The 71,545-nt window shown below is 48.1% G+C and overlaps 1 protein-coding gene across 1 annotated transcript; it reads left to right on the top strand.

Annotated features, from left to right (window-relative positions):
* The first annotated feature begins 19,322 nt into the window (after positions 1-19,322).
* Positions 19,323-44,332, top strand: TM6SF1 (transmembrane 6 superfamily member 1). Its single transcript, XM_077774272.1, has 9 exons — positions 19,323-19,422; positions 23,512-23,609; positions 28,275-28,378; positions 30,085-30,167; positions 31,005-31,126; positions 33,026-33,130; positions 35,272-35,364; positions 35,731-35,850; positions 43,491-44,332. The coding sequence occupies exons 2-9, from the start codon at positions 23,589-23,591 to the stop codon at positions 43,680-43,682; spliced, it is 840 nt and encodes a 279-aa protein (XP_077630398.1). The 5' UTR covers positions 19,323-19,422; positions 23,512-23,588; the 3' UTR covers positions 43,683-44,332.
* The last annotated feature ends 27,213 nt before the right edge of the window (positions 44,333-71,545 follow it).

The raw sequence follows: 71,545 nt of genomic DNA on the forward strand, positions 1-71,545 counted from the left end.
ATCCATTTGGAGGTGGGGTTTTTTTTTAATGTTTATTTACTTTTGAGAGAAATAGAGCACAGAGGGGAAGACAGAGACCGAGAGGGAGACACAGAATCTGAAGCAGGCTCCAGGCTCTGAGTTGTCAGCGCAGAGCCCCATGTGGGGCTTGGACCCATGAACCTTGAGATCATGACCTGAGCTGAAGTCGGACGCTTAAACGACTGAGCCCACCCAGGCCCCCCAGAGTTATTTCCTTGTATATTGTATGAAGTGGAGTCTAACTTTATTCTTTTGCATGTGGATATCCAGTTGTCCCAGCATCATTTGTTAAGGAAACGATTCTTTTCTCCATTGACTGCTCTTGGCACTTTTGTTGAAAATCAATTGACCAGAGATTTCTGGACTTGTTTCGAGACTCTTAATACCATTCCAATGATCAATATACCTGCCCTTATCCCAGTACCACAGTGTCTTGATTCCTGTAGCTTTGTAGTAAGACTTGAAATTGGGAAATGTGAGTCCTCTAGCTTTGTTTTTCCTTTTCAATTATTTTGGCTATTCAGGGCCCCTTGCAATTCCTTATAAATTTTACCATCATCTTGTCAATTTTTGCAAAAAATATCATTGGGATTTTCCAAGAGACTGCATCGAATCTGTGGGTTACAATGGGTAGTATTGCCATCTTAACAGTATTAAGTCTTATAATCCATGAACGCAGAATGCCTTTCTATGCATTTAGGTCTTTATCTTCTTTCAGTAATGTTTTGTAGTTTCCAGTGCACAAGTCATATACCAACATAGCTAAATTTATTTCTAAGTATTTCATTCTTTCTGATGCTATTACAACTGGAATTTTTTAAAATTTTATTTCAATATTGCTCATCACTAGTATATAGAAATACAACTGATTTCTGAGTGTTGATCTTGTGTCTGAATTCGTTAACTAGCTCTAACAGTTGTTTGTATGTGTGTCTTCTTTGGGATATTCTATAGATGATGTTATTATTAACAAAGATAATTTTACTTCCTCCTTTCCAATTTGGCTGCCTTTATTTTTCCTTCTTGCATTATTGTTCTGGCTAGGACTTCTGTCCAGTGTTGTCGACTAGCAGTGGTGAATGTAGGCTTCGTTGTCTTGTTCCTGACCTCAGGGGTAGTGTATTTAGTCTTTTATTATTGAGTATATTAGATTTGTGTTTCTTGAGTGTTTATCAGGAAAGGCTCAATAATCTTTAAGACCATAGAGGGATCCTGCTGGTCTAGAGTAGTCACGAAGAACAAGGGCTTTGAAATGCATCTGCCTGGTTTGAATCACAGCTCAGTCACTTCCTTGCTGCACGCCCTTGGACAATGTGTTTAACCATTCTGTGCCCCAGTTTCCTCATTTGGAAAATGGAGATGACAACAGGGACACAATCTACCTCAGAGAGTTAAGCGTAGATTAGAGCAGGGCCTGATGCGGAGTCCGTGCTCAGTAAATGTTCGCAATTATTCAAAGAAATGAACCAACTGAAATATTCTCTGGTAACTTCTGTATTACCATTTACCGAAAGTCTCCCCGACACGAATTTGACAATTTGACTTTTGCGTTTGATTATTTAATAGATGGTAGGTACCTCTTTTTTCAAATTGTATTTACATTCCTGTAATTACCGTGGAGGCTAAACAGCTTTCAAATTTTGTCACAGTTGTGACTTCTTTCCCTTTTCGATCTGTTTTGACTGTCCTTATACCCTCCTCATCGGCTGCTTCCCATACTATTTTGATACAATCAAGAGTAAGCTACATAGCCAAAATTAGTCCAGTTGACACCCCATTACCAAAGCCGTTGTCGTGTTGATAAAAATAGTATTAGGGCTCCCAGGACATTCAGGAGCTGGAATTATCTGCTCCACTTGTTCTGAGCCTTTGAGAGAAGCCACGGAAACCGTGTGATTGCCTAGTCGGCCACGGCGATCTAAATCTGACCTCCCACAAAAAAGCATGTGAGGCCCAGAGATGAAATTCAAAACAGCAGGCTGGGTTTCAGAGTCCACATCGCTACAACACACTGCCTCTCTGGTTTCAAGGAGGTAAATATAGAGCAGGCTGATTATGTGAACACACTTCCTTTACCTTTGCCGTGTCTACACCCGTCCCAGCGATGAGAGGAAGCCCGTTATGAGTAGGTCTGCCTCTTCTCCCACCAGCCTCCGAAGCTGCCCTCCTTTCCAAGGCTCACTTCCCCCTTTGCTCTCCAGTTCATTCCCTTACTACCTTGCTGTACTCTCTCTTTTTCCTGGTGACTGAACGTCTCCATTTCTACTGGCTCTGCTTCCTGGTTCCCCCAAATACAGAGGTAGGCCCCCCGACAGGAAAGCAAATGTCCTCAGCCCTGGGCCAGCCAGGCAGTGTCCCTCTTTATCCCCTTCCTATCACAGAATCTTCACTTCTTTACCTCCCACCACTCCCTAAGCAACGATCACGTGGCTTTGGCCAGTGATCCACTGAGCGCCTTAAGGCCGTTGACTGGCCATCTCCTCACTGCCAAGTCCGGTGAGTCCTTCCTGTCATTTCATTTGGCCTCGTTGGACGTGACAGGTGACCACCCCGTTTGCCTGGGTTTTGTGATGCATTTGCGAGATTCTTTTTTTCATACATCTTGATGAGCTCCTCATGTGTCCCCAGCCATGAGCACTGGTACCACTCAGGGCATCATTCTTGGTGCTCCCTTCTTTCTCTCCCCTCCGAACACAGCCTCTGCATGGCCTCATCCGTTCCCATGATTTCTGGCAATTGCCATGCTGGTGATTCCTCCACCTCTGTCTTCATCCCGGATAATTCCTTTTTTTTAAAAAAATAATTTTTAATGTTTATTTTTGAGAGAGAGAGACAGACAGAATGCAAGCAGGGAGGAGGAGAGAGAGGGAGACTCCAAATCTGAGGCAGGTTCCAGGCTCTGAGCTGTCAACACAGAGCCCAACATGGGGCTCGAACTCAAGAACATGAGATCATGACTTAAGCTGAAGTTGGACACTTAACTGACTGACCCACCCAGGTGCCCCTGATCGTTCTTCTTAGCATAACATCTGTTTCGGATATCCAAACGCCTACTAGAAATCTCCTCCTTGGAGTCCCCCAAGCACATCGAACTGAACTGACAACATCTTCCCTGGAAACTCCTTCAAGACCTTATACAATAAATTGCTGCTACCTGGCTAAGAAAAAAAAATCAGCTGAAATCCTGGCAATCAAGTGGAAAGAATGTCTGGCTATTGAACTTTAGCCTTTGGTCTCAATAGATCAGTTGATATCAGAATGCAACAGAATTGTGTACCATGTGTCGTAAAACTGTGTTCAGAGATGAGGGAAGCCTGGGATCACTGCTGTCTCGGGGAACGGCCCCACCAGCCAATCAGCAGCCTGCTCTGGCAGAAAGTCCCCGAGCCCTGGTCCCTGTCCTGATCTGCTCATGACTAATTAACTGAGAGTGGGCAGCGTTTTAGCAGCGCCAATCTGCCACTTCTTCGTCTGTCAAGTAAGGATAATAACATAGCAGTGTACCTACCTCAGATAACCCCAAATTCGAGATTCTTCCATCAGACTCACAAGAAATCAGAGATCTTATCCAATATCTGTCTCTTCCCGTAATTCAAAAGATGCACGAGGCTTTGAGACTTGAGGCCTCAAGTCTGGGGTGTCCAGATCCTTCCTCATCACGTGAGGGCGCACCCTGGCCCAGAACGAACGCCAGAGCGTCTGAGTGCCGCACGCACACAGGGCGCCACTTCTACAAGGGGGGGGGGGCAGGAAACAGCCTCATTTTATACTCGGCAATTACACAGCTGATGCTCGTGTTTTCCTGGAGGCTAGGCCCCGGAGGAGCGCTGCAGTCTAGGCGTGTCTTCCAGAAGGAACTTAAACAGACCCGTTAGACCCTGGCAAGTGCCTCCCATAGATAAGGCCTTTCTGTTTCCTGTCTCATGGTAAACGCCGGCAAGAGGGATTTAGGAGGGAGCTGACCTGGGTCATTTCTTTTTGTCTTTTTCTTCCCCCTCCTCCAGGGTCTGGAAGGCAGGAAACTCGACTTAAGGCCAGGACCTACCTCTTATCTCGTCTTTCTAGTAAGAGCTGATTTTATTTGGGCAGCAACACCTGTAAGGGCTGCCGACTAAACCAGCTCCTTGGAGGAAGTACAAGAAGGACGGAGACTGGTCCCCAGGCCGCGGAGGATGAAGTCCTGCCGTTGCCCTGGTAACGACCAGTCCGAAGGGAGCCTTGGCAGGTTTGGCCGACGAGCCGCAGGAAGCCTGGGAGCCGGGCCGGGGGAGGACTTTGGAGCCCTGTGAACACTAAAAGCCAGGGGGCGCCTGGGTGGCTCAGTCCGCTGAATGTCCAGCTCTTGATTTCAGGACCTGATCTTGCAGTTCATGAGTTCAAGCCCCGCTTCGGGCTCAGTGCTGACAGTGCAGAGCCTGCTTGGGAATCTCTCTCTCTCTCTGCCCCTCCCCTTGTGGTGCCCCTCCCCTGAAAATAAATGAAAACACTTAAATAAATAAATAAATAAATAAGAGCCAAGAAAGGGCTGTGTGTTGACCAGCTTGAGGCTGAAAAGCCACTGTGCTGAGGATGTGGATTAGAAAACAAGGGGCGCCCGGGTGGCTCAATCGGTTAAGCGTCTGACTCTCGGCTTCGGCTCACGTCATAATCTCCTGGTTCATGAGTTCCAAGCCCCGACTCAGGCTCTGTGCTGACAGCTCGGAGCCTGGAGCTGCTTCGGATTCTGTGTCTCCCTCTCTCTCTGCCCCTCCCCCACTCGCACTCTGTCTCTATCTCTCAAACATAAGTAAAAGTGTTAAAAAAAATAGATCTAATATTTCTTACAACTATAGCCCGACCACATTTTCTTCTTCTTTCTTTCCTAGTTTATAAAACTTGATTTTATTTGGGCAGCAATCAGCACGAGGGAGGAGGACCGACTTAGCCTTAGAGAAAAACCGCAATAGGTTTCAATATATCTCAGCCTCCTGGCTCCCTCTTCATTTCCTTCTTCTCAGCAAGCTGCCATTCCTTTTTTTTTCTAAGCTTATTTATTTACTTAGAGAGAGCATGTGAGCGAGCAAAGGAGGGGCAGAGAGAGAGCGAGAGTCGGAGAGAGAGGAAGAGAAAGGGAATCCCAAGGAGGCTCCGTACTGTCAGCACACAGCCTGATGTGGGGCTCAATTCCATGAACCATGAAATCATGAACTGAAACCGAGTCGGATGTTTACCCGACTGAGCCACCCGGGTGCCCCGTTGCTCTTCCTAAATTCTTCTCTGGTGCGTGCCCCTCACAGCCAGGTAGCCACAAGCCCTGGGGATTTGATTCCTAATTAGCTTCTTCTACTCGTCACCGTCTCTGCCTTGGTTCAAGACGTCTTTATTTTTTGGCTTCGATTATCGCTCCTCTCCTCCCCCTGCCTCCGGTCTCATCCCTACACCCCCATCTCCGCACACCTATCAGGGTAAGCTTCTACAACAGCCAAACTGAGCATGTCCGTCTCCAGCTTGAAATCCTCGCTAGCTCCTCTGCCCCCAGCGGTGGCTGGTAGCCCCTACCTTGTGCAGTGGTGTTTTCATCTCTGTTCCTTCCCGAATGTTCTAGGGAACCTCTTTCTGAGACGCCCCCTCTGCCCTGGTCCTTCAGGGAGCACTTCCTCTGACTTGCCTGCCTCCTGGGCTAAGTTAATCACTCCCTCCCCTGGGCACCTTGACCTGTATTATTTCTGTCCTTCTCAGGTACGACTTTGGGATGATGTGCTTAGACGGCTGAGTTGCCTGTAGGTGCTGAATGGGTTGGTAACTTACTCACTTTTCAGTTTATAACCACAGTGTAGCACACTGTATTCAGTCAATAAGTGTGTATCGAATGGATGAGGGTTTTTTTAATGCTTATTTTTTAAAAAATATTTTTATTTATTTCTAGGAGAGAGAGAGAGAGACAGCGTGAGCAGGGGAGGGTCAGAGAGAGAGGGAGTCACAGACTCTGAAACAGGCTCCAGGCTCCGAGCTGGCAGTCAGCACAGAGCCCGACGTGGGGCTCAAACCCACGAACCGCGAGATCATGACCTAAGAGAAAGTCGGACACCCAACCGACTAAGCTACCCAGGCGCCCCTTTAATGCTTATTTTTGAGAAAGAGAGACAGAGAGAGAGGGAGAGAGAGAGCATGAGTGGGAGAGGGGCAGAGAGAGAGGGAGCCAGCAGAGAGACTGAGGTGGGGCTCGAAGTCACAAAAATGTGAGATCCTGACCTGAGTCGAAGTCCGACGCTTAACCAGTTGAGCCACCCAGGGGCCCCTGGAATGGATGAGTTTTAAATTTGATTGGATAGGCATTCAGCTAGCTCTCCAGTGCTCGGGGCTGGTTCTAAAATGGGAAGCTTAGGGGCCCCTGGGTGGCTCAATCAGTTGAGCGTCCGACTTCAGCTCAGGTCATGATCTCACGGTTTGTGAATTTGAGGCTGAATCAGGCTCTCTGCTGACAGCTCAGAGCCTGGAACCGGCTTCAGATTCTGTGTCTCCCTCTCTGCCTCTCCTCAACTCTGTGTGCGTGTGTGTGTGTGTGTGTGTGTTTCACAAAATGAATAAACATTAAAAACATTTAATTCAGGGGTACCTGGGTGGCTCAGTCGGTTAAGCGTCTGACTTCAGCTCAGGTCATGATCTCACGGTTCAGGAGTTTGAGTCCCGAGCCTGGAGCCTGGAGCCTGCTTCGGTTTCTGTGTTTCCCTTTCTCTCTGACCCTCCCCTGCTCACGCTGTCTCTCTCTCAAAAATAAATAAAACATTTAAAAAAATGAAAAAAAATTAGCAGGCAGAGGTAGGTCCTAACTAATATGCATAATGGGGGCTGCCTGGGTGGCTCAGTCGGTTGAGGGTCCGACTCTTGAGTTCAGGTCCTGATCTTGTAGTTCATGACTTTGAGCCCCACGTCGGGGTCTGCACCGACGGCGTGGAGCCTGCTTGGGATTCCCTCTCTCCCTCTGTCTACGCCTTCCCTGTGCACACATGCACTCTCTCTCTCTCTCTCTCCCTTGCTCCCTCTTGTTCTCTCTCAAAATAAATCAATAAACTTAAAAATAATATGTGTAATGAATAGGTATTGCATAGTATGGTAGCAGGTGGAAAGTACTCTGGGAAAAGGGAGCAAGTAGATGAGGGTAAGGGAGGTTGGGAGAGCTTAGCTTATTTTCTTTAATTTTGTTCAACGGGCCTGGAATAGTCATGCGTTTCTTGACTTAAGAAAATACTGTTGTTACTTCTCTGGTTATTTTCTCTCTCCACTCGCTCTAGGGTTGCCTAATTAGACAGATGCCGGACCTCTTGGGTCCTTCTCCACGATCTCATATTTTCTGCCTCTTCCCCCCACCCCCCACCTTGGTCTACATTCTTTAAGATTCTATGATTCTAGACTGACTGCTTGGCCTTTAGCTGTGTCCAAAGTATTATTCGGCCCATTACCTGGGTGGCTCAGTTGGTTAAGCTTCTGACTTCAGCTCAGGTCATGATCTCACAGTTCATGGTTTCGAGACCCGCATCGGGCTCTGTGCTGACAGCTCGGGGCCTGGAGCTGCATCAGACTCTGTGTCTCCCTCTCTCTGCCTCTCCTCGGCTGTGCTCTGTCTCTCTATCTCAAAAATAAATAATAAACATTTAAAAACATTTAAAAAAAGAAACCCATTGAAGAAGAAAAGGTATCTAGAGGGAAAGTCGGAAAGTCACTCTTACGGAAACCCCTCAAAGTCCTTGCGTCCGTTGACGCAAGGGTGAGGTCTGTCTGGTGTCCCTCAGGAGCCGTGTGAATCCTGTGCAGCCTTGGGTTTGGACTGAGTCCCTGTCCCAGGGCTTGGCCCTTTCACGCAAGAATGTCAAGCTGACCTCCATTTGTGTGCCCAGCAAACCATCATGTTCTGTCCTTACTTATCAACAGAGAATATTTCTTCTTTCTTTCCAGCCCCTATAATTTCAAACTCCGTATTGCCTCATCGGATTGAAATATTATGCGAACTACTACTCACAGAGCATTGCCTGAAGGCTATGCCCGACACCCTCGGGTCAGGGCTGGCAGACGGATGGTGGGGGGAGGTGGTGGTGGGGGATGGGGTGACAAGACCCCTCCTGGCGTGCCCCGTGGGGGAAGGGCTGTGAAGCGATGCTCCTTCTCTCTGGAGGAGGGCGTCCTGATCACCTCTGCCCCCTGCCCTGGGCTTGGCGTGGGGGTCATGGTGTGCCTGTCAGGAAGGTGCTTTCCCCGCCTGCCCCCCAGTATTGTAGAATTTATCACTGAGCCAAGCCAAGGCCTCAGACAGTTGCTTATCTGTGTGAAATCCTTCTGGCTCCTCGAGCGTGCTGAGCGGGTCTGGCGGCACGCCGATCACCTGCACTGAGCGTGAGCTGAGAGACAACTGTGCGGAATCTGAGTCTATATTTATTGTAGGAATGTCGCTAAGGGCATATTGTGTGACACAGCGGTCCCTTTAAGAGGAGCCACCGGGCCGTTCTTTTGAACAACCGATCTGTTTTTATCCTATGGATGCTGTGAATGTTGTGGTGTTATGTTTCCTTCCTCGCTTTGGTTGCTAGGGAACCCAGGGCAACGGTACAGATCTCCGCTGGCAACTGCACTAGGCTTTTTGACTGACATTTGATAGCCTAACTTTATCTCTCTTTTCATTTTATTTTCTTATCATTTTCCTACAGATTTCCACCCTACCCTGTCCCTTTGTCTCTTCATCTTCTTTTTTTTCTTTAAGCCCCACTTCCCTTCTTCCTCTCCCCTTTTTTATCTTCAGTTAACGTTTATTGGGCATCTTCTCCATGCCTGGCACTGTGTTAGGCGCTGGACAGACAGCAATCGTCACCCCAAAATACTGGTGTTACTAAATGCAGCCCTTGTCAGGGCATTCATGGTTGCCGAAGAGAAATGCAGTGTTTAATGTAACTTAGTGTTTGGAGTAATTTAGTGTTTGTCTGAGTGGACTCATCGCTCTCTGGTTCCTTCTCTGGACAGGATCCTAGTGATCTACCTACCGAGGCACACCAGCCTTACCTTGGTCACTGTCTGGCCATTTGTCCTATCCCTATTCACCCCACAGATCAGTCTGTTTGATTACCCCTTGCACATTCATCTCGAGGGTGCAGCCTTGCATAACAACACAAACACAACTTTGATCAGAAGGATTTAGACGGGGGAAAGCGGAAGCATGTGAACCGGGAAAAAGGCTGAGGCGGGGGCCAGAGTGCCCTGCGGGCTGAGTTCTATGCTACTCTTGTAGCAGAGTGTCACTCTGGGCGCCCCCACCTCTGCCCGCCCAGGCTTTCTCAGTTCCTGCGAGCCCAAGTTCCTCGGCTTCCGCTTTCACTTCCCCTCCATGGCAGCCACAGGCAAGGTGAGGGGGCTTCAATTTCATTCCTCATTAGTTAATGGTTTTGAATCGATGTGACAAAAACCTGTGTCTTCCTCATCAGAGAACGGTCAGTGGGCTTACCTCCATGGGTCTATTTTTGGTGGCTGGAAGCTTGGGGTCCAATTTCACAGCTGTAGTTTAGTCTTCATGGCTTCCAAGATGGATGCTCCTAAAATACACACACACACACACACACACACACACACTCACCACTACCACCATCACCGCCACCGCCACCGCCACCACCAGCAAAATAAAAAACCAAACAACTTTACTGGATGAATACCTTTTAAGTCATGCCCAACCCTCTTTCAAGATGGGAATTCAATACTTACGGATCGGCACGGAGTAGAACTCCGGACTCAGCTGCTGGCAGCTGCCCATCCGCCATTTCTAAGGTGCCCAGCGTGGTGCTTGGTCAGCTGTGGCATCACGGGGATAGTGGCTGCAAGTCAGAAAATCTGAATTCAGGTTCACCCTCTCTTTAGACTTTGGGCCAGTCATCTTGCCAATTTGGGCCTCAGTTTCCCCATCCATAAAGGGCTCTATGTTCCTCAGAGAGCTGCTGTGAAGAGAGATAATGTCCATGCAAAGGCACTTGAGTCTTGAATGACATGGGTTTCCATCTTACACGTGGATTCCTTTTTTGATAAACACAGTCCAGTTTGGAATTGTATTTTCTCTTCCCTATGATTTTCTTAACGTTTTCATTTCTCTTAGTTTATTGTAAGCTTTATCGTATAATATATATAACATACAAAATATGCGTTAATCAACCATTTTTATATTGGTAAGTCTTCTAGTCAACAGTAGGCTATTAGTATTGTTTCTAGAGACTAAAAAGTTACATGCAGTTTTTTTTAAAGTTTATTTATTTTTGAGAGACAGAGATAGCACAGTCATGGCCTGAGCTGAAACCAAGAGTCAGATGCTTAACCAACTGAACCACCCAGGNGGCACTCCTAACCCCTGCCTTGTTCAAGGGTCAACGGCACTCTGGAGTCTACAGAGTCCTGTAGTGTGGAATGAGATCGTATTTGTGGGGAAACCTGTTCAAACAGAACACTAGAGAAGTAGTTGTCAACAAAATCCTCATCTCCAATATGGTATCACAGGACCCAAAGCCTTGCTGTGGCCCGTGGGTCTTTAACAGACTCTGAGGGAAGAGCTCTCAGGGTTGGGATGCTGAATGCTTCCGCCATTGTGTCCCAATGCCCTCGGGCTGCCCACCTGGTGGCAGTGCTCCCCAACCCCTGGCGTCTGTTACTGCTCTCTTCCACTCTACCCTCCTTGGTCTGTTACTGCTCTCTTCCACTCTACCCTCCTCGTGGGACGGCGGATTCATTTCCTTGCTGTTCAGCCACACCTGTAGGCTCTTGTCTCCCAAATCTGTATCTGCACTTCTGCCTCTCCTGCTGCCGTAGACCAGTATTCCCAGTTGCCCACGGGACAGCTCCTCCTGGGAACCCCACCGGGACTGGCAACCCACCGTGTGCAAACCAAACCCGTGCTCAGCCCCTGCCTCCCAACGTTCTCCCCTTAAAATTCCTATCCAGATCTTTCTCACCTGCCCCCTTTCTTCCCTCGCATTGCTTTGGTTCTGGTCCTTGCCATCTCTTGCTGGGACAATTGTCATACCTTCCTAATTAGCCTTCCTGCCTCCTGTCTCGCCTCCTTCTAAACCATGGTCCACACCAACACAGTCCACACCAACTTTAAAGGGGGGGGGGAGGGCTTTAAAAATGCTACTCTTGGGGCGCCTGCCCCAAGAGTGGTTCAGTCGGTTAAGCATCTGATTTCAGCTAAGGTCATGATTTCAGTTTGTGAGTTCGAGCCCTGTGTCGGGCTCTGTGCTGACAGCTCAGAGCCTGGAGCTGCTTCGGATTCTGTGTCTCCCTCTCTCCCTGCCCTTTCTGGCTTGTGCTCTGTCTCTCTCTCCCTCAAAAATAAATAAAAGCATTATTTAAAAAAAAGATACTATTTTTTCCCACTCATAAATCTTTTTAAAAAATTTTTAATGTTTATTTTTGAGAGAGACAGAGAGACAGAGTGCAAGCCGGGGAGGGGCAGAGAGAGAGGGAGACACAGAACCTGAAACAGGCTCCAGGCTCTGAGCTGTCAGCACAGAGCCTGATGTGGGACCCGAACCCATGTGAGTCATGACCTGAGCTGAAGTCGGATGCTTAATGGACTCATTAATCCTCCCACTCATAAATCCTAAATGCTCCCTGCACTTGAGGTCTTCTGAGATCAAGGCCCTGGTCACTTGTCTGTCTTCACTCCCCGCCTCGTGCATGATATCTCAGCATTTTCAACCAGAGCAAACGACTTGCAGTTCACCAAGATGCTCGCCCACATCTCTGCCTTGCACTGCACGGTCCTCATGGCCTGGGAAGCCCTACCTCTGCCCCGTCTGCTTGGCCAGCTTCTCCTTGTTCTTCAAGTCGGTCTAAAGCCTCACCTCCTCCCCGAAGCTTTTCTTGACTCCTAAGACAGAAATGCTGCTTCCCGCAGCAATCTGGACATAGAGCTTTTACGTCTCACGTGGTAACTGTTTACCTGTCTCTCACACCAGGCTCTGGTCTTCTCGGGCAAGATGGATTCGTAATTCATCTTTGTGTGGCCACTTCTTAGAACAATGCTAGAACTGTGGTAGAGTCTCTCAGGACATTTGAACAAGCTTATTAGTGATTTGACCACCACATCCATTCTTAACAGTAGCTAGCAGAGAGCCCAGGTCGGTACGACAGGAGGGTATGTCCAATACAGATGCCACTTGCCACCCGCGGCTGTTGAGTGCTTGCAAGGCGACTCGTCTGAAACGGAGCACAATGTAAGTGAAACATACATAACATTTCAAAGTATAAAAACAAAGTCAACTATCTCAATATCTGTGACATCGATGACTTGTCAAAACAATAATCTTTGGGCACATTAACTTAGATAAAATATGTCATTAAAATGAATTTCACCTATGTCTTTTTACTTTTTAAAAAATATTTATTGAGAGAGAGAGCCCATGGAAGGAGGAACAGAGAAAGAAAGGAAGAATCCCAAGGAGGCTCTGCACCATCAGCACAGAGCCTGATGCAGGGCTCAAACCCACGAACTGTGAGATCATGACCTGAGCCAAATCAAGAGTTAGATGCTCAACCAACTGAGCCACCAGGTGCCCCTCTTTTTACGTGTGTAATGTGACTACTAGACAATTTAAGATTACAGGGGCCCCAGGCTGGGTCAGTTGGTAGAGGAAGCCACTCTTAATCTTGGGGCCATAAACCCGAGCCCCGCGCTTAGTAAAGTTCACCTAAAAAAACTCAGATGACACACGTGGTTCACATTACATTTCTATCAGACACCGATGATCAGAGCATTCATTCCCTGAGCAAAGATTTCTTGAGTACCTCCTCTGTTAATCTGAGTGATGGGAATAGAATTATAAGCAGAACAGATAATTTCCTGATTTATGTTTAAGGAGCTCGCATCGTAAGGGAGAGAGGGACACAGAACAGAGAGCGGACACGTAAGCAGGATAATTCTGGATAGTACGAGTGCTGTGAGGAAAGCAAAGCTTGACCGAGAGGGTAAGGGAGAGCAGGAGGGTGGTCAGGTGAGGTCTTCTCGAGCTGGTGGGGTCAGAGGCAGAGAGACGAGGGGGTGGGGGGCATGGGAGACGGAACAGACCAGAACAGACAGTAGGGGTGCAGATAGGGAGGAGCAGGTAGACTTGACAGGTATTTGCTGTAAGCAGAGGAATCTGGGATTGGCCAGAGCTCAGGTGGGCTCCCAGGTGTCCGGCTTGGATGACCAGGTGAGTGGTGCCGCCCCCAGATGAGAGACAGCTGGCGCGGATTTGTGGCAGATGAGGAACTCCATTCTGGCCGTGTTGAGTGTGAGGTGCCGGTGGGAGGCCTCTGTGGCAGCATTGAGGGGAGATGTCAGTGCCAGGGATGGTAATCCGGGATCTCTCAGCACAGACAAAGGCATTAAAACCAAGGACGGAGGCACGCCTGTGTGGCTCAGTCCGTTAAGCAACTGACTTCAGGTCAGGTCATGATCTTGCGGCTGTGAGTTCGAGCCCCATGTTGGGCTCTGTGCTGACAGGCAGGAGCCTTCTTCAGATTGTGTCTCGGTCTCTCTGCCCCTCCCCCACTCTCTCTCAAAAATGAGTAGACATTAAAAAAACCACATAAGCGGTAGATGAAAAAGGAGAGAGAGAAGGTGGCAAAGGAGAGGAGCCCCTGGCCCAGGGAGCACATTTGTACATTGGGACATAGTTGTGTATGTGCCTTGGTTGAGGGGAAGGATCCAGGGCAGCCAGAGGGGTTCAGGATATGACAGAGAAGGCAGAACCGTCCCAGCCAAGTTTGGGCAGTGATCGAGGGGCTGGGCTGGCCTCAGGGGGTGGCTGGCAGGACGGAAGGGGGCTGAGACGAGGCGTCTGTTGTCCAGAGGAAGGCCGTTCATGTTTCTAAATGTTTATTTATTTTTGAGAGAGAGAGAGAGAGAGGGAGAGAGAGCAAGTGACGGAGGAACAGAGAGAGGGGGAGACACAGAATCCGAAGCAGCTCCAGGCTCCGAGCGTCAGCACAGAGCCCCACGCGGGGCTGGAACTCACAAACCGTGAGATCGTGACCTGAGTCGAAGTCAGACACTCAACCGACTGAGCCACCCAGGCGTCCCTGGAGGCAGACAGAGTTTAAGGGGAGCGACACCCAGGTCACAGGTGAGGACATCTCTTGGGAAAACTTTGGGCGTGTCACAATTTGGGGCAGGGTGTTCTCATGATGTCCTCGGAGTTGGAGCAGCCTCCAGGAAGCACCGGGACAGGGCATGAGGAGAGCCGGCTTGGGAAAAGCTGAGTGGCCCAGAGCAGGTAGGGGACAGGCTCTCTGGGGCTCTTCTTCCTTGTGTCTAACGCGAGCCAGTGACATCGCAGGCTCGCCGGTGCAGTGCTGTCCTGCACTAAGTACACGCCACCTCCCTGGGGTGCTGGAGCTGCTCTCTGTCTGAAACTCACTTTCCTTCCCTTTCTGGGACAGTACACTGCTCCCGGCTCCGACCCGCGGGGGCTGAGACCTGGGCACCAGCATGGTCAGGCAGCCAGGGCAATGCTTGGCCCCCTTCTTCTCTGTAACCAGGGCGCACCTGACAGGGCCTGAGGGCAGAGTCGCAGCCTTCCAGTCCCTGCACCCCCTGCGGGCCCAGCGCAGGCTGTCCGGGGGGACCTGGCCTCCAGGAGGCTACCGGCCACAGAACGAACGGCGGCCTGGTGTCTTAAATCATAGCACTTGGCCCTGTGTCGGGTTCAACCCCCCAAAACGGGAATTGCAGAGCCGGCAGTGTCCTGAGCAGGGCAGGGAAAGCGCCTGGTGCCCGCTGGCCCAGCTGATGCCACAACCACACCGCCCGGGTTATGCCCATTTGCCAGGGGAGGGAGAAGACACAAGAGTGGAGTAACTTGGCCAAGGTCAACAGCAAGCTGAGTGGGCGGCCAGGGTCTGAAACGGATATTCGGACTCTGCCCGCTGTCGGCCAGCTTTCGGGATCAGCCGGCCCGTCCCTCCGGCCCCTGGCCCCAGGGCTCCCCACGTGGACGATCTCGCGGGNCCCTTGGGGAGTCGAGGGGCAGGGGTCCCGGGGGTGCGGACACCGACAGGCTCCAGCGCGGCCGTGTCTCCCCGGCTGGTGCGGCGAGCGTTTCCATGTATGGGCACACACACACTCCTCATTTGTTATTAATTTTAGAAACTGTTGTGAATGACTAGCAGAAATAGCCCAGGACCAGCGAAGACCTGGGTTCTAGGCGTGGCGTTGGCACTGCCCGGGTGGCCTGGCCTCAGTTTTCTGGTCTGTCAAATGGCCTATTGTCGGGATCCAAAGAGACCTGTTTCGGGAAGTGGCGGCTTGCAGGACAGACAGCACAGGGGCGAGAGAGGCAGGGCAGTTCAAGGCCAAGGAGATGGGTGGGGCCGACTGAGGCCGCACCTGGGTTTGGTCCAGAGCCGGCCGTGGTCGGTGTGGAGGGGCCCCGGACTGAGCAGCCCTGCAGCAGGCAGCTGAGGGCCTGGCCGGCGGTGGGACCGGAGCCAGGCCTCTGTGCCTGCTGATGTCCCCTGTCTGTGGGGACGGGAAGTTAACCTGTGTGTTTCCCACAGCAGTTGGTGCTGAGGAAATTGCATCAGTCCGTAGCTGCAAACCCCCTGCAGACCTTCAGGCTGCGGATAAGGGTCTGCCCACAGGACAGTGACTTCCTTCTCCCTTTCTGTCTCTCTGTCTCTGTCTGTCTCTCTCCTGGGGCCACCACTTGCCGACAGGCTCGCCCATCCATACTGAGCGCTCCCCGGGCACTGGCAGCGACTGCCCTTGGTCTGACCCAATCTTGGGGTGCAGCTGCTGGAAGCAGCAGCCCTGGGCGGCAGATGTCACGTGTCTGTGACTACAGTGAACGGGGGACCCTGCGTTCCTGCAACGGCATTATGCACAAACATTCACTGAGTACATATGCTGTGCGGGACACTCTTCCAGGAACTGGGGGTACAGCTATAGACAAGCCAGGAAAGGTGGGGCACTGAGTGTTGAGACAGACAGCAGTAAATAAAATGGGGCAACAGGAGTGCCTGGGAAGGGGGCTGGTGGTCAGGGAAGGCTTCCTGGAGGAGGAGACTTGAGGTGCAGGAGGTGGCCACCAGAGGATGTGGGGACAGAGCCCTCCAGGAAGGAGAGCAGGGAGCAGTGCGAGGGGAGGGCCGTGGCTGGATGGGGGGGGGATTCTGGAGGGAGGCAGGGCGGCTTACTGAAAGACTGCATGTCCTGGAGAGGATCGGAGTGAGGATGACTCTGAGATTTTGGCCTCCGCCACTGGCAGGGTGGCGACGGCATCTACCGAGCGGAGCGCACACTGGGTTATGCATTGCTGGGTGTTACTGAGCACGTTGCAAAGCCCTGCAGAGTTTTGAATAATTGGTTCTGGTCATTCTTCCCTTTCCCCTGCAGNCGGCCCCAGCCTCTGGACGCTCCTTAACTTCCTGCCTCCCGGCCCTTGCTCGCCGTTCCCTCTGACTGGAGGCCTTCCTCCCTCACCTGACTTTTCAAGCTGCACCAGGACTCCATGGCCTGGGGTAAAATGCCAACTGCCTCCTCTTCCCTTTCCAGATCCTCCCTCCCAGTAGATGTGATCTTTCCCTCCACCAGGCCCCCTCGGATCGCACTTTTCCCATGACAGTTACTTTCTTGTGGCCAGAGCTCCCCTTCCCAGACCAGACATAGCTCACCTGAGTACCGTGTCGCCCAGCACGGGGCCCGTGCACAGCAGCCGTTCAGTTAGGTGTGAATTAGTTGGATTAGTTGAAGCTTCCTTCCCACCAAACCTTTGACGAAAGCCTGAAAAACAGAAAAAGTAAGTCAGGTTAAGGTGACAGTCAGGGAAGAGTTGGCATCTCTCTCTCTCTCTCTCTCATACAGATACACGTGCACGCACACTTTCTCTCTCTGCTCATACTCACCCGTACATGTCCCCTTTGAGTAGGTGTCCCTTCGTGACACCTGGTAATGCCCCCCATTCCAAGACCCAAGAGTAGTGACTTTTCACCCCGGGGTGAGTCTCAGCACCTACCCCTTCTCCCTCTCCCTCCAGGTCCCTGCTGGGCTCTGCCCTGGGCTGTGACCGAGATGCACACAGGATCTGTGCCCCAGTTTCTCTTCATGCTTTCTCCTCCCCCGGGTGGCGAGTGTGAGGGGACACGTGGACCGGTTCTCACTGCCCTCGCGTGCTCTAGGAGAGCGCCAGCCGCGTGAGCGCGCCGGCTGTAAGCACAGGTCCTTGGAAGGAGCAGGAATGGGGGTTATTTCCTGGCCACCACCTGACTCAGGCTGTGATTAAAATGCCTGTCACCTTATAGGACACATCTAACCTCTTCCCTCTTCGTGGGATGCTTCAGCTCAGTATCTTGCTCCTGACCCTACGGGGGAGCCTGGAGCAGCCACTCACGTGCACCACTAGGAACTTCCTATTTCAGTGTGTTGTCTGCACATTGACACAGTCCTCCTCATTCTTATCATAGAATTGTGCCATCCATGCACCCATCTACCATCAGTGATCCATCCAACCATCCATCCATCCATCCAACCATTCATTCACCACCCACCGTCCATCCATTTATCTGCCATTTATCATCCATCCATCCATCCATTCACCATCCATCCATTCACCATCCATCCATCCGTCCATCAGCCACTCATTCACCATCCACTATCTATCATCCACCATCTGTTCATGGATCCATCCATCCAACATCCACCATCTGTCATTCATGCATCTATTCATCCACCATCCATCATCATCCATTCCTTCATCCATTCATTTACCATCCACCACCCATTCATTCACCACGCACTGTCCACCCATCCATCATCCATTCATTCACCATCCCCTTTCCATCATCTGTCATCTATTCATGTATCCAGCCATCCATCATCCATCATCTGCCATTCATCCATCCATTCATCCACCACCCACTGTCCATCATCCATTCATGTATCCATTCATCCATCTATCCATCCATTATCCATTCATCCATCCATCCACCATCCACCATAAGTCATCCATCTATCCATCCATCTACCACCCATCCTGTCCATTCATTCACTATCCACCATCCATTTCTCCTTCCTGGTTTACTCTCCCCCTCGTTCCTTCTCTCATCTGTCTATCAATTTGTGTATACCCCAGCAGAAGTCCCCAGGCAGACTTTCTGTGTCATATTCCCATGCCCCACCCCAAAGTACTCTGATTCTGTAGGTGAAGGTTGGCATTTAGAAATCTGGGTGCTGCTGATGCCCAGAGTCCATTCATTCCCTGACTCTGTGTGGGGCCTGGGGCCAGGTGCCGGGGATACAGCTTTCCTGCGCCTGCGACCAGTCTCCTTGGGGCCCGTCTACCTGCAGGTTGGATGGATCCCTTCTCACTTCCCTACTGACCTCTCTTACATGGGGGCAGAATGCCTGTTCCAGCTGCAGGTGTGTGGAGTGAACTTCACCATGAGCTGGTCCCTCAGCTCTCGGTAGGGCTTGTTGGGTTGTGGAGCATGTGACTGAGAAGGTACTTTCCAGAAGTCCCAGGGGCAAACGGTGAAGGTTACTGAGCAGTTCTCCTGTTGGGCTGTGGTGGTGTGGACGGATTTCCGCTGAGGAGTCGTGCCTATGGGAGCCCCCAAGGGCTGTTGAGGGGGTGCTGGTGTAGCAGGCTACCGGAAAGGGCCCGGCGACTTGTCTATAGCTGCAAGCCTGGTTGGTGCTGGAGGTGAGAGAGATCGTCTCTCTTTAGGACTAGAGGCGACCTCGTGGGTGAGAGAGCTTAGAGCCCGTTGAGATGGGACCCTCCGTGTAGCCAGGGACCTCCTCCATGCACGCACAGTGCCTGGTACACAGGGGCGCATGATACATTTTATCCTATAATAGGTTTTAAAATTAGTTCATAAACAGGTGATGAAACAGCAGGCTTTGGCAAAGCCGCACAGCTGGGCGGGGGCGGAGTAGGGGCCAGAATGCAGGGCTCTTGACTGCTGCCTCGGGGTGCCCNCAGCCCGGTGTCACCTTAGCTCCCAGGTGCGGGGTGGACACCGGCCTGCTGGCCTTGGGGGTGGGGAGCTGGCTTCATTCTGGCGGCAGGTCCTGCCCAGCCTCTTCCACGTGGCCCTCCTTCCTCGTCCTCCTGAAAGGCCCGTGCACTTGTGACTCCCGTGTGTTCCCCGGAGCTCAGTCTGAGGGTTTCGGGCTGGCCCAGCTCGGGGGGCAGATTCGGTGGTGAGGCCCGTCGTCCCTGGGGGCAAGGCCTGGGGGAGCTGCAGGCGCAGGCCACCCTCGGGNTGTTTATTTCGATAAGTGACCGCCTCCCTGCTCCGGTCGTTGCAGTTCCTGGACAGTCGTCGGGGTTGCTGCCCTCACCCTGCTCCTGGTGGCGCTTCTGGCTCGGGTCCTCGTCAAAAGAAAACCGCCCCGGGACCCGCTGTTCTATGGTACGTGCCTGCGGGCCCCTGGGAGGCGACTGCCGTGTCCACTCACGCCACGACACTTGACTTCGCCTGCGCTGTGTTTCCTCCGTGAACGAGAGGTCTGCCTCCGGTGCCCCGCGCCCGCCGGGAGCGTGGCAGGAAGCGTAGGAGCGTTTCAGGGCCACAAATTAACGCCTCCCCTGGGCCGTGGACCCCACCCTTTCCCTGCTGAGATCATGGTAGAAGTTCGCCGCCAGGGCCAGCCAGCCAGGACGCCCCTCTGCGCCTCGCCCCCGCCCCCGCCATGCTCTGACCTCTGACCTCCCCTCTCCTTCCTGTACCTCTGGCCTTTGGCTTGCGGTCTCACCGGGTGTGGAACTTAGCTGTACAAGTACAGTGGCTCGGTCTGCACATTTGTATAACGAGGAAAATGACGGTACTCACCACGGAGGGTTGGTGCAATTATTAAATAATATTTGTAAAATACTTGGAGCGGTGCCTGAAAAATACACGCGTGTATTAAATAAATAAAAACACCACTGATGAAGCACTTAAGATGTGCCCGGTGTGGCCCTGAGCACTGCAGCGGGAGTATTTTATTTGACCCTCACATCAAATACCCTCCAGTTACAGATGGAGAAGCTGAAAAACGAGGTCAAGTTCACACAGTGAGAATGGCATTGACCCCAAAGACCATGANAGAAGTTTGCTTGCTCAGCATCTCCCCACGTCCCCCAGTCACCAGCTCCGGCAACCACTGCTCCAAGCTCTGTTTCTGTGACGGCAGATTTTTAGATTCTGCATATAAATGATATCATACGGCATTTGTCTTTCTCCAGATAACTTATTTCACTTAGGACAATGCCCTCGGGATCCATTTATGTTGTCGCAAATGGCAGGATTTCCTTCTTTTATGGCTGAGTAATATTCCGTCATGTCTATGTGTGTCTTTATCCATCCATCCATTGATGGACACGTAGGGTATTTCTGTGTCTTGGCCACAAACATCTAGTTTTCTTGCTCACAGGTGTGCGGGTGGCCGTGAAGGCTGTGCTTCGGGCTGTGGGTCAGATTCAGGGCTGTGTCTTGTGGCTCTTGGACCAGCAGTTCCACAAGGTGTGCCCTCCTCCCCGCACAGGAGACATGGAGTTGGCCACCGTCAATTCCACACACACGCCACTGGCCATAGCAAGTCACGTGGCTGCGTACGTCATCAGCGGTGTGGGGAATATTGTCTGCCTGCAGTGGGTCCTGGCAAAGGTGGGGAGGGAAAGAATTATGAGTAACTGATTTCTCCCAGTTTGCACATAAAAAACCCCCTGAAGTTTAGGGGCGCCTGGGTGGCTCTGTCGGTTAAGCATCAAACTTCAGCTCAGGTCATGATCTCACAGTCTGTGAGTTCGAGCCCCACATTGGGCTCTGTGCTGACAGCTCAGAGCCTGGAGCCTGCTTTGGATTCTGTGTCTCCCTCCCTCTCTGCCCCTCCCCTGCTCACACTTTGTTTTTCTCTCTCTCAAAAATAAACTTTAAAGTTTTTTTTAAAAAACCCTGAAGTTTAGGTAAATGATGTAACTTGCCTAACATTGGGCAGCCAGTCAGCAGATAAGCTGGACCTGTCCAAGTCCAAGGTCCACACCCTTTCTCCTGCCCCACACCGCCTGCCTTTGCTCTGGCCCCGGCCCACCTTTCTAGACTGGTCTCCTGCCACCATCTTGCCCCCCAGCTCCATGGTGCCCACGCTTAGCTGACTTGCGTCTCTTCTGACTCCCAGGGTTGAGCACCCTTACTCCTGAACCCTCAGCCCTCTGTCCTGGTCTCTGTCATAGCCTAGAGCACACTGGGGCTCTGGCCTGGGCTGACCACCAGCCTGGGACGCCCCTGGCAGCCTCAGCCAGGGTTGGCGGAGCTGTCCAGTGATCAGGTGCTGAATGCTCCCTTTCCTGGGAGACATACGGTGGCTGATCACCTGACGGCCAGTTCCAGACGGCAAGGCCTGGCGCACAGGCCTGGGAGGCACAGGGAGGCAGGGTGTGCGGGGCGGGGCAGGGGTGGGCCTCCCGCTCCGGAGGGAGAATGTGAATGCCGTGGCCCCAGCTGCAGGCTCAGCAAGGCCAGCCTCCCCTNGGCCCCAGCTGCTGGCTGGGCAAGGCCAGCTTCCCGTTTCTGTGAATTAACAGTCTGGGAAGTCTCCTCCCTTAATTTTCCATGGCTTCTCCTTTATTTTTTATTTTTTAATGTCTATTTATTTTTGAGAGAGACAGATTCAGAGACGGAGAGACAGAGAGAGAGAGACCGAGTGTGAGCAGGGGAGGGGCAGAGAGAGGAGACACAGAACCCGAAGCAGCTCCAGACTCAAGGCTGTCAGCACAGAGCTGAACTCACCAGCCGTGAGATCATGCCCTGAGCCACCAGGCGCCCCTTTCTTGGCTTCTCTCATGTCCACCTATGGGTTCCTCTGCCGTCCATGCCCATCACGTGGTTTCTGGTTTGTGACAGTTTGAAAATCCAGCCTTACTGGTAAATGACACACACGAAGTGCGATCACTTGCTGTTTAAAACATATTGTTCCTTAGCTATTTGGTTGCGGGTGGTTTTCAGCCCATTTAGCAGATCCTCATGACCCCAGTAAGATGCTCAGAGATGCTGTGGTTTTCCTGCTTTAATATTCAGCGGTGCCATCTCACATTCATTGTAAACACCCCTGCGTCAGCCATTGTCTGCCTTGAGGGTCTTCGGTGTGGAACAGGGTGAACAGTGAACGCCCCGTGGGTTGGGCTGCTTGGAATTCATGGAGATGTATGAATGATCTCTTCTGAGTCATTATCTTACTTTATTAAAAACATTTTTTCTAGTTTACTTGTTTATTTTGAGAGAGAGAGAGAAAGAGAGAGAGAGGGGGAGATACAGAGAGAGAGAGAGAGAGAGAAAGAGAGAGAGAGAGAGAGGGGGAGGGAGGGAGGGAGACAGGATCCCAAGCAGGTTCTGCACCACCAGTGCAGACCCCGACACAGGGCTCAAACCTACAAACCGTGAGATCGTGACCTGAGCTGAAGTCGGACGCTTAATGGACGGAACCCCCTAGGCGCCCCTGAGTCATTATTTTAAATATACCTACCTCGTGGTCACCTGTGTGCTTGGCCCCTGGCTACTGGTTTTGTTCCCTATGTGCAGGTGGGGCCCAAGCAGCCCCCTGTGGGGAGTGGAGGATGGATGGGCAGGCCTGGTAGAATCCTGTGGGACAGTTAGTGGGCGACTTTGTCATTCTGTCTCCCTGGAGAGAGCGCTTGGGCAGTGACACAGGCAAAGGTCCCGATGTGTGTGCAGGAGGGACCTTCTGTTAGTTCATGCTGAGTGTCCACAGTGTCTTCTGGAACACATTAAAAACAAGTCACTGTTATTGGTGAATGCCAAGCTCTTAGTCATTGTCTCCTGACCTACTGCTTTTTGTTTTTTAATTGTTTATTTATTAAAATTTTTTTAATGTTTATTTATTTTTGAGAGAGAGAGACAGACAGAACATGAGCAGGGAAGAGGCAGAGAGAGGGAGACGCAGAATCCGAAACAGGCTCCAGGCTCTGAGGTAGCCGTCAGCACAAAGCCTGACTCGGGGCTTGAACCCATGGACCATGACATCATGACCTGAGCCGAAGTCGATGCTTAACCGACTGAGCCACCCAGGCGCCCCAATGTTTATTTATTTTTTAGAGGTGGGGGGCAGAGAGTGAGGAAGAGAGAGAATCCCAAGCAGGCTCTGCACTATTAGCACAGAGCCTGGATGTGGGGATTGAACTCACAAACAGTGAAATCACGACCTGAGCCAAAATCAAGATGCTTAACTGGCCAAGCCACCCAGGCGCCCCTCCTGACCTACTACTTTTTAAACTACTGCTTTCTTGGGGCACCTGGGTGGCTTAGTCGGTTAAGCGTCCGACTTTCGCTTAGGTCATGAACTCGCGGTNTACTGCTTTCTTGGGGGCACATGGCTGGTTCGGTCAGGGGAGCATGCGACTGTTGATAGCAGGGTTGTGGGTTCGAGCCCCATGTTGGGGCTGAGTGTTACTTAAAAATTTTTCTTTTAATTAAAAAAATACACTCTCGCTTTCTCCGCTTTAGTGTACGCAGTATTCGGCTTTACCAGCGTGGTGAACCTCATCATAGCACTCGAACAGGATGGGATCATTGACGGGTTCATGACGCACTACTTGAGAGAGGTAAGGCGTCGCTTAGTGACCGTAAGCCTTACGCCAACGGTCAGCAGCCCAAGCCACGCGGCTCAGAGGTGAAACCCTCCGTTCAGTGGAAGCAGGTACCACACATGGTATCCAGTGCCACGGACGGAGGTGGTTTATTCACGTGCAAAGTGGGAGGCGCTTCTCTTCAGCATCCGTCTTACACCTGTTCCCTCACCCCCTTTCTCCGGGAATGAGATCCTCTAAGTGAATTCAGCGTTTGGTGTCTGTTACTGTGAGACCACTACTATATCCGAAAGCCCAAGTAAGTCTTACACGTGGAGAGTATCGAACACCAAGGCACTTAAGGAAGCCACTCGAATGATGATCCTTCCCTCCCTGTCGTCATCTGCTAGTGCTACCTGGCACTTGGGACACCTAGTCCTCTTCCCTGTGTTACCAGGTAATGAATCTGCCCCAGAGAGGTTAAGTCACTTTCTCAAGTCACACAGGAAATAAGGAGCAGAGCTGTTTCGTCTTCTTCTGTGTTTCAAATAACAGAGAGCTTTGTATGCAAGCTGAGGGAGTTTGGACTTTATCTCACGTTGGAGGGAAGATTTTGAGTCAGGGAGTGATGCAGTCAGCTCTAGGAAGGACGGGCTTGAAGGGGAGGCTTTTGGGACTGGCAAGGGCAGGAGGCTGGCCGGGGCGGGGCCAGGCACAGGAGGCAGGGAGGAGGGACCTGGAGTGAGTGAGCGGGGACCCAGGGATGGGTTGGGGGTGCAGGGAGAGTAAGCCATCCCGCTTCCTGCCTTTGGGAGTGCGCAGGTGTTATTAAACCAGACGGGAGGAATTCAGTCCCGCAGACAGTAGCCAGAATAGACTTGGGGGGTGGGGAGGGATCACGGGGCCTCTTTCTACCCCAGGAGCTGTCTGACGTGGCAGGGAGATGATCCTAAGAGCAGCGACGGAGACACACACTGCGCGCACCATACAGGCACACCTTGCAGGTGATGTGGGTTCAGTCCCAGACCGCTGCGTTAGGGCAGATATCCCAATAGAGCAAGTCACATGGATGTTTTGGTTTCCCAGTGCGTATAAAGTTATGTTTATGGGGCACCTGGGGGCTCGGTCGGTTAGGCGTCTGACCTTGGTTCAGGTCATGATCTCCCGGTTCCTGAGTTCAAGTCTGCCTAGGGCTCTGTGCTGACAGCTCAGAGCCTGGAGCTGCTTCAGACGGTTTCCCTCTCTCTGCCCCTCTCCCGCTTGCTCTCTCTCTCTCAAAAATAAATAAACATTAAAAAAAAGTTATGTTTACACTATACTGTAGTCTATTAAGTGCAATAGCATTAGTTCCAAAGAGCGCACTTACCTTAATATTAACTTTATTGCAAAAACTGCCACCATTGTCAGAGCTTTCAGCGAGTCACCATCTTCTGCTGGAGGGTCTTGCCTTCCTGTCGACAGCTGCTGACTGCGCAGGGCGGTGGTCACTGAAGGTGGGGGCTGTGCAGTTTCCTAGAACAAGATGACAGCGAAGTTTGCCGGGGACAGGGAGGGAGATGGAGGCACGCAGGGAGGCGCAGCAGTCAAACACACCCAACAAGTATCGTGTAAGTTCACCGTCTTGTATGGGCATGGTTCACGGGGCCCCCAGACAGTCACAACAGTCACACCAGATGTCACTGGTCACAGATGCCCGTAGCAACTATCATAGGAATGAAAAAGTTTGAGATATTGCCAGAATTACTAAAATGTGACACAGAGACACAAAATGAGCAAATGCTGCTGGAGAAATGGCTCCAGTAGCCTAGCTTGCTGCAGGGTGTTCCCACAGAGCTTTAATTCATAAAAGAAAAAAAAAAAAAACCTCAACGTCTGCAGTGCACAGGAAAGTGAAAGGCACTAACTCATGGCCTGCCTGTGCACACAGCAAGAATGGGGTCCGGAGCAGTCAGGGGGTCCTCTTCGAATATGTGACACTGCTCCAGCATTTAAAAAAAATTTTTAATGTTTATTTTTTTTGAGAGAGAGACAAAGCATGTGCAGCAGGAGGAGCAGAGAAAGGGAGACAGAATCTGAAGCAGCTCCAGGCTCTGAGCTGTCAGCACAGAGCCCGATGTGGGGCTTGAACTCCCAAACCGTGAAATCATGACCTGAGCTGAAGTCAGACACTTAACTGACTGAGCCACCCAGGCGCCCCTAAATTTTCTTAAATGGCAATGACAGGGGATGATAAACATTTTCCAGATGAACGGGGTGGGGGGAACGTGGAGGGCTTTCCAAGGGGAAGAGACAGCTTGAGCAAAAGCTTGGAGGTGAGAAACAGCAGGTGTGTCCCCATGGTCAGCCGGGGGTGCAGGTGCGCAGGGACAGTGCTGACTTCCTCAGGGGATGTGTGGGGTTCCGGGCGGTTGAGGGGCACCCCTGGAGATGCTCTGGTGGGTAGGGCTTGAGTGCCGAGGACTGTTCCTGGCAGAGAGATTTGGGAGCACCTGAGGTCTGGAAGAGAGGAGCTTGCTCAGGAGAAGTGGGCAGAGGGTGGAAGGTGGGGGGCCGTGGTCAGAAGGGCCCCCTGAAGCAGACTGAGAAGGGACAGTCCCCAAGGCTGAAGGGAGCCTGGAGAGCCTGTGACCACAGGGTCCCAAGGGGGCAGGTCTTGGGGAGAAGGTGGCTGCTGAGATGGCCTGGAGGTTGAGCTGCCGAGGGTGGTGGGGGGCGAGGTAGATGGGTTGCGAAGAGGTGGGCCGGTGTCACTGTGGGTGGGTCCTCGGGGCCAGGTTCTGGGCGCCCGGCTGCCCGATAGAAGAGGGGCTGGTCCCGCAGATGCAGCACCCTGGGATGCTCTGGGACACAGGAGCCACGTGTTGAGAGCTAATGACTCTTCATTTAGCAGGTGGATCGGAAGGAGGGCAGGTAGCTTGAGGGACCGTTTTTGCAAGGTGAGGGGCAGGGAGGGTTTGAACTGGCTGGAGGGTGGCCCGCGGTGACCTGATAGGCAGAAATGAAAGGATGTGCCCACACACTGCATAGGAGAGGGGTGGAAACGGACCCTGTGGCTTTGAGCTGGGCAGGCAGGGTGGTGTCATGGTTCAGACAGAGAGGCCTTGGGGGTGCCTCGGGAGCTCAGTCAGTTGACCAGCAGCCTCTTGATCTCCGCTCAGGTCATATCTCAGGGTTTGTGAGATCAAGCCCTGTGTCAGGCTCTGTGCGGACAGTGAGGAGCCTGCTGGGGATTCTCTCCCCCCCCCCAACTCTCCCTGCCCCAAACCCCTGCTTGCTCGCTTTCAGTGTCTCTCAAAACAAATAAAGAAAATTAAAAAAAAAAAAAAGAAGAAGAGAGAAGCCAGCTGGGGTTTAACTGAGGGCAGAAGCTGATGTGTGAAAACTCAGGAGTTCTGAAGGGCCTGTTGGGGCATCCAGTTAAAAATGTCCGAGGGAATGCCTGGGGGGCTCAGTTGGTTGAGTGTCCGACTTCAGCTCAGGTCATGATCTCATGGTCCATGAGTTCGAGCCCCGCATCAGATTCTGCGTCTCCCTTGCTCTCTGCCCCTCCCCCATCACACTTCGTCTCTGTCTCTGAAAAATGAATAAACCTTAAAAAATTTTTTTAAATTAAAAACAACGCCCACCGCGCCACCGAGAGAAACAAGTGCCGGCTCCGAGCGCCCGCTGTGTAGGTGTGAACAGTCACAGTCACGAAATCGGATTGGACTGTTCGGTGGGAGCACGTCAGGCGTGGGTACAGAAGCCCGGCTGCTGTGTAACTTCTGCCTCCTCACTAGATCTCGCTGCACGTGACGTGCGGGGAGGGAGGACACGCCAGGCGTCAGCGGGCCCTCCTGGCCAGCTGACCTGACTGTTGTGGCCGCAGAAAGGACTGAGGGCATCTTCGGAAACACGGCGGGAGAGCACGGATGGGGGAGAGAGGAATGCGAGCAGAGTCAGAAGGAAACGAAAAACCCGTGCAAACTTGACAGTGATTCTGTGGTAGCCTCCTGGAAGAGGGACATGTAGCCCATCATGTAATCTCATGGTCGTAAAATGAAAAAATCCTCAGAAGTATGACTTTTCTCGATAGTATGCTCTGTGCTAGAGGTCAGCTGTGTGACCTTAGGCTGGTCTCCCAACCCCTTGGAGCTCTGTCTCCTCATCCGTAAAACGGAGTCATGTCTGTCCTGTAGGGCGGTCGGGTGCCCGTCTGTCTATCTGTGTGCATGTGTGTGGGGCAGACGTGCCTTCCCCATCCTCACCCCAGCAAGCCTGGGCATGCCCACGTAGGTGAATCGGGAAGGTCAGCCGGCGGCTCCAGTGAACTGGGCCATCTCTGGCCACCCACCTCCGGCCAGAGCCAAACTCCTTGAGTCTCATTTTTGACTCGGCCTCAGTTAGCCATGCAGTCAGGACTGTCCTTAAGGCTGTCAGCCTTGTACTGCCGTCCACGGGCGTTTGACCCAGCATGTCAGAGGATGGTGGGTGTTCTCTACGGCCGTCCCATGGCAGGCTCCAGTTTTGGGGGGCTCCAGGGTAAAGTTCTGTTTTCATGTTCCTACCAATTTGGAATTGTACAGAATTCTGCATAGTAGACAAACACACTCAGGTTCTGCTGTTTCATGTGACTTGGAATACACATGAAATATACAGGAGTTCCGTGTTGAGATGTTTGAGTCAGATTTAAAGTAGATTCGTTTTTTAATCTCTCCTTAGGGTGAACCGTATCTGAACACGGCATATGGGCACATGATCTGCTATTGGGACGGCTCTGCTCATTATCTGATGTATCTGGTGATGGTGGCAGCCATAGCCTGGGAGTAAGTCTGCCCGTCTGTCTGCTGTGTGTGCCGTTGGCTTAGCACCTGGTATGCGGGTATGTAAGGAAAACGCACGTGTGGGGGCAAATATAGAGACAGGCACACACGGACACGAATCTATGCTCCTTGGACACAGGTTAGACGTGGCTTTGCTTTCTCGGCATCACTGCCTTTTGAACGTGTCCCTGTGGATTGTCCCCGGCCGTGGTGACAAGCTTGCTTGGGCAGAATACAGTACGGACTGTATTCTCTTGTAAGGACAGTCTCATTTGCAGGCGTTAAAGCCCAGTGTGTTCTGATTCAAAACTTCCATCTCATTTTGGGTCAAAGCTCTGTCTCCGCCCACTTCCGCCCGGGTCTGGTGTAGCCCTGCGGCGTAGGGGTTTGCACTGAGGCTGGGGCATACGGCCTCTCTTTTTGCTCTTTCTCAAGTCGCTGTGCTGCTGGCTCCTCTGGGAACGTGCATGTGTACATACTTGGTTAAAGAAAGAGGGCAGATTTTGGGGGGGATTGGTGCCCTCTGTTACGATCTGCTAGGTCCGTCATGGGGAGCACATGTGTGGGCTCTCGGGAGACCCGACCCCAGCGACCGTGGTGTTGCAAATGCAAGTGAGCAGAGCTCTCTCTGGCCGAATGTGTGGGACTCCTCTGGCCATGGTGGTGAACCCACAGCTTCCTTCTGTGGGGATCCCTCTAACCCAGATTGCATACACTTTGGGGCAGGATCTTTTCAAGTCCAGCTGTGTTCCCGGGCCTCCCCTCAGCCCCAGGTTAGACACAATGCTCATTCTCGCCCCCCGCCCCTGCCCCCTCACGCATGAACTCAAGGACAGCTCCAGCGAAGGTTTGGACGTCTCTAGGCACTGGCCGATCTCTTCATGAGATGCACCCAAGTTCCAGGGACCACGGCACGTATTTCAGAGAATGCCTGGGCTCTGCTCGGGGGCTGCCGGGAGTGGGCCAGAGTGTCTGCAGCTCAGTCGGCTTCCGGCCGGGGAAGAAGATTCTCCTGCACACGATCCCAGCCTTTGTGAATTGGCCTCTGGGGAATCTGGGAGGTGGGGGCGCAGGCAGAAAGCACAGTGTTGTCCTCCGGTTTCCCTTCAGAGAATCTCCTTTTGATTCTTCATAGCCCCTCATGGAGGTGGGCTGTCAGGGTTATTGGCTGAAAGAGCTTTTTGTCCACACTGCCTGGTAAGATCAGGGGTCTGTGTCCAGTGGCTCCTTTCGAACACAGGGGAGGGGTCACGTATTATCTTTGTCTCTAGGGCTCCAGCCAAAATCCTGACACCACGGAAAGCCCACTTAACATCCTATTACTCATATTTCCAGTGATTTAAAATATGAGTCTGATTTCCCTTCTTTTTTTTTGAACCTTCTATTTCCTTTCCTGCTGGGAGTTTCACATGAGGCCGTCGAATGAGGCACTTCCTTTGACAGGGATCGACGGTGCTGTAGATGAACAGATGAGAGGCATCGCAAGCGAAATTCCTCTTCAAAAGGCGACACAGCAGGTTCTATGGTCTGTCGCAGGTGGAAATGAAGTTTGATCACTAGGGTCCCGTAGGGTTGATTTTTCACTATTGATTCAGGAAGTTTCGGTTCACAGACTTCACTAGTTAGGATACCGACAGGATAATAATGGATCGTCTTCTGCTAATGGAATTCTAAGGCAAGTGCACTGAGCCAAGATGTTTTCACCACAGGGAAAGTTACAGGACCATCGGCCTCTACTGGGTTGGATCTATCATCATGAGCATTGTTGTTTTTGTGCCAGGAAACATTGTGGGTAAGAAACGTTTATCTTCAAATTCACTTTTCTTTTTCTGAAACGGTGGGGAGCATTCTTAAATAGAGAAGCTATGTTGGTTTTAACAGAACCAAGAAATTCCAAGCTTACCATAAAGCTGTTTGGTGGAATTCTTCCTTTTCCCCTCCTTAATCTTACCTTTTAAGAAATGGCTTTATAGCAGTTTTCGGAAGTGGACGCTGAACAGTTAGACAATCTTGTATCAGGGCTTCCTGACATGTAGGATCTAGCGGGGTAAGTACTGTGTTTGTGGTTACAGGTGGTGTGCAAATACTTCCTACAGCTTTTTGTATTATATGTAACTCGACACACTTGATAAATACATTTGAAAGTGAAGACTCTCGAAAGCTAACGTAAAAGGTTATTTATGTAAGAAGCCAGGGTATTGTATTAAATATACTTTAATAGTACAGTGGCTACAACGTGCCTGTTAAAAAGCACCTCATAGTTTTAAATTGATTTTTTTTTTATTTCTAGGAGAGAGAGAGAGACAGCGTGAGCAGGGGACAGTCAGAGAGAGAGGGAGTCACAGACTGAAACAGGCTCCAGGCTCTAAGCTGGCAGTCAGCACAGAGCCCGACGCGGGGCTCGAACCCACGAACCGCGAGATCATGGCCTAAGCAAAAGTTGGGACGCTTAACCAACTAAGCCACCCAGGCGCCCCTTTAAATTGATTTTTTTTTTTTTAATCTCATTAAGAATATCATCTGGTCCATAGCAGTTTTAGACTTGAGGTGGGGCATATCCTACATGTTGCTTGTGTTTACACATGCTTGTGGCAAACTTTTGACTTTCTCTTTCTTTCTTTTTAAATAGGGAAGTATGGAACACGCATTTGCCCTGCTTTTTTCTTAAGCATACCGTACACCTGTCTTCCCATCTGGGCTGGTTTCAGAATCTATAATCAGCCACCAGAAAATTATAATTATCCCTCAAAGGTGATTTTGTTTCGTTAACTGTAACCTGTTCCCAATCACACAGGCTCACTCGCATATCCTGGCGATTGCGCTGGACCGCGGTCCGCGGACGCGAGCAGCCGGGGTGGTCCGTTTGTGTCCATTCTGTGCACTGGCCCCGCCTTAGGGATGGCAGCAGAGAGGGCGTTTCTGTCTGAACACACCTGCTTCAGTTGGCCAGGCCATGCACTGGGTCCTCCTGGCTGTTCCCAGTGCGTGGAGTGTGTGGTGTGGCCGAGGCTGTTTATGGCCTGGCATTGGAGCATCTGGGCCCCTCTTTCAAGGTACCGGGGCTGGAGAGATACTGCTGTTTGAGGCAGCACGCACAGCCGCAGGGTGTGACTTACCCAGAGATCCAGGCCCCTGGAGGCCTGGCTACAGGACGGACGTCTTCTGAGACACCTGCCTCCCATTCACAGCCGAGGTGGCCAGAGTGAAACAGTGTGGGCTGGGCAGGTACTCTGTTCAGGTCTTCATTTCTAAGCTAGTAACATCTTCCTAAGTTTCTCTTCCTTTTTATAGGCATGAGGTCCTCAGACAAGATTCTTTAAGCAAAATGATCCATGAAAATGAATTACTAGAGATAATCAGAACGCGATTACTCATTTTACTGTAAGATTTACGACAGAACTTGTGAACATGCGTTGTAATGTACAGACCCTTCATTTGTAAACAGTTAGACGCCTGCTGAATGAACTCAGGTTGGGGCAGTGATGGCTTCTGTCCCTTACACCCTTTTGAGGAAGGGGGGGGTGAGGTTGGGGGTTGTCAAAAAGGAAAAGCAGACAGTAACACAGCCCTGGGCTCCGCTTTTAAAGTCTCCCTGTCAGTGCCTCAATGGAGTGCTCGTGTCCAAAGACACACACAGCTGTCCGTTACCATTTCTTAAATATTAAAGCACAGCGACGACCAGAGAGAAATGGACATTGTCACACACTGGTGACAGGGGCACAAACTCAGAATCACCCGGCAGAGCAGGTGGGCAGTATTATCACCCTTGACAAATTTAGCCCCTTAAACTCCTCATCTGAGGCCCCATCCTCAGAAAATCTGCAGAGAGATGCTGAGATTTATGTACAGAATTGTTCACCGTCACTTTACAGTGAAACTGCATAAATGTCTACCCATGAGAGCACGGCTAAAATAGGGTGTTTCCACAGGACTTTAAGTTTTAGGAGAGTTTTAATAATGTGGCCAAGTGCTTATAATATAGGTAGATGCTGAGTGTCCAAAGAACACTCAAATTATGTCAAGTTATTTATACATAAAGCCATAATTTAGTAAAATATAAATGCAGTTTATATATAGATCTCCAGAAAAAAACAGTGGCTCTTGGTGTGATGGGTTTATGACTTAACCTTACTTTTTTTTCTTTAATATTTTATTTATTTCTGTGAGAGAGAGAGAGAGCAGGGAAGGGTCAGAGAGAGAGGGAGACACAGACTCTGAAACAGGCTCCAGGCTCTGAGCTGTCAGCCCAGAGCCTGTCACGGGGCTCAAACCCACAAACTGTGAGATCATGACCTGAGCTGAAGTCAGATGCTTAACTGACTGAGCCCTCCGGGCACCCCAGATTTACCTTACTTTTAAAGTGAGCGTATCTTACATTTATAATCACAAAACTGCTATCTCAAGAAAAATTTAATGGCTTGAAGGAACCTTCAAGGTGACCTGGCCCAATCTCCTCGTCTCACAGATGAGCAATCTGGACGCTGAGAGGAGGGACACGATTTTCCTGACTTAAGTGCTTAGTGGTTTAGGGTACGAGTCCTGAGCCTTCAGGACCCCTCACCGTCCCGCATCTCAGCCCCCTGCTTCAGTAGATCTCAGACTCTTCCTGGATGCTCTGGGACTGCTCATGGGTTACAAACTCTGTTTTAGGTCGTTCAAGAAGTCCAAGCAAAGGACCTGCTGAGAAGACCATTTGATTTAATGCTGGTTGTGTGTCTCCTCCTGGCGACTGGATTTTGTCTGTTTAGAGGGTTGGTAAGTGTACAGATCAAAGTGACATTAAAAAAGGAAGAGAAATACATATTTAATCAGACCTTCTAGAGCCTGGAGGCCTGGCCCTGCTTGCTGCCACTCCTGCCTGCATGAAGTCCCTCCCCCCCACCCCAGCCCTGGGGTGTGGCCCCTCCTGTGTCCCTCCATGCCACCTCCTCCAGGTCCCTGGATCAAGCCCCACCCAGGGGTCTCTTCCTTCCCCTATTTTAGGATGCCTGAAAAATTAGCCATTAGAGTCTCATTCTTTTGGTTTCTTTGAATGTTTCTGATTCTGATGTAAATGTCTTTGGGATGGGTGATCCCTGAAGACTCGGCTAAGGCTGTGTTCTCAGGAGGAGGGAGAAGGGATTGAGGAAGGCGACTAGAGGAAGGAGTTAGAATCTTGGCTCTTCACCTGCCGTGTGGTCTTGGGAAAATGACTTAGGCTCTTTGACCTGTTTCTTTTCGCTATAAAAGAACGGTACCCACCTTATGGTATTGGTTTGAAGATTAAATAAGATAATAAACAGCAAAACACTTACAGAGGGCCTGACACCTGGTAAGTGTTCAGTAAATGATTGGTGTTACTGTTTTTTATCGATGGAGGACCCTTGCGATGCCGCAGTTTCATGATTTATTCTTGAAAGAAATTTTAGTGGCTGGAATTACACGGGTAATGCACTCAGCTTCAGGGACAGTTACTGTTCTATGGCTGCTGCTGGCACTGCCCAAGTCAGGGAGCCAAGTGGCAAGTGTGGGCAGCTGTCGCTGATTCAGTCTTGGGGCCCTCAAGCTATATATATATACCCTGTGTAGCTGGCTGGGATCAGGGCGAGATCAATCAGCAGATCGTCAGAAATTTCCGGGAGTAAGTCACAGGAGGAGTGGCCCGGAGGGGATGCAAAGGAGGAGGCGGGGCTGGAGGCTTTACTCAGACCACAGAGCAACACACCGGTTTTGGTTTTTTCTCCAGTAATATCCATGCCCAGCGTGGGGCNTGCTGTCGCTGATTCACAGTCTTGGGGCCCTCAAGCTATATATATATACCCTGTGTAGCTGGCTGGGATCAGGGCGAGATCAATCAGCAGATCGTCAGAAATTTCCGGGAGTAAGTCACAGGAGGAGTGGCCCGGAGGGGATGCAAAGGAGGAGGCGGGGCTGGAGGCTTTACTCAGACCACAGAGCAACACACCGGTTTTGGTTTTTTCTCCAGTAATATCCATGCCCAGCGTGGGGCCTGAACTCGTGACCCTGAGGTCAGCAGTCACACGCTCTGCTGACTGAGCCAGCCAGGCGCCCCTAAGTGTCCTTAGGTTAGTTTGCTGTAATCCCCAAAGTTCAAAGAACCGCAGGAACAGCAAAAACGAGCCCCAGCTCTATTCTTGCACACAAGAAGGACGCGTGCCTGTGAGTTTTTGACACGTGGTGGGTGGGGCTTTGGCGGATGGGCTGTTAAGTTTGGGCCCATTTTTACCAACTCTGCCCCTGGTTTGTGTCCATGGATGTGGCCTACGTGGGATGACGTTTATGGCCGAGGACAGGAGGGGTGATGCACGAGGGTGGTGACTCCGAGGGGACCCAGTAACGTGCCAGAGACACTGTTCTGTGCTCCCTTTCAAAGTGGACATGGCGACGTGGCTTCACGCAGGACCCGGCTTGCAAATCCTTATCCTTTACTGCCCCCAAAGGCCATATACGCCGTGAGGCACTCGCTGGAGAGAGAAGGGTGCGGTTTCGTAAATACTGCAAAGCACAGTTAGATGGATTCGCTGTGAAGAGGAACGGCTTCTCTTCCTGCAGGGAGGAGTGGGCTAGTCATTTCCAGGAAGTGAAACCGGTAATCCAGCGTGCGCTGCGCTTTGCCTGCTGAAATCTAGATACTTAAGCTGCGTCCTTGGAAGGTACGCAAGGACAGAGCAGCAGCTATTTCCGGCTCCACTACTAACTTGTCCTTCCTGTCCTTAGAGTAGATCTAAGTAGACCGTTTCTTTCTTTCCCTTTTACTGATGACCTTCTGGAATACACAGTTTTTTGTTACACAGCAGAACAGCTTGAGGCTGAACCTGGAACGTTTAGCCTTCTCAGCAAACCCTGAGAATCAGACGCGATTGTAACTTTATCGTGAATTCATTTTTTCTTCCTAGATTGCTTTGGATTGCCCGGCTGAGCTCTGCCGATTTTACACGCAATTTCAAGAGCCCTACCTAAAGGATCCTGCTGCTTACCCTAAAATCCAGGTCAAGTAGTTATGAAGCCTCAGATTTTTCTAATGTTGATTTTCTCTCTTGAAGAATGGGGACATGTGGGGGACGCCTGGGTGGCTCAGTCCGTTAAATATCCGCCTTCGGCTCAGGTCATGATCTCGCAGTTGGTTCATGGGTTTGGGCCCCACGTCAGGCTCTATGCTGACAGCTCAGAAGCCTGGAGCCTGCTTCAGATTCTGTGTCTCCTTCTCTCAAAAATGAATAAACATATTAAAAAAAAATGGGAACATGTGGCCCCATGTAGGAGATGGGAGTTAGAAATGTGAAATCTTTTGTGCTTTTCGTCATGCGTGGTTAACTGTTAATTTGCTGAAGATGTTCTTTCTCTCTTCAATGCAGATGCTGGCGTATCTGTTCTATTCTGTCCCTTACTTTGTGATTGCGCTTTATGGCTTAGTGGTTCCTGGATGTTCCTGGATGGTCGACATAACACTGATACATGCTGGAGGTGTAGCCCAGGTACTAAAAATACGCTCTATTAAGAAAGTTCGCTGGGGATTTGGCTGTCATTGTTGTGTATCTAAGAAACATCTCTGCTTGGTGTTGAGGGGCAGGAAATAGTTACTAGGCATGTCCCCTTTCGTTTTATGGTTCTTTGGAAGACATTTCTGCATATGCATTTTATTTAAATCTCATAACCAGGTGTGTGACGTTAGGTGTGCCATCCAGTTATATAGACGAGGAAGCTGAGGCTCAGTGAAGTTAGACGATTTGTCCAAGGTCACATGCCCAGGCCCCCCCACTGCCTCCCAGGACCCTTTCCCAGTCTCTGAACAAAAAGACTGGAGAGCTGTTTTGTTGAAGACGTCTATCTAAATTTGAGATTTCAGAATTCTGTTCCACAACACGATCTTGAACCAGTGTAACGGGGTTTGAGAAAGTTCTCCTTCTGGGGAAGCAGGGTCCATCATTGTTCCTTCCTCTTGCTCTTTAGCCAAGTCCGCGCCCGAGCTTACGAAGGTATTCAGTGAGTGCATATTTCACTGAACTGGAATAAAATCATCTAGGGAATTGTATGATTATACAAAGTACATTTTTACAAGATAACAACTAGCAAAACAAACTGATCTTAGGAAGGAGGAAGAAAATTATTAAGTAATTTCATCTTTTTTTCCCCTTACTCTAAATAAAAACAACAAATGAATTCATCTTTTAAAATCATTCTCTGCATCTTGCTCTTTTCAAGCTGACCTAAGAATGAGGTTCATCTGGAAATGGTCAGCATATACGGTTAATTATGCTTCTGGCAAAAGAACACTCTAGAATTTATAGGGTGGAAAAACAGGTATAGTATTTATGGGTTAATCCTTTGGGCTAAATCCTTCCATCTGAGGTCTTTAAAAATTTTTTTTTAAAAATTTATATTTGAGAGACAGAGAGACAGCGTGAGCAGGGGAGGGGTAGAGACAGAGGGAGACGCAGAGTGCAAAGCAGGCTCCAGGCTCTGAGCTGTCAGCACAGAGCCCGACGTGGGGCTCAAACCCATGAACCAACTGTGAGATCACAAGCTGAGCTGAAGTCAGACACTTAACTGAGCCCCCCACGTGCCCCTGAGGGAATTCTTAATTACAGAATTAGAATATTAGTATCAAAACAGTTGGTGCAGCATCCAGAAGTAAGGGTTCCTGCTCTTTCCCTGAAGGAGGGAAGGGGGAGGAGAAGCCCCTTAGCCGACCCCTGAAGAGGCCTTCATTTCCGCATCTTTCAGTGCCAGCTACAAGCTGACCTCGCATTTTCTGTCTTCAGCCCCGGCCGTCCCAGACTCCTGCGCCTAATTCCCCCTCAGCCCTGCCATCCGGCCACCACTAGGGCCCCTTAGCGCTGTCTCCAGAGCAACCCTCAACCCCAGCGCTCACCGCTGCGCTGCACGGGTCTGAGCTCCCCTCGCCTTGCGGGAGGCACAGCGGGCTGTGCGCGGCTAGCTGCCCGGGGTGGGGGTGCAGGCTGTGCGCGGCTAGCTGCCCGGGGGGCGGGGAGCGCGGGCCATGCGCTCTGCCCGCGCAGCGAACGCTCAGGGGCTAACACGCTACAGTTGTTTCTTGCTTGTGCCAAGTTGGCCGTGTGGGAGCGTCTCCAGAGCCAGGTCTGGGACCACCCGGGCTGCAAGGGAAGCAGCGGTGGTCGTCCGTGTGCCCGTGCCCCGGAGCAGCGCGGGGAGCACGCGGCCTCCCTTCAAAGCAGAGCGAGCTGAGGCTCAGCGCAGCTTGGCACTCGCCTGGGTCACAGCTACTACCTGGCGGGCAGAATCGGGGCGCGGAATCCCGTCTGACCCCGAAGCCCATCTCCTGCCCTACCGTCACCCCACTTCTCCCGCAAACAGGGACCGGGGTAGAGCCTGCTGCACAGGGCAGGCCCTCGCGTGGGTGCGGAGGAGTCCGCGCGCCTCGGGGCGGGAGGCGGTGAACTGCCAGCGGCCGGTGGCCGTCAGGCTGGGGAGGCGCGCGGGCCCCGGGGCACAGCGAGCCCTGGCTCTGGCTTCCTCGGCCGCGGTCCCCCATCTGCCGCCCAGCCCGCTCTCACCCGCCCCCTTTCTCACACGATCAGCTGGCTCGGGGTTTGACGTGACGGGGTTTCCTCTGCGTGCCGTGTGCCCTGGTCCCCCCGCGGCAGGAACGCGGGGTGTCGTCTAGGAGGGAGGCCAGGTGTGGGGCCCAGTCAGGTCCCGGGAGACAAGACGAGAAGGAGGCAGGAAGCCTAGGTCAAGGCCAGTCCTGTGGACAGCCAGCAGTCACGAGGCTTGGCAAGGTCATCCCCTGGCGGCCGGTGGGTGCTTGAACCTGGGGCAGCGGCGCCAACCCCGGGTGGTGCCTGCTGGTGAGGGCTGGGCTTGCGGACGCGCACCCGCGGCTCCGGCAGGTGGTTCCGGAAGGGCCGTGTGGACGGCAGGGCGCCTGGCAGCCGTCGGCACTTCGGCCGTGGCCTTGGGCTCCTCCGTCCCGGCCCAGCTTGGCGAGGTGGCTGGAGGCTAAGACTAGATCTGTCGCTGTCAGAAGGCGGCTTCTCCCGACCCAGCAGAACGGGGCGATCGGAGACCCGTCGGTCTGCCACCCCCGCGGCGCCTGGCTCCAGTGCTTCCCTACTCAGAGTGCGCAGCCTGAGGAAAAGGTAGAGCGCCCGCCACGCAGCAGTGCACGGGACGAGACGCGCGGTTCCGTCACCGGGTCCGTCTTGCACCAGCCAGCACGCGCGCGTGGCGGGAGTCCTCACCTGGGGCGGGCCGCTCCCGCGCTCACCGGAGAACACCCTCCTCAGCCCCGACTGGCGCCCCTGGCTTTGCTAACACGGCCATTCCTCACTTAGAAGTTTTGTGCACTCGAGGGCGCCTGGGTGGCCCAGTCGGTTGAGCGCTCGACTTCAGCTCAGGTCGTGATCTCACGGTTGGGGAGTTCGAGCCCCGCATCGGGCTCACTGCTGTCAGCCTGTCAGTGTAGAGCCTGCCTCAGATCCTCTGCACTCCCCTTTCCGCCCCTCCCCCGCTGGCGCTCTCCTCCACACACAGAGTAAGTAAATAAATAAATAAGAGGAAGTTTTGTGCATTCACAATCCCACTACTTTGATCAAAACCTGCATTTCTTGAAAGGCCTAGTGAACTCCCAGAGGTCTACGTGATTTAATAAGAAGAACAAATCCTTGAAAAATGTCTAGGTCAGTGGAGTCTGGAAAACACGTTAGTTAGCGAGTCCCTGGTTTCAGATCACGGAGCAATCTGCCAAATCTTCTGCCTTCAGAAATCAAAACACCAGGGGCTCCTGGGTGGCTCAGCTGGTTAAGCGGCCAACTTCGGCTCAGGTCATGATCTCGCAGTTTGTGAGTTTGGGCCCCTCATCAGGCTCTGGGGTGAAGCCCAGAGCCCGAAGCCTGCTTCGGATTCTGTGTCTCCCTCTCTCTCTGCCCCTACCTGTTCACATTCTGTCTATTTCTCAAAAATAAATGTTAAAAAAAATCAAAACATCAATCAAAAAGTAAAATAAAATAAAACCAAGGCACGTTTTACGGCAAAGAGTTCCAGTGAGGACTTATTCCTAATGCCAGTGTCTCGTCACACAAAATTCTTATCATGGGATTAAAGTTGCAAATCTAGCTTGCACCAGGCTGCCTGGACCCACTTACTACTAGCACTTCCTAGCAACCGAAGAATTGTTCTCTGCTGAAACATCACTGGAGATTAAAAGAAAAACAATCAGAGCCAATATAGTCAACATGGTTAAGAGTCTGAGTTCTGGAGACGGACTGGTTCGTCTCTCAGCCTGTCACCGATGGGCTCGTGACCTTGGCTACCTCGGTTTCCTCTTCTGTAAAGTTAGGATCATTTCTCACAGAGCCACTGAGGACCATGTGAGGTAATCTGTGTAAGAGGGGGACAGTGCCCGGCACGGAATGAGCCATGGGTCTCTGCTCCTCCTTTCTTGCTACTGGGAGAAGATTCCCAAGGGGGCTCTAGAAATGCCTTGTGCTGCTCAGAGGCTCATTCATTATCCTGTGGCTACATGTGGGTGTTAGTGCCTAAACGGTAAAACGCGGACATAATTACCTAAGCATCAGAGAAGCTGGGGGAAAGCTCTGGGACAGACTCACGGTGGGCCTGGCACGCACCCAGCCACACCCATGGAAACAGAACGGCCCTGCTTCGGTCAGCCGGGCCCTTCCCGCTCGCCACGCAGACTCCCGGGCCCTGCGGGTGCCGTGGACTTCCTCGCACGAGGGTCCAGAAGCTTATCTGTGGACAGTTTGGTTGTAGAGCTGGCTGTTGGAGGTGAATTTTATGGTATGTTTTTCTTTACGGAAACCTTTAGGATACATCTGAGAGATCTAGGGAGAAGGTGGAGAGCTGGGATACTAATGCAAATCCTATTTTAATAATCTGCTTCTAGTGTAATTCATCACAATACATCTTTAATTAGTATTGAGGTCAGACTTTGGGTTTAAAATCTTCACATGATTATCTTTTGGTAGAGACAGTCCTGAAATGGTCAGAAGGCCAGCAAGGGGGTCTGAAAACGAAGAGCCCACCTGAGCTCGCAGTGAAGGAGAATGCCAGGTCAGGGACAGGTAATTTACTTGCTACGCATGGTCCTAAGCACCTCACAAAGGTCACCTCATTGCCCCAGCCCAGCAATGTGCTGCCATCATCCTGCTGTTACAGATGAGGAAGCCAGAGAGGTTACGTACCTAACCCAATGTCATGCTGCTGGGTTGTGGTAGAGCTGAGGCTGGACACTCAGTATGGTTCCAGATTCAGTGTCCTTAACCACGGGACTGAGCTGCTCAGAACACCCTAAAAAATAACAGAGTTCTGGATTAGCCGTATCGGCCTGTACTGGCCCAGTAGCCTGGCCGCTGTCCCAATGTTCACATTAGTTTTGGCCTGTGATACTTATGTGGACACATAATACTCTTTCAGCTCTTCCTCTGGAACCGAGATTGTGATTTTTAGGCATCCTTTCCAGGTTGTCTCTATAAATATAAGAAAAGAGAGCTATTAAAATGTAACCGTTCTTTGCCTTTATTGCCTCATTTTCCATTCCAGTCATCCATGTCTTTAAAAAACAATCAAAGTGTATCTTTTAAATTTGTTTGAGGTGAAAACAGATTTAGAATAAGAAAAATGATGAGGCGCTCAACCTCACATCACTGGACTCTACAAAAATTTCTGGGCCCTACAAGTTGTACCTGTCATCCTGGGTGACAGTTCAGCAGCGCTGAGCCACTGACCCAGCACCAGGTGCCCGGCTGAGCTTGGAGCCCTGGCGTCTGGAGGCCTTGGGTGCTGGCAGGAACATCACCCACGAGACCCTGTGCAGGCTCTTAGCAGCCCCTTGCGTGGGAAGGAAACTCCTCAGGGGAGCGGAGGTTTTTCTGAAACTTCAGAACCCGGGGCACTGGCCACCGCTCGGTGGAGAGGAAGCTGTGGTTGGGTGCGCACTGGGGGGAGGCGTGGCCGCCAGCGCCACACCCATTACAAGTGCAGGCAGTGCCTGAAAGCCCACGACACTGGCCTGAAGCTTCTCTTGGGTGCACACAGCTCCGTGCTTTAGAGATGTGGACCCGTCCCCTGGTGAAATGGTGCTGGAGGAGGAAGGCCTACTGAAACAGGTATAAAAATAGAGAAATGCTTTGCAGAAGCTCTTTGCATTGTGACAGTCACAAGACCATTAGTGATGAACGTTTATTGAGCTCTAACAGTGCGAGAGGTGCCACATAAAGCATTACACACAGTGCCTGCCCGGTGGGCTTACAGTCTACTCTAGGACAGGACCATTTTGTCATGTGGCTGTGATTTTTGCTGTTTTGGAAAATGAGGTATTAGCTGCACTGGTCAGCGCAGGAAGGGAGCGGACGGACGGACGGACGGACTCACTGACTTTTGGTGCAGGTTCTGCTGTGCAAGTAGGTGTGACTGCTCACACTACTTCCTCTCTCAAAGGATGGTTGGCGTTTCCCCCAACTTGGGGACTTTTGTGATGCGTATGTGTCTGTAGAGACATCAAACCCACGATTCTTGAAAATCAAGGTTCAAGTCTGGCGTCTAGTCCAAAAGTTTGGTTATATTAATTCAGAAAATCACTGTTGTTGAAAAGAGGCTCTAGGGAGAACTAGGATTAAGGACGGGGCCTCGCTCTGGCTCCGTGCTCCTGGGATGGGGCGGGAGCAGCCCCGCAGGGCAGCCTCTCCGACGCCCTGGACTCTCCAGGACCTGGTGTTCAGAGCCCGGAGCTGGGGTGCCTCACACCTGCCGGGCTCTGCTCGGGCACCTGCCCCGGGGGGCGCGTAAGGGGGCAGAGCCCTGCTGGGCCGCACAGACCGGGTACGTGTTGGGTCTTGGCAACATGCCACACTGATTTCTTACCTCCCGAGAGTAGCAAACCTGCACCAGAGGTGCCCAGCATGGCAGCAGTCTGTACAAACGTCACCTGTGAAAACACCCGCAATGGCTACAAATGCATAACGAGTGCGGCTCATGAGAGCTCGTCCCGTATGTGTCGTGGAAAAGGCGAGTTTCGTCTTCACCACGTCGCAGAATAAACTGATTTCACAGGGAAGGAAATGTAAGATAGCTTTGTTTGTATTTAAAGCGAGTTAGTTTTTCATTCTTGTTATTCTGTGACTTCTTTCCACTTTGATCCTGATGAACTAATAATTCGTCACGGCTTAGATTTAGATTTCCAGTCCTTTCTTCACGTGCAGCGTGGGTTTCAGGGAGATCTGAAACACGCACTGCGGGGCTGCATCCTGTCAGGACCTGGGGACACTGAGGACATCCTCACCCAGGAGCCTTTCCTAATAGTCTCCCCCTGTGCCCAGGAGGCGTACCAGACAGGACAGATTCTGAATGTACGTTACGGACAAGCGCTTAAGTGCACGTGGGAGACTCTGGGCTCAGGCTGTGGTGACAAGCTGTACGAAATAAATGAGAATTTGATTTGAGGTCGCCTGCCTGGACATTTGCCATTTTATACAGAGCCGCCATAATCCTACTCCCCCACCCCCACCAAGTTGGTAACAACCGTACTTATGAAACAACCCTCAGTAGTTTTTAAGTTGCATAAACAACAAATATGTGAAGAAAGAAACAAAAAAACACATAAAGAAGGGCTTTGGGCTCTCGTTCCCAGGAGGAGGTGAAAGGCTGACTAAGGAAGCTGAGGTCCTCAGTGCTTCACTTTAAACAGCCATAGAAAAGCACTTATGCTTCCTAAACTCTGTACTTCCTTCACTTTTACCGAACACGCTTATTGAGCCACAACAGAGTATGAGTGTTAGGATCTCAGAATGCAAATCAGGAAAAAAAAAACACCCAAAAAACAGAGAGGTTTTGCTCAATTTTTCTTTTAAATTGAGCACTGCTGTTTGGTAAGGGACACTGCATGGTGTGTGATCCAGCCGAGCTAAGGAAGGTGTACTTTATTTGAATTGAATCGTTGTGTTAAAACTGGCCCTAAATCCAGCGAAATCTCAAGACTGTGAATTGTTTTTAAGTCCTGGTTTTGAGGGCACAGGAAACACGGTCTGAATGACTCATCCAGAACACATTGTGAATCTAGCCGAACGCAGAACTCATGCTGACCTCCCCCCTCCCTTTTTTTTTTTAAATGCAACAGGCTCAGTTTTCTCACATCGGTGCTTCTCTTCACGCTAGAACCGCTTATGTCTACCGAGTCCCTGAAGAAGCGAAAAGCCTTTTTCTAGCATTAAACGTAGCCTACGGAGTTCTTCCTCAGCTCCTGGCCTATCGTTGTATCTACAAACCAGAGTTCTTTATAAAAACGAAGGCAGATGAAAAAGTTGAATAAAACTATTATTTCTTCCTCTCTAGATTACGGACTTTTATTCCTGGTACTGACCTTTGGTCCCATTTCACTCCCTTCCCACACAGGGATACTTAAGAATCCAGACATTCTGGCCCCGCATGGTACGTGTGAGCTCTCACAGGGTCTAACTGTGCGGGGAAATTTTCTCTTTTTGAAGGATAAATGAAGTTGAGAAAGAGTTTAAAGAAATCTGTTCACAAATTATTTGTGAGTAACGTGGCCATCTATTTCGATATTCTGTTTGCACATATTAACTATAACTGTATATATGTACAGTTTAGTTCCTACAGTGTGAGCGTGAAAATGAAACTATTCAAAAGTGAATACGGCCTATGCATATTCAGGAATTCAGAACAGCAAATACATACTGGAGAAATACTTCTTGCATATAAGACCTGTATGTGTCATTATCAACCTCAGTATAAAAAGCAAATTATCACAGTATTTTAAGATGTTATTTGAAAAATGTTTTCCCAAGGAAGGGATATTATTTACTGCTGTTTTTAACACTGCTTTTAATAAAAAAAAATTTTTTTTTTGTGAGTCTAAATAGCTAAGGAGGGATCGGTAACTTTATCATTATCCTTAATGAATACTTGTTTTATTGGTGACTGGAAATATTTCTACTGTATTTCTGTGTATATTTTTAATAAATTATTTTTGGCCTTTTATGAAAACAAGTCTTAATAAATTTGAAAAATTTTGTATTTTTTTTCCCCAGAAACAGTTTTGTAGTCTTTAGGATTTTTATTCTAAAAATCTGTCAGTTACATGTTCCAATTCAAAATGTCATCTACATTCTCCTTCTGTTTTAGTGTGAGGAATGAAGAGGACTTTTGATGAACTGATTACATTTCACTAATTTAAAATTAAAGTATTCAAAATTGAAAAGTACTTTTTGAGGGAAAAGAACTGGATTGGCATTCCTATTAGCTTTTAGTGAACTTTTCATATCTGGAATTTGAGTACAGAAAAAAATTACAATTTGCTAAATGAGAGAAACACACCAGAAACACAGCCGCCTTCTCAGTGCCTTAGAGGGGTAAGCAGACTGGCCTCCATAGCCCCTGGCCGCCATAATCGTCACCCCCCTCCCCCCCCAATCGCCAGGGGCCCTGCGCTCTTAGAACTTCCCACATTTTCTCTTCATGTTATTTATTAGCCCTTCACCAAAATAAGACAACAGGGTCCAAAATAAGAAAACGCATGGATAATGGCAAGTGCGCTCATTCAGGGTCCACTGAACTGGGTAATATTATCTGAGAGGTGCAAGCGATCGTGGAGCCATTCCTCTCCCTCCCCCATGTTTATTTAAAAAAAACCTAAAACCCAGAGTGTTCAAAAAAAGAAAAAGAAAAAGAAAACCCTCACCTGCACTTACTTCTATTGTCAACTTGCCGTTAACAATTTTTGCTTTAATATACGAATTACATTAATACCTCACATTACATATATGAAGCCAAATTACACTAACTTAGTTGTTTACAACCTCAAATCTTACGCCCAGTACACATTCCAATAAATTTATTCTGTAAAAACAATACATTTTTTTGTTTTTGATTTTTTTTTTACAGTAAACTTTTCAACTACAAACCTCGAATACGTGAAAGATGGCCCAAGGACAAGCATAACAGGACTGATTAAACCCAAACTGACTGGAGGCGCGCGCGCAGCAGAAGCTGTGGCATAAAAATAAATACAGTCTCTATTATCACAGTAGCAACAATAATGTACACATGATAATGGTTGGTGGATGAATATCAACTATTCTAATTCTAGCTCAAAAGAAAACAGTGGTTCATTTAAAATGTCTGGTTTCCCATAGGGCTACTGCTGATTCCAGCTTTCAACTGTGAAGTATCCACCTTGAGTGATTAGCTCAAATTGTATTGGCATTGGGAAAAAATAAATCATTGCCTTTATTTTAGAATAACACAAAAAGACTCACTAACTTCACATATAAAAACTGAGTTTGTGTACATAACCATGAGTTTTGAGAAGTATAAGCTGCTGACTAGCTATTTCTAATACGGAATAGATATTTTACAATATGGTTAAACTTTACACATGGCCTCAAAACTGAAGGGCAATTTCAATTTTGTCTTCAGTATGCCAACATTATGTGTTTAGGAACGGCTTCCTGGGTTCTGTCACAGAAAGATCCCTTAAGCATTATGCTGAGTGGTCATTTTAAAAAAATGCTAATTTATCTTTAACTGAGGATCTGGTGATAGTGGAGTCAAGGCAGGAGAGAGGAGCACAGCCGCCTTGATAAGAGGACCCTAGACATGTATCAGTTTGTGCAAAAATCTTGATAATCCTTAGTGGTTAAGGGCAACTTCATGCAACCAAATAACATGAAATTAAATCAATAACCTTAAAAAAGGCTAAAATGTCTTTTTTTTCCCCCAAACACAACAGAGAGGAGTGTGAATAATGTACATACAAACTGGGGTTCTGTCGATGACAACAAGGAATATGTGTTGGTTCATATCAAATCCAAGATTATGAGACAACCAAATGTATAACCTTCTTGTGGTTTCTCTTAATATGCAGCATTCATTATGGTAGTTAGGTCTGTAAAAAAAAAAAAAACAACAAAGAAAGAGAACAAGCCTTTAGATGACTTAGGATATTAACAATAAAAGCGATCCATACCTATAAAGTAGATAAGTGGGATTTTCTGAGATTTTAATCTGTACTGCAGCAGTACTACTACTTAGCAGGACTAGCCTGTGAGGCCATGCTTGATACTTATCAGTTCAATAAGCTAGAGGAAGCGCTAGGGCATGTTTAGTGGTCTTCTAAAAAAAATAAAAGGCAACGAAACAATAAACTTTGTGTGCTGTCTGCAGGGCAGAGTACAGTAGTGTGCACTTGGTACAGCTCAGGACAGTGTGTACTGCTGGGGTAAAGTCAATGGAGAAATTGAGATAATCCATCTTTGTGAGGACTGTGGTGTCAGAAACGTAAGCTGCTTAAAATTTAGAAAGGATTTGGAATGTATGCAAATTATTGTGTATCATATTTATAACTTAATTACTTGGGACATACAGCTAGAAGAAATACAAGAGTTATTAACGAGATCAAGATGTACAGAGAAAAGATGTCTAGATTTCTTTTAAAATTTAGATGGCACATCTGTGTGGCAGCAGATTTCCACTTCCTAAAAGAATGACGTTTCAGTCTGGGTCCTACTTTAAGTTGTGTCAGGTTACATTTCCTCATAGGGAGGCTATTTTTGTTTTCTTCATCATTAACCCAAACACACTAACCCCCCTAGTAATGCTCTCAAGGGATCAGTGAAAGAGGGAATTCAGGCCCCCATATTTTTTCCTAAACCACCTTGCTTCCATTGTTTTCCTTCACTAAGCGAATGAACTTGCTTGAAGCATATGAGTACTCACTCATGGGTATGTTCTTAAGTATATGGCCAAAGTCGACAGTGTTTGTTATACCATATATCAATAAATAGGAAAAGGCACGAAACCTCAACATTGGCAGAAAATACTTCTCTTAGCCCGCTCTGTTCCTATCAGCATGAGAAAGCCAACTTTAAAAGAGTAATAAAAATCATCTTTAAAACCTGTGAACTTGCAAAATGCCGGGACTAGTGACTCCTAATTATTTATTAACAAATAAAAATACCAGATATGATTATACTCATAGCCTTTGGAGAATTTTCCTCCTTTGTGAAGGAGGAAGACACCCATTTTAAGCAATGAAAAATTGTTAACAAAGGAATTTATTTAACAGTGTCTTTTTATTAATATCAATGTGAAAAGCAGTAAAATCTATGTTTACACTGGTAGAAAATTCAGAGAAACAACTACTCAATCCACACTGGAGAACATTTTTGGAACAGATGGTCCCATAGCAGCCTCAGGATATAATTAACGCCCCAAACAAAGTAGCAGTGGTACCAGAATATGACCACAACTTTAAGGACATGGGAATGTTTTTGGTCTTTAAACAAAGTGCTGTCAAATAAGTGCTTAAGAGCAATTATAAATCCATTTTTTTTAAACTTCCCATACCATAGTCACTCTATTCACATCTGTGCATCAAAAAATCCCTCGCTTGGGAGGCTCGGTTGGTTTAAGTGTCCAAATCTTGATTTCTGCTCAGTTCATGATCACAGGGTCGTAAGATTGAGCCCGTGTCTGGCTCTGTACTGAGCATGGAACCTGCTCAAGATTCTCTCTCTCCCCCTCTCAACCACCCCTCCCCATCTGTGCACGCTTTCTCTCTTTAAAAAAAAAAAAAAAATCCTGCTAATAACTCATAAGGGTGTACATTCTGGGCAAGGAGCTCCGGGTGTTCACTAGACGGGAGGCCTCCTCCAAGGAAGGAAGAAGGGGTTCCTTGTGCACTGGCCGCCACGCTCTGTGCCATTCCACCCTCACACAATGGCTGACTGGTCCAATCAGATTCTCTCGAGGCATCTGAATTCAAGGCACATTAAGCAGCTGCAGGGTGGAGGCAAAGCTGGAGGACACCCTGAACACAGCGGAAGTCCTAGGACCTGTCCATGCGACACCATTTCCACTTGAAAAAATGATAGCAGATCAACTACGGTTACTCAGACACTTTCTCAGCAATAATGAAACGAGCCTATTTCCTCAAGGAAGACAATTGGCAGTAATTGTTGCCAATGATAACATTCAGGCTGTTAAGTGAAACTTAGAATTCTGGAAAACTTATATCCTCCATGATCGAAATTTCCCAATAAAGATTTTTCTGACAAGATACGCTTGATATTTAAAAAGGGGATGCCTGGGTGGCTTAGTCAGTTGAGCATCCAACTCTCAATTTTGGCTCAGGTCATGATCTCATGGTTTGTGAGTTTGAGCCCCGAGTCGGGCTCTGCGATGACAGTGTGGAGCCTACTTGGGATTCTCTCTCTCCTGCTCTCTCTGCTGCTCCCCAGCTTGTGTGCGCACTCATGCTCTCTCTCTCTCAAAATAAATATTTAAAAAAAGTGATTAAAAAGACTTTATAATGAAATATTTGGGAGACCCAAATAACTCAGGAAACCAGTATTTTCCAAATGGGTAAAAACTATTCAAAGTGCCAGATTTTAAACTAACAGAATACCGAAAGTTCAGATTCCACGTTGCAATTAACCTTTAAGAAATGACCACTACTGATCTAATACCAAAGAATATTCGCAATGATCCGAAGAAACTATTAAGATACTCACCCGCCATCTCCACTTTCAACTACATGTGTGTGTAAGGCCACATCTCCTTACACCTCAACCAAAACAACATATTGCAAGAGACTGAGTACCGAGGCACACGTAAAGGCCCTGATGTCTTCTATTAAGCCAAACAAAGACATTTTTAAAAATGTAAAACAGCGTCGGGTGCCTAGCTACTGTCGGTAGAGTGCGCAACTCTTGATCTAAGCGTCATGAGTTTGAGCCCCATAGGTGTAGAGATTACTAAAAAAATTAAATGAAAATGTAAAATAATATCATTTTTCTCAAAACATTTTTTGAAACGTGTAGTTCTTTTTCATAAAAATGTGTTAAGTATTGAGTATTCTTTTATAACGAATTAATAGTTTTTAAAATTAATATTTTAAAACTTGTTTTTATTCCTAATAAAATAAATATCCATGGTTGTAACAAAAGCTCTTTGGGACCCTCAACTACTTGTAAGAGTATTAAGGGGGTCCTGAGACCAAAAAGTGTGATGAACCACTGGCTTTGAAGAAATGAGAGTAAACGGTGAGAGACAAGGCTGGAAAGATGAGCTGGGGCCAGACCCCTGTGTGCTGCAGTAAGGAGTCTGGACTTGATCTCGAGGGCAACGGGGACACAGAGCTGGCCCTTTGCTAACATACTAAAGAAGGCAGGTCCGCGTCAGAAGAATCAAAGCATGGACTCTGCCTGGTGGCTACAGTGACTGCAGTAGCTGTTGTCCCAGTACTGACTCTGTCTGTTGCCCCTCCTGCTACTCTGTGTGGCCTTGTGATTTGGGGACCTGACTCTAGCTCTGGGTGGGGCGGGGCGGGGCAGGGATAGAGCCTGACTGGTCCAAGCGGTTGGTTCGGGGACGGGCAACTTTGTGACACTGCAAGGAGACCTGCCTCTGGTCCTCACAGCCTTGTGTGACCCCCTCCCCTGGAGTGGGGGCTGCACCCGTGACCTGCTTTTGTCTTGCGAGCTCGCACTCTCTCTCGCTGATGAAGCTGGCTGTCACACGGGAGCTGCCCTGTGGAGAGGCTACCAGGTCAGGGAGGCTAGGGGGCGTCTGGCCAAAGTCAGTGAGGTCCTCAGTCCTGCCCACAATTCCTTGACTGAACTTGGAAGGGGCCCAACCCCCAGCGGAGCCGCAAAAGGATTTGAGCCGCTGCTAATACCTTAATCTGCTAATACCTTAATCGCAGCCTTGGAGGGACCCAGAGATGGGGACCCAACAAGCTACACGTGCCTGGAGTCCCGGCCCAGGAGAAAATGCCAGACGATCAAGGTTGTTTGAAGGCCTATGTTTTGAGGTAATTTTTACATGGAGATAAAAACAGCATGGTGTGCAGGTCAGGAAGATTAGTAGCCTCTACTTTGTGCCCCATGAACCTGCGAGGCCGCCCCCCTCCCCCTCCCCGTGTGGCGGCGCCTGCCCTTTTCCGCCTCGTGTTACCACTGGCAGGCGCGAGGATGGAGTCAAGTACAGGGGCTCCCGGACTCTGTGGGTTCCGTGCAAGAACCGTCTCTCTCCTTCCCCTACTATACGCATGACCTCCACACCCCCACACCTTGAGGCTGTGAAGCCTTTTATCCTTACTTCAGTGACCACAGCTGGGCTCCTGAGCACATCACTTCCTACACTCTCATCCTGTGTCAGGTTTGTACATGTTAGTTTATAACCTCATCTCTAATGTTCTTAATTTTTGAGAGACAGAGAGAGCAAGGGAGGGGCACAGAGGGAGGGACAGAGCATCTGAAGCAGGGTGTGTGCTGACAGCAGGGAGCCCGACGTGGGGCTCGAACTCACAAGCCATGAGATCGTGACCTGAGCTGAAGTCAGACACTGAGCACCCAGGTGCCCTACTGACCTCAGCTCTTACACTCTCCTGCCCCCACCAGGGTCCTCAGTCTCTTCCACTAGGCCCCTTGGACAGCGCAGTGAGCCACCAGCAGACCTCGATTCCCCACGAGCGTTCCTCAGATATTCTGCCGCCCAACTTGTTCTACTGGAAACCTGGTTCTCCCTGGGGACTGGGGGGCTGTGCTGCTGCTTCTCCTGTGCCCCTTCATTTGGGAGCCCTTGCACTGCTGACCCGGGGGTGGGGGAGGGGTCCACCCAGTCCTCCTCGCCTTGAATGTCGATACTGTGAACCGCCCCCTCTCCCGCCTGCAGTCACCTCTGGAGGTCACGGGTGCAGCCCCCACTCCAGGGGAGGGGGTCACACAAGGCTGTGAGGACCAGAGGCAGGTGTCATTGCAGTGTCACAAAGTTGCCCGTCACCCAGGGTCACTCCCTACAGATTTCGGCCCTGGCTCACTGTCACTTGATATTATAATCCCAGGATGTCTCTCCGTGTAGATTGTCTTTCCGAAACCCTGACCCCTCAGTTCCTTGCCTCTCCCCTCCAGAGAGCTCGTCGTCCGCCCTCCCTCACTCACCCCCATGGCGATTTCTCAGGCAAGCGGTTCTCCACCACCGGGAGAGCACAGGCCCCCGCCAATGCGCGCTCTCCCCTCCTCCGGTCCAGTGGGGCCGGGAAGCAGATGCGCTTCCCCCACCCTGCTCTCCTCTAGCGGGTCGGCAGCGGCCTTCGGTTACCTCACCCTCATCAAGCAGTCAGGGTGGTGCCGCACAGGCAGCTATTTTGAGGGAGATCACTTTCACCGAACTTTTATTATGGCACATTGTCACCACTGTTCTACTTTACTCCGAGTTATTAACCTCTTACTGTGCCTGACACGTTAAGCTGTATCACAGGTACATGCACACCGGCTTCGTGCTGCCCACGGGGGTCCTGGAACGTATCCCCTGCGGATAAGGGGGGGCGCTGTACCTCCAGGTATCGTTTGAAGTCGCTGTTTTGGGGGCCAAATCACGGAAGCACTTTAGGTTGTCATAAGACCTTGGGGATTCTGTAGCCTTTTACAGGCAGGAGTCGGGGAAGTGCGGGGTGCACGGTACTCACACGGTGCGCTGTCCATGCAAACACCAGCGCCACCCGCCTTGTCGGCGACCACCACAGCTCTACCGCCACCTGATCAAACAGCTCGCTCTCCCGTCCCTACCTGTGTCTCCAGCTCTCCTGTACCCGGACTCCACCTCTCCTAAGTGACTGCTCTGTCCCATTTCCCGTCTCCAGGGATTCCAACACTTCTTCCCGTTACCACTCTCAAATGCTGCCCCTGCTTCCTAAGAAGACGGAAGCAGTCCAAGCTCTCACCCTGGTGCCCACTCACCTGCCTCCCCCCGCTGCAGGGCGGGTGAACCACGGCAGCCCCGCCAGCCGTGGGCGAGGCCCTCGGCTTTGTCTCCTGAGGAGCACCGCCTGGGAAGCTCTTTTCTATGTGATCACTGTGTGATCATTTCTCATTTGATTCGTTCTTACCAGAACATGTGCTGTAAATTCTCTCATTGAGAAAAAAAGCCCTTTTTGAATTTCTATCTTGGATCATGACATAGTATTTGGAAAGAAGTTTAAGATCTGTCTGCTAAGCCCCTCAAGACATCAGAACTCATTTTTATAAAGCTACCATAACTAAGAAAAGTATGGTACTGATCAAAAGAACCGAACAGAGAACCCAAAGAGAGTCATGCCTATATGACAGAGGACACTGAGATCAGAGAGGAAAGGAGGGACAATTTCATAAATGGTGCTGCTGTGGGTAAAAGGCTACAGAACCCTACCTCATACTGTACCCAAATCAATTCCAGATGGACTAAATACTAGCATGTTAAAAACTGAACTTTATGATTTTAAAAAGGAAATATAGGAGAATATCTTTCTGATCTTGGGAAAGGGATAGGTTTCTTAAACAAGACAGAAAAATGCTAACCATAAAAAGAAAAGTTTGAGACATTTGACTACAACAGAGAAAGTCTGTTCACCAAAAGGTATATAAAAACATCAGAGAAGCCACAAATGTGGAGAAGGCGCCTACAATGCACATGACCACCCCTGTTAGAGTCCAGAATATGTACATGAGTGAGTCCTGCAGATCAGTAACACAGAACAGTCCCAGAGGAAAATGGGCAAAAATGCAAAATCCAGCACATACAACAGCAGAGGAAACTCGGGTGGTCGATAAATGTGAAAAGAAGCTCAACCTCACTACTAATCAAAGAACTTCAAAGACTATCATTTATACTCACTATACAAGCAAAAATGTAAAGTTTGACAGTGACATGCTTGTCACAAGAAACTTGTACATTGAAGGTGGGTGTGTAAACTGGTCCAAACACTTAGGAATATAACTTGGCATTATCTTATAAAGTTAAACCACACACTCATGAGTTGCTGGGTCCAGTTTGGGTTTACAAACCCTCAGGGACCTCCCGCCTCTGTGCACTAGGAGGCAAGCAGGACACTAAGCACAGCAACGCAGTATCATCATAAAACTGGGTATGATGCTACCGTGAGAAATTAATAAACCATTCTATACAGAACCACGTGAAGGACGCCTGGAACCATAGCAGTAAATAAATGTCGTCATTTTTCTTAAAAATCTCAAAAATGATTGGCAGTATGGCACAGGGATTAAAAGCATGGACCCTTACTCGGTCCATGTGGCTCTGAATGCTAGCGCCGCCATCAGCCAGCCGCATGACTGGAAAACTGCTTAACTTCTCTGTACCTGATTTCTACATCTATAAAATAGTGATAATAAAAGCACCTGTCTTGAAGGAAAAAAATCTCAAAAATGAGCAAAATTAAGGAATATATTATTTAAATATATATTTATATGTTAGATAAGAGTTACAATTCTGAAAATGAAAGGAGATCATNCAAGGGAAGAATATGTAATTAGATACAAGTTATTATTCTGTTTTAGTTTTGGGGTTGAGTGGGAGGGTCACTGGTAGTCAACGGAATGCTATGTTTATTACTTTACATTCCCATTACATGTGTATTCTTTTGTATATAACAAAAGATTTCTGTATAAATATATATAATACATATGTATTACAAGCATGTATATAATACATATGTATTATATATACATACATATATACATTTATATAAAAATCTTGTTATATACAAAAGAATGCATATGTAATAGGAATGTAAAGTAATAAACATAGTATTCTAATTATATATAATTATATATTTCATATATGTTTTAATACATTAAACCTATTTATATATTATATAAGTATATTGTATACTATAAATATAATAATACAAACATGCATTTTAATAACATTTTAATGTATTTATTTGTTTTATTACTTATTAAAATATAATAATATATGTTAATATATTATTAAAAAGAGGGTTAAAAATAAACGGATCTGACTTTTAACAGAGTGGATATAAAGGGAATATACCTCAAGATAATAAAGGCCATCTATGAAAAACCCACAGTTAACATCACACTCAGTGGTGAAAAACGGAGAGCTTTCCTCCTAAGATCAGGAATAAGTCAAGGAGGTACATTCTTGCCATTTTTATTTAACATCCTAGCCATAGCAATCAGATAAGAAAGAAAACACATCCAAACTGAAGTGAATCTGTCATTATAAGCAGATGACATGATAGAACAGAAAACCCTAAAGACTCCACCAAGAAACTATATTAGAATAAATGAATTCAGTGAAGTTGTAAGATACGAATCTCATATAGAGAAATCTGTCGTTTCTACATACTAATAGCAAAGTAGCAGAAGGAGATATTAAGAAAATAATTCCATTTATAGTTGCACCCAAAAGAGTTAAGACCTAGGAATAAACTTAACCACAGAGGTGATAGACCTATATTCTGAAAATAATAAAACACTAATGAAAAAACTGAAGAAGACATACACAAATGGGAAGATACTCCATGCTCATGGACAGAAATACTGTCAAAATGTCCCAACCACATAGAACAGTCCATAGACTGTTCCTATGCAATCTCTATTCAAATACCAAAGAATTTTTTACAGAACTAGAACAAATAAATACTAAAAATGTATGGAACCACAAAAGATCCCAAAGAGCCAAAGCAATTGTAAGAAAGAAGGACAAAGCTAGAGGCATCGCGCTCCCAGACTTCAAGAGATACTACACGGCTGCATTAATCAAAGCATATGGTGCTGGCACAGAAACAGATACGTGTATCAATGGAACAGAATGGACAGCCCAGAAATAAACCCATAGTTATATGGCCAATTAATCTTGACAAAGGAGGCAAGAATATGCAATGCAGAAAAGACAGTCTCAATAAAGGTTGCTGGGAAAACTGAACAGCTACATTCAAAAGAATGAAACTGGACCATTTTCTTATAGCATACACAAAAATAAACTCAAAAGGGATTAAAGACCTAAATGTGAGACAGGAAGCCATAAACCTCCTAAGGGAAAACACAGGCAGTCATCTCTTGGACATTAGGTTTAGCAACATTTTTCTAGATGTGTCTCTTCAGGCAAAGGAAACAAAAGGAAAAATAAACTATTGAGACTAGACCAAAATAAAAAGCTTTTGATTGACAAAATGAAAAGGCAACCTATGGAATGGGAGAAGATATCTGCAAATGATATATCTGGTAAGGGGCTAATATCATATATGTCTATATATCTCATATCAATATCTATCATCTATCTATCTATCTATCTAATTGATTGATCGATCTATCAATCTATCAATCTCATACAACTCAAAACCAAAAAAACAACTCCTATTCAAAAATGGACAGAGGACACAAATAGACATTTTTCTAAAGAAGACATCCAGCCAGATGGATAACAGACACATGAAAAAAGGTTCAATATCACTAGTCATCAGAGAAATGCAAATCAAAACCAAAATGAGATCCCCTGACACCTGTCAGAATAACTATCAAAAGGACAAGAACAGGAAGTGTTGGTGAGGATGTGGAGAAAAATGAAGCCTCGTGCACTGTTGGTGGGAATGTAAACTGGTGCAGCCACTGTGGAAAACAGTGTGGAGGTTCCTCAAAAAATTAAAAGAAATACCATATGATGCAGTAATTCCACGACCAAAGAAAATGAAAACACTAATTCAAAAAGATATATGCACTCTTGTTTATACTGCAGCATTATTTATAGTAGCCGAGTTATGGAAGGAAACTAAATGTCCATCGATAGATGAATGGGTAGAGAAGAGGTGGTGTACGCATACAATCGAATATTAAGCAGCCATAAATGAATGAGATTTTGCCATTTGCGACAACATGGAAGGAACCAGGATGAATTATGCTAAGTGAAATAAGTCAGACAGAGAAAGACAAATAATCATTATTTCACTTCTATGTGTGACATCTAAAAAACAGAACCAGACCCATAAATATAGAGAACAAACTGATGGCTGTCAGGGAGGAGGGTCAGGGGAGAGACAAAACGAGTGAAGGGGGGAGAGGGGGATAGAGGCTTCCAGTTAAGGAATAAGTCATGGGACAAGGTCAGGATAGGGAACAGTGAACGACGCTGTAACAGTGTTGTGTGGTAAGCACAGCATGACACACAGACTTGTCAAGTCACTCCGCTGTGCACCTGAAACTAACACTGTATGTCGGCTATACTTCAATTTAAAGGAACGAATGGAAAAATGAATGGATTTCAGGCTCTTACCAGCTATGCGACCCCGGGCCAATCTTCCCAGCCTCATTTTCCCCAGGTACAAAATGGGTAATGCCTCCGTCTATATCCTGGGATTTGTGTGGGGATTAAATGAGACAACGCACTGAGCGCTTGGCACAGTCTAAGGCACAGAGTAACTGAGCCGTTCACTCGGCGGCTGCGCTACTGCTAAAAGCTACTGTTTCCTGAAGTGCATTCAAGATCTTCAAGTAGAAATGTTTCCTTAATGGTTAGAAAGACAGATCCACAATGCAGGAGACACAGGGGGACGTCACCCGTAATCGATAATAAACAGTTGAAACCACAAGAGGGAGAAGCCGGACGTGGGGAGGCTCGCAGGCGAGTGGCGGGCGAGGCGGGAGCTCTGCCGGGACNCGTCCCGGAGTAAGGCGTGTGTGTGCGGCTGAGGAAGTGGATGCTGGGAGAAGAAGTCCTTTAGGAAGTTCAGAGATGAAGAGAAAAGTAAAAAGAATAGGATGTGTGGGGGAAGGGAGGCATGTTTGAGGGGAGCTATCCCTCCACACCTGTCAGAAATGGCTAGAATCAGAAAGGTAAGAAGTAACAAGTGTTGGCAAGATGGGAAAAAAGGGAACCCTCGTGCACCGTCAGCGGGAACATAAACCGGTGCAGCCACTCGGAAAAACAGCGTGGAGGTGCCTCAGAAAGTTAGAAATACCAGTAATTCCACTTCTGGGTATTTCACTAAGGAAAATGAAAGCACCAATTTAAAGAGAAACATGCAACTTTATGTTAACTGAAGCATTATTTACAATAGACAAGATATAGAAATAATCCAAGTGTCTACTTACAGATGGATGGACAAAGATATGGTGTACACACACACACACACACACACACACACACACACACACAGAGGAATATTGCTCAGGCATGAAAAAGAATGAAAGCTTGCCATTTGTGACATCACGGATGGACCTAGAGTATATAAGTGAAATATGCTGGAAAGACAAGTGCCATTATGATTTCATTTTATTCATAAATGAATTCATAAAATTATGAATTTTAGATTCATACGTGGAATCTAAAAACCAAAACAAACGAACAAACAAAACAAAACAGTCCCAGATATAGGAGGCACACTTTGTCTACCACCAGGGGGAGGGAGAGGAGTGGGTGAAATGGGTGAAACGGGTGAAGGGGACGAAGAGGTACAAACTTCCCGTTAGAAAACAAGTAAGTCCCAGGGATGTAAAGTGCAGCACAGGGAACAGAGTCAAGAGTACGGCAGCAACTTGGTATGAGGACAGACTGCAACCACACTTAGCACAGTGAACACTCAGCAAGGTCTAAACATGTGCACGCACTGTTGTGCGCCTGGAACTACTACAATATTGTACGTCAACTATCCTTTAAAAAAGAGTTAAGAAAATTCAAAGTGGACAAGTCTTCCCCGTTAGTACTTTAAATACCAATGTTCACATGTTGTTCGAATACTTCGGGTATTCGGGTCCTTCGGGAACATACAAGTACAAACAGCTTCTAGGAAATAAACGGTATGAAATCTCATATTTTGAACATGCCATTCATCTTCTAAATAGAACTGTAAAATTTGAGATGGCATTTCATAATTTCAGTATTTCACATCTTACTTTTTAAAAGACTCCCAAGTTGGGGCACCTGGGTGGCTCAGTCAGTTAAGCGTCTGGCTCCTGATTTCCGCTCAGGTCATGATCTCACAGTTCGTGAGCTCAAGCCCCAGGTCCGGCTCTGTGCTGACAGTGCAGAGCCTGCTTAGGGTTCTCTCCCCTCTCTCTCTGCCCGCCCCCCCACCCCCTTGTGAACATGTGCTCACCCTCTCTTTCAAAATAAGTAAATAAACATTAAAAAGAAAATCAAAGACTCAAGTTGCTGAAGTTAGTTTAAAAAAGAACGAACTGCTCACAGTTCCAAATGGATAGGCAGGTGTGCTTCCCAACTGGCTCTCTTTTGTCCTCAGACCCTAAGCAGCTAACCCTTCACCCGGGAGCTGCGCGCACATCCTCGGCTCAGCCTGCGAATCTGTCTCCTTCTGCTAGGGCAGTGTTTCCTGCTGCTGACCGTGAACACTGCCCATGTCTAGCATCTTCTAGGTTAGAAGGTGGGAGGGAACGCACGGCGGCCTTACCCCTTCGCTGGCTTTCTGCAAGTCTGACGCTGTGTTTCTTGTGTCGTTGCCGGCATCTCCACCCTCGGAGCTGCTTTTGTTTTCCTCTTCTTTGCAGTCCTTGTCGTCCTCATCTCCGGGGGACTTCCGGGACTGTTTAGAGGATTTCTAAATGTTTGGACAAGTTAAAAATTAGAGTCAAAAGTACAAATCCAGATGCACGAGGGCAAGTAAGAACCGGAGAAGTGGCTGCCCCACGGCCCGTCTCTGTGGCCCGGCCACCAGATATACCAGTGCCGCCAGGCAGGCTGGGCGGGGTGGCCCGGGCGCCTCGTTTCACCTCACTGGGCCTCAGGGCAGCGAGCTGGGGAAGGAGGTAGAGGCGAACTACATGACCTGCTAGTTCCTTCCAGCAGGGCGATGTTCAATGCACTAATGTAGATTCGTGTGCCCAGAACACTGTTCATGAATAAATGGTAGCCAGATGGACACCCCGTCAGGAGGCTGCAGAGCGAGAAGGCGCCGTCAGGCCGTCCTGTCTTTCCTCATCGTTTTACAGTAGAAACTCAGGCCCACAGCGTAAGGTGAGTGATCTTAGATAATATAGGAATATTCATGTTAAAGCTGTTGAAGCCGAGTGGTTGACAGGATCCATGTAATCTCAACATTTATATCACCGTGTGATATAAACTAGTGTAATCTTTTAAATCGCAGAAGTATTTAAGAACCTGAGGGAACTAGCCCTTTTTTTCTTTTCACCTTGCTTTTGAAATCAAGATGAACTTAAGGAAAATGAAAATGCAATTATAGTTTACAGCCAAAGCTGCTTGCAGAATAGCATTAAAAGGATCAAAAGCTGGTCCCACTGTGCACCTTTAAGAAAGTAAAATGTAGCATTTCACTAACATGTCCTTTTTGAGGACTCTTAAGAGCTTTAAGCAACTGGGAAATAAGAGCTGAGGCAAAACTGGTTTAGCCAAGTCACTTTTGGTCTTCCAGAAGTGAACTAGCAAATTGGGAGACTCCTCAGACAGTATTTTAAACACAACTTCCCAGAAGAATGTATCTTCTAGCTCTGTGATAGACCATATAATTACATCGCTTCTATTTTACTTAACTGAAACTACCAACCAAGCCCAAAATGTCAGCTTAAAATGAGGACATCTTTACTTTTTACATGAAAGAAAAGCAGAGATTTAATAATCCAAACATGGAGGGTCTATCATTTAAGCTAAAATCAAGGAGGACAATACAAAAAGCAGAATACTTTTTGTTTTCCTAGTAAATACAGTATAACTATTGAAACGTAGTGACTGCTTTATGTAGTAATTCTCAAATAATAATCTCTGACCTACAATTCTTAGAGGTAATAATACACAAATCCCTAAGATTTCTAATGCTTACAAGGATACTTCTGAGTAACCCCATGAGTGAATTTATAGGCCTTCTAACTCGGCACTACACAGACTAGAATCAGGGCTTTCCTAAAGTGTCACTGTAGAGCCATAGTCGTATTCTGAGAGACCTGGCCCCCGGGCTGTATCTGGTGACCCTGCTAAGCTTTGCTTGTGCTGCAAATTCAGATCAGGGTAATTCCTGTAACTGTGAGGAGGAGCCCTTCATCTGTTTCTCACTGTGGTCTCGAATCCGTTGTGTGTCCTACTGCTGCCACGTCTGTTTTACACCTCAGTGGTTCAGCACCATCACTGGTTTGCTCTGCTGTGAGGCTCTAATTTGCCCTACGTTATGCAGGAAGTAATGTGCGTGCAAAATGCTTTGACCTATAATTTTCCAGGATCTGTTATGGCCATATATGAATCACCCATATACTTACTGCCAAAGAGATAGACAGAACTCCTTCAAATCTGCTTTTTGACTGGGATGTAGTCAAAAGTTTGCGAACCATTGGTTTTCAGTGGCAAAGGTAGATTATTCAACTTTCAGGAACAGGTGTTAAGAAAAGAGCACTGTTTTCAACAAAAAGGAAACATTTGGGAAGCCAAGGACAAGGAGGTTATGTTAGGTAAGCGCTCCTCTAAACATGGTTCCCAGATCAGCAGCCATCAGCCTTGCCTGAAAATTTAATTCTCAGACCCACACCCAAGACCTACTGAAATCGAAATTCAGGGGGTGAGGCTTAGCAATGTGTGTTTTAACAAGTCCTCCAGGTGATTCTGATGCATGTGGAAGTTCAAGAACCACCGTGCTAGGTTTCTCAGTTAATAATGAAAATTAAAAACCATTTAGGTTCTTCCAAAGTCCGTGTGTTTGTGCATAATTTCTTCTGACGATAAATAAAACAGTAAAGAGTAAAAAGAAAGTCACGGTTCTTAAGTGATCATGAAAGGTGTGATCTGGAAGGAAAAGCAAAAAAAGACGATCCCTTAATTGAACATAGAGAAACCTTAGTAAAGTATGTCTTCACCCCTTCACTGCTTTAAATCATCTATCCACACTAGGCATGAGTCCCCTTACTTCTGGACATCACAGCAAGCAATGGAATAATGGCACTTAAAAGCCACATATCCACATTGGGGCGCCTGGGTGGCTTAGTCGGTAAGCGTCCGACTTTCGACTTTCGCTTAGGTCATGATCTCACGGTTCGTGGGTTCGAGCCCCGCGTCGGGCTCTGTGCTGACTGCCAGCTCGGAGCCTGGAGCCTGTTTCAGTCTGTGACTCCCTCTCTCTCTGACCCTCCCCTGCTCACGCTGTCTCTCTCTCTCTCCTAGAAATAAATAAAACATTAAAAAAAAAAAAAAGTACTACAAAGCCACATATCCACACTGTTAAATGCCTCCACTACCTTAGGTAGCTTAGGTGGTACAATACATTGCACAGCTCAGCAGGCAGTCATAAATTTAAAAAAATCAATTCAACTGCGTGGTTAAGTGAAATTCAAAATGCTAAAAAAAAAAATTCAGCTTAAAAAATGCAATGGGAGATACAATCTAACAAGGAAAATTCTAATTATTTTGTTGTGATTTGCAAACTCTATCTCCATCCAAGGCAAATACCCCGTGTTTCATTATGTACAAAGTAATATGTATTCATACACTTTCACCTGTATGCCTGTGGGGTAGATTTTATAGATTGTAAAATAAAATGCTGATCATCTCTTAAACTCTTGGGACTTGGTTCTTGAGGAGTTTCCTAGGTCTGGTGTCCAGCTACTGAATACCAGAATCTAAATGGAAGTAATTTATCCAAGTATTCAATCGTGTGACAGACCAATTATAATGAAACTTGTACCAATCTCTGGTTTTCAGAGATCAACTTATCTTGCTTCCAGTTTCTAAAATTTCCACAATCTCATAGTCTGTTCAACTGTATGTCTGGGTTACTGTATGAAAAACCTAGACTTTTAATTTGTAAATCTAGGATCACATCACTCCTCTGTTTAAAGCCTTCGATAGATTATCGTCACATTGGGAATAAATCCAAATTCCTTAACGTGGCACACGAGTCTCCATGACTGAGCATTTGCCTGCCTCTCCCTCTTGGTCATGACCCCCAACCACGCCTGTCTTCTTCAATTCAGGCCGGGCCAGCCTCTTCCTGCCTCAGTCTGGGCTGCTCTGCCACAAACGTGCCCGCCCCGCTTTCTTCAGGCCTCAGTATGAACTCTGCCTCTTCTCTTCAGCAAGGCCTGGCCCCTCTCTATAAAGTCCTCCCACTTGTTTCCTTCAGTCCTCTCTTCATTTATATGTATTATTTATACATTCTTTAAAGCAGAAAGACAGGTTAAGAGTCTATCTTTCTATCTGCCTAGACCGGTCCGGAAGCGTCCTGGTCTCCTATATCCCCGACGCCTTCCGAACTCATCTGGAGGTGACCGCAGGCGGCACACCTGCCCTCGTCCCCGGGGCTGAAGAACAGTCCTTCTCCAACTGAGCAGCAGTGTTTTCAGAGCCAGATCAGCCCTGAAGAGTCAACCGCCAGCTGCCCTCACGTGCAAGGTCACCTGTCCTACGCCCTCGGCTCCGTTAGTGTCCCCGAGGCAGAGGCTCCACAGAGCTGTTCCTAGGTGCCCACGGACGGAGTCAAAGGCCATCTAATGAATGTGCGCATAACACGGGTAACAACGGAAACGGCTCTTGGTCACCTTTGAAGTGTAGGACTTTTTCCGTTTGGAGCCCGCTTTCTCATTCTTCCGCTTGCCCTTTCCGTCCTCCTCCACTCGGTCCCCTTCCTCCTCGCTGCTCGCGTCCGCGGTATTTCCCCCTTCGCCCTCCGTTTCCGAGGAGCTCTGTTGCTGGATTGCCTACGAAACAACAAGATACTGGCTAATTACAGTTTTGAACAATTAGCAAAGAACAGAGACTGTGAGAAGAGTCATTCTAGTTTAATCTGAAAGGGTTCAGCTTACTCTTCAGATTCCAAAATAAAGGACTGTCAACTTCAATTTTCCAGTGACCACTTGACTTGAACCCCCTTGGGTAACAGAATTATATTTAATCTAAACTATTACTGGAGCTAAACTCTGATTTCAGATAGATGGAGGGTAACTACTAGTATAAAAGGACATATAACAAAGGCCCCAAAGAAATGAGATCTAACAAGGAAGCAAACCATTACCTGGTATCCAGTGAACTTCACTCCTGGGTTGTTCTCTATTTCCCACAATCCTTCATTAAATCCTTTCCGTTTGTTTGACTTCCCAAACTTGTCTTTGTATTCCTTATATGGAAAAAGGTCTTTGGGACCTAAAAATGCACTGCAGAGATATTTTAGAAATAGAATACATTTGATCTTCAAATGTACGAGATTTTTAATATCAATATCAACAAAGGTGTCAGAACATATTTTAGTAAACAAACTAAAAGTATAATAAACTCTCGGAGTTAGCACACAGCACAGAATGCTTACACGTGCACTTCAAGGCAGAGAAAATGGAGAGCCTGGCTACAGAAGCCAGGAACTCTAGACTGTACTGCTTTCGTTTTACTTTTAAATTACCAATTTATGTTTTGTTTTAAAACTGACTTTTAGTTACAAAGGTAGTTTTAAACTTTTTTAAAACGTTTATTTATTTTTGGAGACAGAGCGTGAGCAGGGGAGGTACCGAGAGAGGGAGACACAGAATCGGAAGCAGCTCCAGGCTCCGAGCTGTCAGCACAGAGCCTAGCCCGGGGCTTGAATCCATGACCTGAGGCGAAGTCGGACACTTAACCTATTGAGCCATCCGCTGCCCCATAAAGGTAGTTTTAAAGATGTCCCCTTTGACCACCTAAATCATCATCTTAAACTAAGACTTATTTATGCTAAGCTATATACCACATTAGTATATTTATTCACTATTTTTTCTGTAAATTAAAAAATCACATTAGTGTTTAATGAGGCACTAAAAAACAAGAAAAAATCAGAAGTAGCAAATTGATAGAATGTGACACAATTTAAACCTGATCCTAAATTAATCACAACCATAAAAAGGAAATGAGCTGGGGTAAACCCTGGGGCTGGCCAACAGATCCCAGTGTTCACACCAGAGTCTTCGGCACTGTCACCCGTGACACCAGTGAGGCGGTAGAGGCCCACGTGCTGGCTGACACCCAAGAAGCTCCCATTTCAAATAAGATGCCTGCATTCAGCCGGGAGGCAGCTGTGAGTGGCAAGGCGACAGTGCAGGCACGGCTGAGGTGCTGCAGACTCCACAGGGAAGGCAGCCACGCGCACCACTACACCACCAACGCAGCGGGTTCTACAGGGACCAGACAAATGCCTCTACCCTCAGGGAGCACGCAGTCCAGCGGTGCGAGCAGGGGTGTGGACAAAGACGGAAAGGAGACCCACGGTGCTGTGTGCTAAAAGAAGCAGGGAGGGGGACGGCAGGCCTGGGGTGGACTTTACAATCCCAGGTACACGGGTCACAGGAGGCCTCGCGGACAAGGGGGCATCGGAGGACGGAAGAGCAGAGCAGACACCGGGCAGGGCAGGCGCGGGCAGGGCAGGCGCGGCCGGAAGGCCCTGAGGTGGGAGGGGCCGCTGTGTTTAAGAAATGAAGAGGCCCGCGCGGCTGGGGTGAGGGGTGCGGAGAGGGGAGGGCGAGAGGAGGTCAGGGAGGAGGCCGGGCTGGCGCACAGATTATCCGGGCCTTGAAGGCTAACGTCACGTGGGAAACCAAGAAAGGTTTGAGAAGAGAAGTGACAGCTTGTGTTTTAACAGGATCACTTTGGCCACTGTGTTGAAAACAGACCGGGGAAGAGGGCATGGGGGCAGAAGCAGGGAGACAAATCGGGCCACTGAGGTAATGCTGGTGACCTGGGCCGGGGTGTAAGCGGTTGGTGACAAGGCGCTGGATTCTGAATTCACTCTCAAGAGAGAGGCAACGTGATTTGTTAAGGGGCTGGGGGGTGCAGGTGAGAGAGACGGAGCAGTTGAGGTGGTCTCCAAGGTTGCAGACTGAGAAATTAGAAGAACAGAGTTGGCATTTACTGAAATGAAAGATTTTATTTTAATAAAAGAAATTTTTTTAATGTTTACTTTTGAGAGAGAGAGACCGAGTGCAAATGGGGAGGGGCAGAGAGAGAGGGAGACAGAGAATCTGAAGCAGGCTATAGGCTCCGAGCTGTCAGCACAGAGCCTAATGCGGAGCTCGAAGCCGTGGACCGTGAGCTCATGGCCTGAGTCCAAGTCAGATACTCAACGAACTGAGCCGCCCAGGCGCCCCTGGAATGAAAGATTTTTGAGAGAACAAGATTTGAGGGTGAAAGGTTCAGTTTTCGATGTTATGTTTGAAACCCCGGTTCTACATCCAAGGGAGGAGGTCAGGCAGGCAGCTGGAGAGGGGATTCTGGAACTCAGGGGGAAGGTCTGAGCTGGAGATCATGTATTTGGAAATTATCCACAGAGATGATGTTGAAAGCTCTGAGATTATAACTTAATAGTTTACCGCTGAGCGTTATAAATTCCATTTCCTGACTGAGGCTTTATGCTGATTCCTCACTGCCTCGCTGATCAAAATTTTCAAGCCGATTAAAACACCTGAGGAAGCTTTCTGACCCCAACCACCAGAACTTCCTTGACCCTTGACTGCTTGGTCAACATGACTCTATCTCACTAAATCCAGACATAGTTTCTCAGGTTACTGGACATTCTGGTCAAAGGCATGTCAGTGTCTTACTTGACAAACTGAACATGAGAAAGAAATGGACTTTGGGTATGACGTTATTACTTCTAGAGAGATGTGGCCTGCATTATTAGACGACGGCTTTGGGCCTTTCTCCGGCATCTGACTCCATGTGTAGTACTTAACTGTGGGCTAAGCTGCCTGAGGTTCATGTCAGCTACTGATGCTCCCCACGGCCTGCGCTGCTTCGTGGCGCCACAGGAGGCAGGGTTAATGGTCACCTGGCCACGTCAGCTGTTGCCAGAAAGAAGAGCCCCGAATGAGCTGTTCTAAAGCAACTTATTTGTTGATATACAATGTTTTTTCCTAGAATATAGACACATAATTCCACAGATCAAATCTCCTCTCAGTTGGTTGATTTTCCTGCAAGTTACACAAATCTTAAAGGGAAGGCTTGTTCAAAGCTCCATGCTCTAAGGAGGTCATTTTTTTCCCGTCCTGGTGAAGGCTGCCTTGAAAACTGTCCAGACTAAAACTACTGGGGTTCAGTTATGTGGAAAAGAAGAATTTGGGGTTTCAACTACCTAACCGTCTGGGTATTAGAATAAACTGCACGCCATATCCTGAGGAAAATTCTAGTCTTCTTAGGGGTGCTTGGCTGGCCTGCGCACAGCTTTCTTGTGAAGTTCCTCACCTTTATTTCATTTAGTGAATTTTAATTCCCCCAGCAGCTACTATTTGAAGCACTCCCCCCTGGCCAGGCGCTGTGCTACGCACCGTGTCTCCCTGCGTGCCACGTGCCCGCGCTCTCTGCCTCGCAGACAGGCTGACCACCCGCTACCTGCCTCGGCGTGTGATCGCTGGTTCAGGGACTCCCGATACCTAATCAACGGAACAACCTAACCCGCTGAAACAAACTCACGGCAGCAGGTTTTTTGAAGTTCGTTTTCCTCTAGATGTTTCAAAACCTACGTCTGTAGGTCACATATGGACTCTTACATCGCTCCCTGGCAGAACTCCTTTTACTGAACAGAGCCGTGAAAGGACGCCATGGACTTACATCAAGGGTGCTGTATGGATCGGCTCCGAGAAACGCTTCACACCGTTCGCTGGGATGACTGTTACGTGCACCAGCTGCACACCAGGCGGCAAGCTCTTTATTTATAGTGCTTTAAAGACCTCCCAGAAAATGTTTACCAAGTAAATAAAAGTGACCACACAGTGTTAGTAAATGGCTGATTTGTCCCGTATAGTGGAAAAGGGATAATCTTGTTTATTAAATCCTGCCTAGTCCCAGAAATACGATCAAATCACTTGGAAATGGGTCTTAGAGAAAAAGCAAAATGGTATAGATGTAAAATGGAGAAAGGAATGAGGCAAATGGAAAAACTGTACCACAAAGCCCGCTGCACTTATTATAGATAAAACATTTACTTCTAAGCTTTCTAGCAACCTCTCTAAAGAGGACAACATGGTAAGTTGGATATTGCACAGTCTATTAGATAAAAACAAAAAAAATAAAGCTAACTTCCTGAAAGAAACACAACTCTTTCTCACATGAAGACAAGAAATAAATACATCTTCAGGGCCCTCTCTCCCCTGGCTAGCTCCCTTTAAAGGTGAGCACGGACAAGATGTCAGAGTGGCAGAGGCAGCAAGTTAAGAAGCAGTCCATGGCTGGCCCTACCGCATTCACATGAACACATGGGATGACCCTGAATTTGGAGACTTGTAAGATTTCATGACAGTTTTTCCTGTTTTATTTATTTTGAGAAAGAGACAGCACAAGCAGGGGAGGGGCAGAGAGAGAGAGAGAAAGAGGGAGAGAGGATCCCAAGCAGGCTCCATGCTGGTAATGCAGAGCTAGATGTGGGGCTCGAACCCATGAACCGTGAGATCATGACCTGAGCCGAAACCAACAGTCGGATGCTCAACCAACCGAGCCACCCAGGCGCCCCTTGTGACAGTTTTTAGCTTCCTTCACATATGCAACCCCTTTTCCATTTGTGTCCTTGTGTGACAGACCACACATGTTTTTAGTGTGTCAAGACCGACCATCGCCTCATGGTATCTACTAGCTTCCTTCTTTCATGGATTAATCACTCCTTCCATTTTCTTCCCTATAGCTGCCCAAGCTGGAGACTTTGCTCCCTAATCCCCGATGGCAACACATGGCCACAGGACCAAGTTTTTGCCACTGCCATGGGTGCAAGTATGAGTGACATATGTAACTTCCCTGTCACTTCCTTGCACAGAAGTTACCTGTTCTTCACGTTTTCTGCATCCCCCCACTCCCCACCGACGATACACAGGTGCTGCTGAGCCAGTTTTTGTTTGTTTTTAAACAGCAGACAAGGCAGCAGCCCAGGGGACGACAGGACAATGCGACAGAAGGAACCTGGGTCCCCAGAGCATAGAGTCTACCCCACCCTGAGCTACCTGCCTACCTCTGCACGGTTTCAAAGCAAAGGAAGAAATGTCTGTTATCTGAGACACTGTATTTTCAGGTCCCTTTATCCAGCAGTTTAGTCTGTGCTCCAACCAACACAATTCAAAAACCTTATTAGGCTGGTATGTTTGCTTCCGGGTTCAACAAATTCAAAGAGCCCGAGAGAATATAAGTTTGTTGTATGAAATATGAATGGACGAAGTCTCTCCAGAAGGGAAGTATGCAAGAGCCACAAAAGAAGTCACTGGGAGTGGGAAGGAGGCGAGCTGAGGCGTATAGGCCCTAAAGGAGATGCTGCATCGTGTCCAACAGTTATTTACACAGAGTAACATTCAAAAGTAAAATGAACGAAACATCTTCACATTAAGAAAAATACATTACTGAGCTTGGTGATTTTATATGATTGCGCTCATTTCAACAAGATCAGGTATAAACAACGTGGTCTACCACAGCTAAATGAGAGGTGCTGAAACTTCACGTTGTTTCGCTGACTTACGTTTCATGGGTGCCAAAAAAGAAGATAGGGTACTTGTTTGCTGGAGGCTTCACAGCTCCCTCTGGGAGTTCATCAATCTGTTAAAGATAAATTTAGTAATTAAATATTCAGGTAAATCATGTAAAATAGCATAAACAAAATATAAACATTATTCCGATAATTGTTTGCTAATTCATAATAAAATTATTCTAATCAAAATCCCAATAATTTTTCTTCTTTTGAACCTTATAAGTGATTCTAAAGTTGGTATCTGGCCTCCCACATGGAGAGGAACACTGTACACTGATTATAACCATCACTGCAATAGACAGTCAAGAGCCAGACCACTCGTTTCTTCTGACTCCATAGAATTACTTCTGGGAATCCGTCCTAGCAAAATAATTAAAAGGAGTAACAACAACAACAAACAAAAAGATGCACTTTTTGGAGATGACAGTGAATTTACACACACACACACACACACACAAACACACACACCCTAGAAACATATGTGCTGTATGTAAGGCAGAGAATTATTATGGAAAATTAACTCACTGAAATAATTCTACAGTCATTAATGATTACCGTCTCTTTCATGGACTATTGCAAGTCTCTTTCCACCCATTTAAGCTGGAATTATATTTAAAATGCATATTTGATTATCTCACTTCTTGCTTCAAATCCTTCTACAGTTTTGAACTGCTTAAAGCAGTCTTAGCCGAGCATAAGAAGCCTTTAGAACTTTTAAAAAATAACGATACTTGGGGCGCCTGGGTGGCTCAGTTGGTTAAGCGTCTGACTTCAGCTCTGGTCATGATCTCATGGTTCCTGGGTTCGAGCCCCGCATCAGGCTCTATGCTGACAGCTCAGAGCCTGGAGCCTGCTTCAGATTCTGTCTCCCCCTCGCTGCCCCTCCCCCACCCATGCTCTGTCTCTCCCAAAAATAAACATTTAAAAAAAACCATGATACTTTAGTCCTTCCCAGACCTACCGATTCTTATGTACAGCTAAGGTTGAGAATCTCTAATAAGATAAAGTCCAAATTCTCTTTTAAAAAATTTTTAATATTTATTTATTATTGAGAGACAGAGCGTGAATGGGGGGAGGGGCAGAGAGAGGGGAAGACACAGAATCTGAAGCAGCTCCAGGCTCTGAGCTGTCAGCATAGAGCCCGATGTGGGGCTTGAACTCACAAACTGGGACATCATGACTTGAGAAGTTGGACGCTTGACCGACTGAACCACCCAAGCGCCTCAGATGAAGTCCAAATTCTTTAGGCTATTATATAGTTATATATTCACAATTCCTTTTAATGTTTCAAGAAATGGAAACTTACAAATCTCTACCTGTAGCCCCAACCTTTCCTTTGAATTCCCATAATTCTAACGGGATTAAGTTGAACTGCAGGCATGAAATTACCAATGTCTACAAACCATTTCCATTTACAGGTTGTATAAGGGGCCTAAACTAAAGAAAAGGCTACAAAGAGGAGACGAGGCACACTTGCAGTTCAGAGAGCAAGAGACAGGGCCGGATACCCGGTGTCTGGAAGAGATCTGTGGGCCTCCTTCACTCACAGGTGGCAGCAGCCTGGGGGTCACCCCACAAGTTCGTCTCTGAACTTAGCGAGGCGTGTGTGAGCAGACACTGTGTACTGGGGAAAGATGAACTTTGGGTCTAGAACTTGTAAAGTCCTGCTTCTGATTTTATTTTTTTTTGTTTTTTTAATGTTTTATTTATTTCTAGGAGAGAGAGAGAGACAGCGTGAGCAGGGGAGGGTCGGAGAGAGAGGGAGTCACAGACTGAAACAGGCTCCAGGCTCCGAGCTGGCAGTCAGCACAGAGCCCGACGCGGGGCTCGAACCCACGAACCGCGAGATCGTGACCTAAGCGAAAGTCGGACGCTTAACCGACTAAGCCACCCAGGCGCCCCAGTCCTGCTTCTGATTTTAAACTATGACATCGAAGGCATCATTTCCTCTCTTGGGGCCTTGATTTTCACATCTGTAAAATGGGATGGTTGCATCTGGTGACCTGTAGGTCTCCTTAAATCCTGAAATCCCATGGCTTGTCTAAAGCTGAACTAATTTCCCTTGAATCTGTTCTTGTTTTCTAATTTAATTATTGGTATAGTCTGTTACCAAGAAAGAAACCTTAACCTTTTTATTATTTCCTCAAGCCCCATATTGTTTTTTTACGAAATTCTCCCAATTCAGCTCCAGAGGTGTCTCTCAAATTGATCACCATTCCCATTAGTAAATGTAGTTCCCGAAACAAGTTCTCGTGACCGTTTAACAAGCCCGTTACAGTCTTCCCGAGTCCCTCCTTGTCACCAGGCTTTCCCCTGATATATATGACCCTCCAAAAACCATTTAAAATGAGTAAATTCATTTGAATAAATTCATTAAATGTTCAATAATGTATGTGTATATATGGTAAAAAACACGACATAAAATTTTCCATCTTAACCGTTTTCAAATGTATAGTTCAGTAGTGTTAACAATATTCACACTGTTGTGAAACAGATCTCCAGAAAATGAGTAACTGTATTTTAAGTGGACCAAGGATAGAACTTAAAATGGAAATGCATGGTGAGTATGTGGTGGGCATACCAGGTGACAAAACACTGTCACGTTTTTTTTTTTCACTCTTATAAAAAAATTGCAAATAAACAGTTTAAAAAGAAATCTTTTAAAACTTTCTGTCAATACAACTTTTGGATGAACTCTTCCTTTGTTGTCATGTTACATAAGTAATACCCACTGCAGAGGTTGCAGAGTGATGGCCCTCAGGCCATCTCTGCCCTGAAGATGTGTTTTGTTTGGCTCTTACAGTTTTTTCCCCACAACTGAATTAGTCATCAACATTTTAAAACAGGAAGATTCACATTAAAATCTAGATTAATAGCTTGTGTGAAAAAAATATTAAAGATAGGGATAAGCAAGCATTCCCACAAGGGAACTATGAGCCAGCATCTTTAAC

The sequence above is a fragment of the Crocuta crocuta genome, unplaced genomic scaffold, assembly GCF_008692635.1.
Source record: "Crocuta crocuta isolate KB4526 unplaced genomic scaffold, BGI_CrCroc_1.0 scaffold7, whole genome shotgun sequence".
Lineage (NCBI taxonomy): Eukaryota > Metazoa > Chordata > Mammalia > Carnivora > Hyaenidae > Crocuta > Crocuta crocuta.

Excerpts from the sequence above, each read along its gene's own strand:
- TM6SF1 (XM_077774272.1), top strand. The coding sequence starts at position 23,589 with ATGACGCACTACTTGAGAGAG. Across the intron at positions 31,127-33,025 it reads ATTATAATTATCCCTCAAAG|GTCGTTCAAGAAGTCCAAGC; the intron begins GTGATTTTGTTT and ends ACTCTGTTTTAG. Across the intron at positions 35,851-43,490 it reads ATGCTGGAGGTGTAGCCCAG|GCTCAGTTTTCTCACATCGG; the intron begins GTACTAAAAATA and ends TAAATGCAACAG.